The sequence below is a fragment of the Electrona antarctica genome (assembly GCF_951216825.1).
Source record: "Electrona antarctica genome assembly, chromosome: 1".
Lineage (NCBI taxonomy): Eukaryota > Metazoa > Chordata > Actinopteri > Myctophiformes > Myctophidae > Electrona > Electrona antarctica.
Window position 1 is genome coordinate 742455 of NC_136806.1, and position 72089 is coordinate 814543.

A 72089-nucleotide genomic window follows, 5' to 3' on the forward strand; every position below is an offset into this window, starting at 1 on the left:
GTTATGTCTAGGTATAAGTGACACTACAGACAACCTTAATGTCAGTTATGTCCAGGTATAAGTGACACTACAGACAACCTTAATGTCAGTTATGTCCAGGTATCAGTGACACTACAGACAACCTTAATGTCAGTTATGTCCAGGTATAAGTGACACTACAGACAACCTTAATGTCAGTTATGTCCAGGTATCAGTGACACCATAGACAACCTTAATGTCAGTTATGTCCAGGTATCAGTGACACTACAGACAACCTTAATGTCAGTTATGTCCAGGTATCAGTGACACCATAGACAACCTTAATGTCAGTTATGTCCAGGTATCAGTGACACTACAGACAACCTTAATGTCAGTTATGTCCAGGTATAAGTGACACCATAGACAACCTTAATGTCAGTTATGTCCAGGTATCAGTGACATTACAGACAACCTTAATGTCAGTTATGTCCAGGTATCAGTGACACTACAGACAACCTTAATGTCAGTTATGTCCAGGTATAAGTGACACCATAGACAACCTTAATGTCAGTTATGTCCAGGTATCAGTGACACTACAGACAACCTTAATGTCAGTTATGTCCAGGTATAAGTGACACCATAGACAACCTTAATGTCAGTTATGTCCAGGTATCAGTGACATTACAGACAACCTTAATGTCAGTTATGTCCAGGTATCAGTGACACTACAGACAACCTTAATGTCAGTTATGTCCAGGTATCAGTGACACCATAGACAACCTTAATGTCAGTTATGTCCAGGTATCAGTGACACTACAGACAACCTTAATGTCAGTTATGTCCAGGTATCAGTGACACTACAGACAACCTTAATGTCAGTTATGTCCAGGTATAAGTGACACTACAGACAACCTAAAGGTGGCCTTACACTAGCCGATTTATTTCAATCTGAAATCTGATAGCACCACACACTACAGGATAATCGGAGCGGGGCAGAGCAAATATCAAACATTCTTGATGTTGATCGGGCGGATCCCGATCGCGCTTTGAGTGGTCGGGCACCCCCCGAGCGTCAAAAATGCCCGATTATCGGCTAGTGTAAGGCCACCTTTAATGCTAGTTATGTCCAGGTATAAGTGACACCACAGACAACATTAATGTCAGTTATGTCCAGGTATCAGTGACACTACAGACAACATTAATGTCAGTTATGTCCAGGTATCAGTGACAATACAGACAACATTAATGTCAGTTATGTCCAGGTATCAGTGACACTACAGACAACCTTAATGGCAGTTATGTCCAGGTATCAGTGACACTACAGACAACCTTAATGTCAGTTATGTCCAGGTATCAGTGACACCACAGACAACATTAATGTCAGTTATGTCCAGGTATCAGTGACACCACAGACAACCTTAATGTCAGTTATGTCCAGGTATAAGTGACACTACAGACAACCTTAATGTCAGTTATGTCCAGGTATAAGTGACACCATAGACAACCTTATTGTCAGTTATGTCCAGGTATAAGTGACACCATAGACGACCTTAATGTCAGTTATGTCCAGGTATAAGTGACACTACAGACAACCTAATGTCAGTTATGTCCAGGTATCAGTGACACTACAGACAACCTTAATGTCAGTTATGTCCAGGTATAAGTGACACTACAGACAACCTTAATGTCAGTTATGTCCAGGTATCAGTGACACTACAGACAACCTTAATGTCAGTTATGTCCAGGTATCAGTGACACTACAGACAACCTTAATGTCAGTTATGTCCAGGTATCAGTGATACTACAGACAACCTTAATGTCAGTTATGTCCAGGTATCAGTGACACTACAGACAACCTTAATGTCAGTTATGTCCAGGTATCAGTGACACCATAGACAACCTTAATGTCAGTTATGTCCAGGTATCAGTGACACCATAGACAACCTTAATGTCAGTTATGTCCAGGTATCAGTGACACTACAGACAACCTTAATGTCAGTTATGTCCAGGTATCAGTGACACCATAGACAACCTTAATGTCAGTTATGTCCAGGTATCAGTGACACTACAGACAACCTTAATGTCATTTATTTCCAGGTATAAGTGACACTACAGACAACCTTAATGTCAGTTATGTCCAGGTATCAGTGACACTACAGACAACCTTAATGTCAGTTATGTCTAGGTATAAGTGACACTACAGACAACCTTAATGTCAGTTATGTCCAGGTATCAGTGACACTACAGACAACCTTAATGTCAGTTATGTCTAGGTATAAGTGACACTACACACAACCTTAATGTCAGTTATGTCTAGGTATAAGTGACACTACACACAACCTTAAAGGTATATTCAGTGATTTCACTTAATTCAAATATCACTTATTTTTTCTTATTTTTTGGATAATCCTCCCTACTATAAAGTGTGCTGGCCATATAAGGAGTTCCTCCCTGTCCCCAGTTAACCCCTGTGGTCAAAAAACCCTAGTTTCGGTTTGGGCTTTGGGTGGCAAAGCCTTCATCCAATCAGGATGAGAGGGGCCTTCCTCCAATCATGATCGAGTGGGGCGGGCCTTGGTGCAAGTGCTGTTGGTCTGTTGTACTTCCCCCACTGTAGAGCGTGTGCATGTGTACATCTTGTTACCGGGTGGACCGGGTTTTTTTTCCAAATCACCCAAATCACTGAATGCTCCTTTAATGTCAGTTATGTCCAGGTATCAGTGACACTACAGACAACCTTAATGTCAGTTATGTCCAGATATAAGTGACACTACAGACAACCTTAATGTCAGTTATGTCCAGGTATCAGTGACACTACAGACAACCTGTCAGTTATGTCCAGGTATAAGTGACACTACAGACAACCTTAATGTCAGTTATGTCCAGGTATAAGTGACACTACAGACAACAATAATGTCAGTTATGTCCAGGTATAAGTGACACTACAGACAACATTAATGTCAGTTATGTCCAGGTATCAGTGACACTACAGACAACCTGTCAGTTATGTCCAGGTATAAGTGACACTACAGACAACCTTAATGTCAGTTATGTCTAGGTATCAGTGACACTACAGACAACATTAATGTCAGTTATGTCCAGGTATCAGTGACACTACAGACAACAATAATGTCAGTTATGTCCAGGTATCAGTGACACTACAGACAACCTTAATGTCAGTTATGTCCAGGTATCAGTGACACTACAGACAACATTAATGTCAGTTATGTCATGGTATAAGTGACACTACAGACAACCTTAATGTCAGTTATGTCCAGGTATAAGTGACACTACAGACAACAATAATGTAGGTTATGTCCAGGTATCAGTGACACTACAGACAACCTTAATGTCAGTTATGTCTAGGTATAAGTGACACTACAGACAACCTTAATGTCAGTTATGTCCAGGTATAAGTGACACTACAGACAACCTTAATGTCAGTTATGTCTAGGTATAAGTGACACTACAGACAACCTTAATGTCAGTTATGTCCAGGTATAAGTGACACTACAGACAACCTTAATGTCAGTTATGTCTAGGTATAAGTGACACTACAGACAACCTTAATGTCAGTTATGTCCAGGTATAAGTGACACTACAGACAACCTTAATGTCAGTTATGTCTAGGTATAAGTGACACTACAGACAACCTTAATGTCAGTTATGTCCAGGTATAAGTGACACTACAGACAACCTTAATGTCAGTTATGTCTAGGTATAAGTGACACTACAGACAACCTTAATGTCAGTTATGTCCAGGTATAAGTGACACTACAGACAACCTTAATGTCAGTTATGTCCAGGTATCAGTGACACTACAGACAACCTTAATGTCAGTTATGTCCAGGTATCAGTGACACTACAGACAACCTTAATGTCAGTTATGTCCAGGTATCAGTGACACTACAGACAACCTTAATGTCAGTTATGTCCAGGTATAAGTGACACTACAGACAACCTTAATGTCAGTTATGTCCAGGTATAAGTGACACTACAGACAACCTTAAAGTCAGTTATGTCCAGGTATAAGTGACACTACAGACAACAATAATGTCAGTTATGTCCAGGTATAAGTGACACTACAGACAACATTAATGTCAGTTATGTCCAGGTATCAGTGACACTACAGACAACCTGTCAGTTATGTCCAGGTATAAGTGACACTACAGACAACCTTAATGTCAGTTATGTCCAGGTATCAGTGACACTACAGACAACATTAATGTCAGTTATGTCCAGGTATCAGTGACACTACAGACAACAATAAAGTCAGTTATGTCCAGGTATAAGTGACACTACAGACAACAATAATGTCAGTTATGTCCAGGTATAAGTGACACTACAGACAACATTAATGTCAGTTATGTCCAGGTATCAGTGACACTACAGACAACCTGTCAGTTATGTCCAGGTATAAGTGACACTACAGACAACCTTAATGTCAGTTATGTCCAGGTATAAGTGACACTACAGACAACAATAATGTCAGTTATGTCCAGGTATCAGTGACACTACAGACAACCTTAATGTCAGTTATGTCTAGGTATAAGTGACACTACAGACAACCTTAATGTCAGTTATGTCCAGGTATCAGTGACACTACAGACAACCTTAATGTCAGTTATGTCCAGGTATCAGTGACACTACAGACAACCTTAATGTCAGTTATGTCCAGGTATCAGTGACACTACAGACAACATTAATGTCAGTTATGTCCTGGTATAAGTGACACCATAGACAACCTTAATGTCAGTTATGTCCAGGTATCAGTTACACTACAGACAACCTTAATGTCAGTTATGTCCAGGTATCAGTGACACTACAGACAACCTTAATGTCAGTTATGTCCAGGTATCAGTGACACTACAGACAACCTTAATGTCAGTTATGTCCAGGTATAAGTGGCACTACAGACAACCTTAATGTCAGTTATGTCCATGTATCAGTGACACTACAGACAACCTTAATGTCAGAGTATTGGACTCGAGTCTTGATGACTCGACCCGACTCGAGTCATTGATTTGACGACTTGCAACTCGACTTGGATTTAAGGGTAAAAACTTGAGACTCGACTTGACTTGGAAGACAATGACTCCAGACTCGACTCGACTTGAGACAAGCTGACTCGGACAACTTAAGTAACCGGCCTGTCCGGCCATTCACTGTTATAAATGCAGGTTTCATGTAATCATGTTGGGTCAAATTGATAAACTGCGTGAGCCACGCATGTTTTACACAGTTGAACAATAAGCTTGTCCGTCGGGTGCAAACTTCCTTTCCTACTTTCCTCTTACCTGTCTTGTTTTATTGTTCCAAATAAATTATTCCATTTGAAAAGTCCTTAATTCAGCAACAGCTTCCAACAACAACAACAACAACACAAGACGCTAACTTAAGTTGTGATCATCAAAAAAAAAGGAAAAGAAAAACATCCACAGCTGAACATGGGGAGTTGATGACGCGGTCTTGTTGTCTCTCACTCTATCGCCTGTAGTCAATTAAACATCGTTAAGCTTCCCAACGTCTTTAACAAACTACACTACAAGTACAACAGAACATTTTGATATCCTATACAGAGCTTAAAATGAACAGACAAAATGTGTGGCAGTGAGTGACATGAGGTATTTCTTTTTTCCTTAAGACAATTTAATGCAGACACAGGCCTGTACTTCTGTGTCTGAATGGTAAAGTCTTATTTCTTTATTTTTCCTTTTTAATTGTCATAATAATAATAATAACAATATATTATTATTATTATTATTATTATTATATATATTTTATTTTGTATTCTTTTTGTACTTTAGGCCTGTCTGTGCATGGGCAGGGCATCAGTATTATATTCATGTAATTAGACTGGATATTGTGATTTTACATATTGTAATTGGCATAAGTTTGATATTGGCATAAGTGTTCTTTTCCTGTTTTTTGAGTGGTGCAACCACTATAGACAGCTATGTGTGACTTGTGTGTGTCCCTGTATCCGAGCACGGAAATAGCATAATTATTGTCACCACCATCAAGTGTCACTGTTGTGCAGCCTAACACACAGACAGAGGCCAGGGAGGAGAGCTTGTACAGTACAGTACAGCACAGCACAGCACAGTACAGTACAGTACAGTACAGTACAGTACAGTACAGTACAGTACAGTACAGTACAGTACAGTACAGTACAGTACTCGACAATCTTGTGACTCGACCCGACTTGACTTGACATAACCTTGTGACTCGACCCGACTTGACTCGACAACCTTGTGACTCGACCCGACTTGACTTGACATAACCTTGTGACCCGACTTGACTCGACAACCTTGTGACTCGACCCGACTTGACATAACCTTGTGACTCGACTTGACTTGACTTGCCCACAACAGAAAAACTTGAGACTTGCTTGAGACTTGGACCAAATGACTTGCTACTCGACTCGGACTCGGATCGGAGGGACTCGTGCAATTGTCTGTCAGTTATGTCCAGGTATCAGTTCCACTACAGACAACCTTAATGTCAGTTATGTCCAGGTATCAGTGACACTACAGACAACCTTAATGTCAGTTATGTCCAGGTATAAGTGACACTACAGACAACATTAATGTCAGTTATGTCCAGGTATCAGTGACAATACAGACAACCTTAATGTCAGTTATGTCCAGGTATCAGTGACACTACAGACAACCTTAATGTCAGTTATGTCCAGGTATAAGTGACACTACAGACAACCTTAATGTCAGTTATCTCCAGGTATAAGTGACACTACAGACAACCTTAATGTCAGTTATGTCCAGGTATCAGTGACACTACAGACAACCTTAATGTCAGTTATGTCCAGGTATCAGTGACACCACAGACAACATTAATGTCAGTTATGTCCAGGTATAAGTGACACCATAGACAACCTTAATGTCAGTTATGTCCAGGTATAAGTGACACTACAGACAACCTTAATGTCAGTTATGTCCAGGTATCAGTGACACTACAGACAACCTTAATGTCAGTTATGTCCAGGTATCAGTTCCACTACAGACAACCTTAATGTCAGTTATGTCCAGGTATAAGTGACACTACAGACAACCTTAATGTCAGTTATGTCCAGGTATCAGTGACACCATAGACAACATTAATGTCAGTTATGTCCAGGTATCAGTGACAATACAGACAACCTTAATGTCAGTTATGTCCAGGTATCAGTGACACTACAGACAACCTTAATGTCAGTTATGTCCAGGTATAAGTGACACTACAGACAACCTAAAGGTGGCCTTACACTAGCCGATTTATTTCAATCTGAAATCTGATAGCACCACACACTGCAGGATAATCGGAGCGGGGCAGAGCAAATATCAAACATTCTTGATGTTGATCGGGCGGATCCCGATCGTGCTTTGAGCGGTCGGCACCCCCCGAGCGTCAAAAATGCCCGATTATCGGCTAGTGTAAGGCCACCTTTAATGCTAGTTATGTCCAGGTATCAGTGACACTACAGACAACCTATATATACGGCATTAGCCAAATGTCATCATGCTTTAAGTAGCATGTGTCAAACATCTAACCCTGGATGTGTGGGAAAAAATTAAGTTTGCACACGTAAGATGATACCAAATGGGGGGGGGGAGGGGGAGGTTAACCACAGAGGAAGGGTTAGAAGGGTTGCTATGGTGATGAGCTGACAGCACGCACGCACGCACGCACGCACGCGCACGCGCACACACACGCACACACACACACACACACACACACACACACACACACACACACACACACACACACACACACACACACACACACGTCAAATAGTCGATCAGTTACTAAATGTATTTTATGTAACATTTTATACATACAGAAAGTTCTTTACTTACTGAAGGCATGAGAATAAAAGGCAATATAAATAATATGATAGAAAATGGGGTGGGGTGGGGGGGGGGCTCCTACCGTGGTAGTATACTGTAAACTACTCAACATGAGTTTAAATATTAGCGCCCCTCACTTCACACGGGTGTGATTTTGTATCTCCCTACATGATTTCCTGTTTTTGAGGGGAGATAGCCCCTCCTATATACAGGTTTAATGTTTGTTTTTAGTTCAATATTAGTTTTAAAAACTCCATTGACAATGAAGGGAACATGTACGCCATCTTGTCCCCTAACACAAACATTAAACTCCATGGACAATGAAGGGAACATGTACGCCATCTTGTCCCCTAAACACAAACATTAAACTCCATTGACAATGAAGGGAACATGTACGCCATCTTGTCCCCTAAACACAAACATTAAACTCCATTGACAATGAAGGGAACATGTACGTCATCTTGTCCCCTAACACAAACATTAAACTCCATTGACAATGAAGGGAACATGTACGCCATCTTGTCCCCTAAACACAAACATTAAACTCCATTGACAATGAAGGGAACATGTACGCCATCTTGTCCCCTAACACAAACATTAAACTCCATTGACAATGAAGGGAACATGTACGCCATCTTGTCCCCTAAACACAAACATTAAACTCCATTGACAATGAAGGGAACATGTACGCCGTCTTGTCCCCTAACACAAACATTAAACTCCATTGACAATGAAGGGAACATGTACGCCATCTTGTCCCATAACACAAACATTAAACTCCATTGACAATGAAGGGAACATGTACGCCATCTTGTCCCCTAATACAAACATTAAACTCCATTGACAATGAAGGGAACATGTACGCCATCTTGTCCCTAAACACAACCATTAAACTCCATTGACAATGAAGGGAACATCTTGTCCCCTAATACAAACATTAAACTCCATTGACAATGAAGGGAACATGTACGCCATCTTGTCCCCTAAACACAAACATTAAACTCCATTGACAATGAAGGGAACATGTACGCCATCTTGTCCCCTAACACAAACATTAAACTCTATTGACAATGAAGGGAACATGTACTCCATCTTGTCCCCTAACACAAACAATGATCAAAAAAACATTGTACTGTATTCTACATACTGTTAATCAATCAATCAACCAATACATTTATACATGCTGTGTGAGCTCATCTAATAATGATCAATAAAACATTGTGGAAAAAATTAATAGTGTGGAGAAAAATAAAGTTTGTACACGTAAGAAGATACCAAATGGAAGGCGGGGGGAGGGGGGGGGGGGCAGTGTGGTAGAATGCAGGCAGGAGGTTAACCACAGGAAGAGTTAGAAGGGTTGCTATGGTGACACACACACACACACACACACACACACACACACACACACACACACACACACACACACACACACACACACACCATGATGAACGATGACAAGAGCGCCCCTCACTTCACACAGGTGTGATTTTTTTTTCTTCATAAGTTCCGCACTCACTCCAGAGGGCCACTATAGTTCCACACTCACTCCAGAGGGCCACTATAGTTCCACACTCACTCCAGAGGGCCGCTATAGTTCCACACTCACTCCAGAGGGCCACTATAGTTCCACACTCACTCCAGAGGGCCACTATAGTTCCACACTCACTCCAGAGGGCCACTATAGTTCCACACTCACTCCAGAGGGCCACTATAGTTCCACACTCACTCCAGAGGGCCGCTATAGTTCCACACTCACTCCAGAGGGCCGCTATAGTGCCACACTCACTCCAGAGGGCCGCTATAGTTCCACACTCACTCCAGAGGGCCACTATAGTTCCACACTCACTCCAGAGGGCCGCTATAGTTCCACACTCACTCCAGAGTGCCGCTATAGTTCCACACTCACTCCAGAGGGCCGCTATAGTTCCACACTCACTCCAGAGGGCCGCTATAGTTCCACACTCACTCCAGAGGGCCACCATAGTTCCACACTCACTCCAGAGGGCCACTATAGTTCCACACTCACTCCAGAGGGCCACTATAGATCCACACTCACTCCAGAGGGCCACCATAGTTCCACACTCACTCCAGAGGGCCACTATAGTTCCACACTCACTCCAGAGGGCCGCTATAGTTCCACACTCACGCCAGAGGGCCGCTATAGTTCCACACTCACTCCAGAGGGCCACTATAGTTCAAACACTCACTCCAGAGGGCCACTATAGTTCCACACTCACTCCAGAGGGCCACCATAGTTCCACACTCACTCCAGAGGGCCAGTTACACACTCACTCCAGAGGGTCATTATATTTGGGCAACATTGTATAATAGTGTCTTTCTAATGCCAGGTCATTATTGGTCTGTGAGCAGGTTGTCCACAACCTGACAGCTCAGCAGGTTGTGGACAACCTGACAGCTCAGCTCATAATGGAACAAGTCAAAGAAACATTTTGACCCAAAACCAGAGTGATACAAATACATCATCAATCATTTAAAACCAACACTCATTAAACCACAGAGTGATAAAATTACATCATCAATCATTAAAACTCAATCCTACCTGAACGCCACAACAAGAGGAACAGCATCAGGATTCCACCCATTCCTCCCATTGGAGTCTGGACCGGATTCACAGGAGTCTGGACCGGATTTACAGGAGTCTGGACCGGACTGGACTGACTGACTGACTATAAACTGACTGACTGACTATAAACTGACTGACTGACTGACTGACTGACTGGCTGACTGACTGGCTGGCTGACTGGCAAACGGACTGGCTGGCTGGCCGGCCGGCCGACCGACTGGCCGACTGGCTGGCTGACTCGCTGACTGACTGACTGGCTGACTGGCGAACGGACTGGCTGGCTGGCCGGCCGGCCAACTGGCCGACTGGCTGGCTGGTTGGCTGACTCGCTGACTGACTGACTGGCTGACTGACTGACTGGCTGACTGGCGAACGGACTGGCTGGCTGGCTGGCTGGCTGGCGGGCGAACGGACTGGCTGGCTGAGACTGACTGGAGTCTGAACTAACTGTCACAGAAGTAGACGAGTCGTCCCTTATATCTGTAAGAATATGCTGTCGACGCCTCTACATGTTTATCTGTTCATCAGTGTGTGTGTGTGTTTGTGTGTGTGTGTGTGTGTGTGTGTGTGTGTGGTCACATTTAAAGTCTTCACGTACATTGACAGGAAGCTGTTATCACTATCTTCAATCTGACTACGTCACATACAGTCCACCTGTCAACAATCTTAACATAATTTACTAAATGTAATATTTAATCACATTGTACCTCTACATATACAACACATACATATATATATATACATATATATCAACATACATGTTGCACTAATGACCCGTTCTTGCAGCATGTGTGCGTGCGTGCGTGCGTGCGTGCGTGTCACTCTGTGGAGTCAGCTCATCACCATAGCAACCCTTCCTCTTCCTCTGTGGTTAACCTCCTGAATTCAACACACTGAAAACACCCTCTTTAAAAGATATATTTATTATTGATGAATTATCAATGAAACCAATGTTTTGAAAAAAGAGAATGCTGGGAATATTATCTTTCTTTAAATAAAATTGCCTGCCTCTCTCTCTCTCTCCATGTTTTTATTTCCTTGATAAGTTTATGAAATCACATAAAATATATATATCCAACAGATATTGATTGTCCAGAAACAGGACATAACCTTTCTTTCTTTCTCTCTTTCTCTCTTTCGACATACATGTTGCACTAATGATTGCATACCGTGTCCCGATTGGCCACATCCGGTTAACAGATACACTTGTTTTATCTATCTATAAATGCACCAAGTCTCTGTCTGTCTGTACGTCTGTCCGTGTGTAATCCACGTAACTCGAGAACAGTTTGCCCCACCGACTTCATATTCGACAGACGTGTTCCACACCCCCACAAGGAGTACAGTGCCCGGTGTCGTTCCACACCCCCACAGGGAGTACAGTGCCCGGTGTCGTTCCACACCCCCACAGGGAGTACAGTGCCCGGTGTCGTTCCACACCCCCACAGGGAGTACAGTGCCCGGTGTCGTTCCACACCCCCACAGGGAGTACAGTGCCCGGTGTCGTTCCACACCCCCACAAGGAGTACAGTGCCCGGTGTCGTTCCACACCCCCACAGGGAGTACAGTGCCCGGTGTCGTTCCACACCCCCACAGGGAGTACAGTGCCCGGTGTCGTTCCACACCCCCACAGGGAGTGCAGTGCCCGGTGTCATTCCACACCCCCACAGGGAGTACAGTGCCCGGTGTCGTTCCACACCCCCACAAGGAGTACAGTGCCCGGTGTCGTTCCACACCCCCACAGGGAGTGCAGTGCCCGGTGTCGTTCCACACCCCCACAGGGAGTGCAGTGCCCGGTGTCGTTCCACACCCCCACAGGGAGGGCAGTTCCCGGCAGCCACGCTACCGGGAACGATATGACACCGGGCGGCAATGCAGGAGTGGACTGGTGGTCCAGCCTGAGACATACCCGTGGACTGGTTGTTGGTGGCCGGTGTAGGATGCATGCCTACACTACCCATGGAATGCTGGGTGACATTCTTGTTGTATCGCGACATATTCCTTGATTTTGTGGATGTAACTTTGCTGCACCTGAACTATTTATGTCCTTGTATGCAAATTCCTCTGTGTGGACATAAATACATTGTTAAAGTGTGTGTGTGTGTGTGTGTGTCTACTGCAGTTTCTGCTGTATGGCTGCTGGCTGCTATGTCACAGCCCCAGAGCGGAATTTAATCGAGTCCCAGCCGAGTCCCAAAATATGGGAGGAAAATAACAGCTCTTAATCAATGTTTTAATGAAAAAGTACATATACATTACATCATAAAGTAGATCATCTGTACAGTATAGAGTTAATTACAGTCTGGCCCCTTTTCCACCAGGGTTGAACAGGCCCGGTTCTTAGTCAATGAGCCAGAGCCCCAAAATTGGAACGTTAATTACGAATTGAGTGTGCAAAACCATACGTATATTCAATTGGTTATAGGATCAATATAAGTGAATTAATGTATGATAAGCCTTCCACAGGAGTAGCTTTTTCATATTCACACATTGTTATTTTCACCTACATTATATACAGTAAATGATAAGGTGAATAGGTAAAGATTTAATGAATAGTTATCACCATGAAATGTCCCCAGTTAATTTCTTACACAGAAGACAATGATGTATTGTATTACAAGTTTTCTGAAATTGTATATTTAAATATGCAAATGATGCATTATATAGTCAAATATGCAAAACAATATAAAATATGAAAAAGCTACTACTGTGGAAGGGTTACCATGTTAATGTACTTATATTGACCCTATGGTTCTGCTGCCCACTCATAATTCATAATTAACGTTCCGATTTTGGAGCTCTGGCTCATGGACTAAGAACCGGGCCGGTTCCAACCCTGGTGGAAAAGAGGCCTCCGTACCTGAGATTAGTAGATACAGTTAGTAAGTTATTCAAATTGGTACTCGACATGCAATCTGAACCTTTTTGGACCATTATTTAACCCCAGGGTTCCGTACCTCCTTTGTTCTCTTTACACCAAATCCCTCCCCCACTAAATTATAGCCGATTTAAAGAACTTCAACCACGAGAGACACCACCGAGCACGCTGAGGCGTGCAAGTTGCCGTCAAATGTTGCGAAGTTCAGTAGTAAATCCGTCCGAGTTGTAACCCAATAGCACAGAATCGTAAATAATGTCAAACCAGATCTCACCCAAACCCGGTGAAAAAGCATGGATTGGCAATTCCGTACGTACAATACTAGTGAAAGCCACGCCTCCGTCGCGGTCACAACAGTAGTCGTGTAATAGGTAGGGATTTGGGTGGTTTTCTAGGCCAATTGCCAATCTGTGCTATTTCACCGTGTTTGGGTTTGATCTGGTTTGACATTATTTACTGTGCTATTGTGTAACAACTCGGGCAAAATGTTGATTTTAGTTTTAGTCATAGTCTCTTGAATAGTTTTCATTTAGTTTTAGTCACATTTTAGTCACCTGGAATGTTTTAGTGTTAGTCTAGTTTTAGTCGACTAAATATCATAAGATTTTAGTCGACTAAATCTACAGATGATTTTGTCGACTGAAATGTATTTTGGCGGGCCTTGATGCCGTCGTAATGACTGTTCTTACACTTGCTGAAAATAGCCGATCTACAAGCGCACAACGCGTCGCAGAGCTTGTAGATCTGCTATTTTCAGCATGCAACCAAATGCAAAATGACTTATACTGGAAAAAGGTAGTCGACGAACATTTTTCGTCTTTCGTCTAGTCGACGAAATAAACACTGGGTGACCGTCCACTGGAGTCATCGCCTTTTTTGTATCTCAGCAGCACTTGGCTCGTCTCTGTTCCATAGCCGATCTATAATTGCGTTGTGAGCTTACAGGTCGACTAATTTCAGAGAATGTTTGTTCAGCTATTTTCACAGAATGTTCGCCTGCTAGGACAGAGACGCTGCTACAGAGTGAAGGAACGACAGGGCTTGTTAGGGCTCCCGTGAAGTGATCGTCTGCTTGCCAGTCCATAGAGCCCAATGTGAACAAGGGCATTTTGAGTACCCAAATGTTTTAGGTTAGAAATATTGCGTATGGGTCCCCAGCATGTAACAACTGCTGGATGCTAACTTGCATATATGTTGAGTAATTTTCATAATTGGCATATGTGGGGGGGGGGGGGGGGGGGTGGGGGGGGGAATCATCATGCTTTAACTCATTTTAGGCGGGAACCCGTTGGTGTTTCAAGCATTATGTAATACTTTAGCTACTGAAAAATAGCAGATCTACAAGCTCATAGCTTGTAGGTCTGCTATTTTTGAAATATCGTGAAAATGTGGTGCAAATCATTGAATATATATTTCAGAGCGAACATTTTGAACTAAAATATTGGCTTCTGGGGGGTCCCTGGAACTACATGTTTTGAGATGGGGGTTCGTGGCCCAATAGAGAGAATTCTGGGGGTCCTTGACATGAAAAAGGTTGAGCACCGCTGACAGAAACATGGGGTTTTCAGAAAAATGTTAGGATTGAGATTAGAAGCCTTTTTTTTAATCGACCTCAGTCCAAAATGGGTTAAGTATAGCATGTGACATGTCAAACTGGGGGTTTTCTTGATTCTGAATCCATTCCAAGCATTCGTTTTGCACAAAAAAACACTCCTTGGGCTAAAAACGGCCATAGCCGTCATCACAAATGTGATGAGGTCAGCAGTGGCAACACTCGCATGACTCAAGTAAGAGATGGTATAAGTAGCCTATGCTTAAATTCATAGTTTCAGATGTTAAAAAAAATCACACCTGTGTGAACTGAGTGGTGCAACTCCCCCTTCCTCCCCCTCTCTCTCGCTCTCTCTCTCTCTCTCTCTCTCTCTCTCTCTCTCTCTCTCTCTCTCTGTCTCTCATTAGCAGGCAGCAGTGCAGCACTATCTCTCTCTCTCTGTTTCTGGCACAACAGCACCACTTTTGGTAGTCATTATTGGTACTCGTGCTCATAGTCACATAGTCACATAGTTAGTTAGGTGAACACGAACATTGCTGTTCGTTGGAGTGGTTGCACCACTCAAAAAAAAGAAAAATCTGAGATGATTTGAATCGAATATTTAGGGAAAGTCATGGAAGGGGAACCTTCTGAATGCTTCATGGACAAAGATAATCATCTTAACCGTCTGCCTTATATCTGTAAGAATATGCTGTCGACGCCTCTACATGTTTATCTGTTCATCAGTGTTTGTGGTCACATTTAAAGTCTTCACGTACATTCTGACAGGAAGCTGTTATCACTATCTTCAATCTGACATGGAAACTCCAACTCAACTTGCAGTAAACACTACGTCACATACAGTCCACCTGTCAACCATCTTAACATCATTTACTAAATGTAATATTTAATCACATTGTACCTCTACATATACAACACATACATATATATACATATATATCAACATACATGTTGCACTAATGACCCGTTCTTGCAGCATGTGTGCGTGCGTGCGTGCGTGTCACTCTGTGGAGTCAGCTCATCACCATAGCAACCCTTCCTCTTCCTCTGTGGTTAACCTCCTGAATTCAACACACTGAAAACACCCTCTTTAAAAGATATATTTATTATTGATGAATTATCAATGAAACCAATGTTTTGAAAAAAGAGAATGCTGGGAATATTATCTTTCTTTAAATAAAATTGCCTGCCTCTCTCTCTCTCTCTCTCTCTCTTCATGTTTTTATTTCCTTGATAAGTTTATGAAATCACATCAACATAAAACCCCCACAAGGAGTACAGTGCCCGGTGTCGTTCCACACCCCCACAGGGAGTGCAGTGCCCGGTGTCGTTCCACACCCCCACAAGGAGTACAGTGCCCGGTGTCGTTCCACACCCCCACAAGGAGTACAGTGCCCGGTGTCGTTCCACACCCCTACAGGGAGTGCAGTGCCCGGTGTCGTTCCACACCCCCACAGGGAGGGCAGTTCCCGGCAGCCACGCTACCGGGAACGATATGACACCGGGCGGCAATGCAGGAGTGGACTGGTGGTCCAGCCTGAGACATACCCGTGGACTGGTTGTTGGTGGCCGGTGTAGGATGCATGCCTACACTACCCATGGAATGCTGGGTGACATTCTTGTTGTATCGCGACATATTCCTTGATTTTGTGGATGTAACTTTGCTGCACCTGAACTATTTATGTCCTTGTATGCAAATTCCTCTGTGTGGACATAAATACATTGTTAACGTATATTCAATTGGTTATAGGATCAATATAAGTGAATTAATGTATGATAAGCCTTCCACAGGAGTAGCTTTTTCATATTCACACATTGTTATTTTCACCTACATTATATACAGTAAATGATAAGGTGAATAGGTAAAGATTTAATGAATAGTTATCACCATGAAATGTCCCCAGTTAATTTCTTACACAGAAGACAATGATGTATTGTATTACAAGTTTTCTGAAATTGTATATTTAAATATGCAAATGATGCATTATATAGTCAAATATGCAAAAAATATATAAAATATGAAAAAGCTACTACTGTGGAAGGGTTACCATGTTAATGTACTTATATTGACCCTATGGTTCTGCTGCCCACTCATAATTCATAATTAACGTTCCGATTTTGGAGCTCTGGCTCATGGACTAAGAACCGGGCCGGTTCCAACCCTGGTGGAAAAGAGGCCTCCGTACCTGAGATTAGTAGATACAGTTAGTAAGTTATTCAAATTGGTACTCGACATGCAATCTGAACCTTTTTGGACCATTATTTAACCCCAGGGTTCCGTACCTCCTTTGTTCTCTTTACACCAAATCCCTCCCCCACTAAATTATAGCCGATTTAAAGAACTTCAACCACGAGAGACACCACCGAGCACGCTGAGGCGTGCAAGTTGCCGTCAAATGTTGCGAAGTTCAGTAGTAAATCCGTCCGAGTTGTAACCCAATAGCACAGAATCGTAAATAATGTCAAACCAGATCTCACCCAAACCTTATGAAAAAGCATGGATTGGCAATTCCGTACGTACAATACTAGTGAAAGCCACGCCTCCGTCGCGGTCACAACAGTAGTCGTGTAATAGGTAGGGATTTGGGTGGTTTTCTAGGCCAATTGCCAATCTGTGCTATTTCACAGTGTTTGGGTTTGATCTGGTTTGACATTATTTACGATTCTGTGCTATTGTGTAACAACTCGGGCAAAATGTTGATTTTAGTTTTAGTCATAGTCTCTTGAATAGTTTTCATTTAGTTTTAGTCACATTTTAGTCACCTGGAATGTTTTAGTGTTAGTCTAGTTTTAGTCGACTAAATATCATAAGATTTTAGTCGACTAAATCTACAGATGATTTTGTCGACTGAAATGTATTTTGGCGGGCCTTGATGCCGTCGTAATGACTGTTCTTACACTTGCTGAAAATAGCCGATCTACAAGCGCACAACGCGTCGCAGAGCTTGTAGATCTGCTATTTTCAGCATGCAACCAAATGCAAAATGACTTATACTGGAAAAAGGTAGTCGACGAACATTTTTCGTCTTTCGTCTAGTCGACGAAATAAACACTGGGTGACAGTCCACTGGAGTCATCGCCTTTTTTGTATCTCAGCAGCACTTGGCTCGCCTCTGTTCCATAGCCGATCTATAATTGCGTTGTGAGCTTACAGGTCGACTAATTTCAGAGAATGTTTGTTCAGCTATTTTCACAGAATGTTCGCCTGCTAGGACAGAGACGCTGCTACAGAGTGAAGGAACGACAGGGCTTGTTAGGGCTCCCGTGAAGTGATCGTCTGCTTGCCAGTCCATAGAGCCCAATGTCTCTCATTAGCAGGCAGCAGTGCAGCACTATCTCTCTCTCTCTGTTTCTGGCACAACAGCACCACTTTTGGTAGTCATTATTGGTACTCGTGCTCATAGTGACATAGTCACATAGTTAGTTAGGTGAACACGGACATTGCTGTTCGTTGGAGTGGTTGCACCACTCAAAAAAAAGAAAAATCTGAGATGATTTGAATCGAATATTTAGGGAAAGTCATGGAAGGGGAACCTTCTGAAAGCTTCATGGACAAAGATAATCATCTTAACCGTCTGCCCGCCGGAGGGTGTAAATTAGTACCCTCGCCCGCCAAACCTGAGATTCTCGGGTTTGAATTGTTTAATCCAAGTTTTAATTCGGATCGTATCGTAGCTAATGAAGCTATCGCGTAAACATTGAGTGAGCCACTGGCCGCGGCCATTTTGAAGATGCGCGCGCATCCACTTGCATTGTAAGCCCTGTCTTCAAAGCCCTGTATCTCAGAAAGGACATTGAGGGGGCAGTTTCTGGCCCAGACATTTTTCAACGTTTTCAACGGCCTGTAGCAGGCGCTGTGATACTCGTGGTCAGCTTTTTCCACCGCCGAGCGAGACAACAACAACCGGTCATGACAACACACACAGCAGTTTGTCATTGTAATATGTGATTGCGGATATTTGGATCTTCAAAGTAAGTGTTACGCACGATAAAACCTTGGCAATACGTTAGCGAGGGATTAATAATGCTGTCGGTTAAAGTATTAACGCATGAATTATTTTGTTGCCTCACGGCCACGCTACACCAGGCTTTTCGCGCACAAAACGGGCGCGTTTACCCCTGCGCGTGTGTTTAATTTAGGTCCAGTCCTATTTTAAAAAACGCACACGCGGGCCGCGCGTTTAGGGTAAACACGTGAGAAAAGCCTGGTGTAGCTTGGCCGTTATATGGGTTGTTAATGGTATGGTCACATATTATGCCAAATATGAAATTGCTCAACATGTGCAAGTTAGCATCCGGCAGTTTCTAAATGCTGGGGAGCATACAACTTTAGGGTACTCAAAATGCCAGGGTTCACATTTTGGCAAGTGGACTATGATGGACTTGTAGTTTTGTGGTTAGAGCTTGACGTTCCGTGACGCGATGGACTTGTAGATCTGCGGGGACAGGACTACGTAGGTCTTCTGCTCGGGGTCCAGGAAGTACAGAGGGTCTGAGATGTTGTCCGGGTCGAAGCCTTCCTCCACCAACCTCACCTTCTTCATCTTGAACGTCCCCGTCATCTCCAGACAGCTCTGTAAAACACATTCATTCACTCATTAACACTCGTGATGCCCAGAACGTCCACACACGTCCCATCAAATAAAACCGCGGGGTGCCTGTGACTAACATCACAGTAATGACCTGTCATCTCTATAACACATCACAGTAATGACCCGTCATCTCTATAACACATCACAGTAATGACCCGTCATCTCTATAACACATCACAGTAATGACCTGTCATCTCTATAACACATCACAGTAATGACCCGTCATCTCTATAACACATCACAGTAATGACCTGTCATCTCTATAACACATCACAGTAATGACCCGTCATCTCTATAACACATCACAGTAATGCCCTGTAATCTCTATAACACATCACAGTAATGACCCGTCATCTCTATAACACATCACAGTAATGACCCGTCATCTATATAACACATCACAGTAATGACCCATCATCTCTATAACACATCACAGTAATGACCCGTCATCTCTATAACACATCACAGTAATGACCCGTCATCTCTATAACACATCACAGTAATGACCTGTCATCTCTATAACACATCACAGTAATGACCTGTCATCTCTATAACACATCACAGTAATGACCTGTCATCTCTATAACACATCACAGTAATGACCTGTCATCTCTATAACACATCACAGTAATGACCTGTCATCTCTAACACATCACAGTAATGACCCGTCATCTCTATAACACATCACAGTAATGACCCATCATCTCTATAACACATCACAGTAATGACCCGTCATCTCTATAACACATCACAGTAATGACCCGTCATCTCTATAACACATCACAGTAATGACCTGTCATCTCTATAACACATCACAGTAATGACCTGTCATCTCTATAACACATCACAGTAATGACCCGTCATCTCTATAACACATCACAGTAATGACCCGTCATCTCTATAACACATCACAGTAATGACCTGTCATCTCTAACACATCACAGTAATGACCCGTCATCTCTATAACACATCACAGTAATGACCCGTCATCTCTATAACACATCACAGTAATGACCTGTCATCTCTAACACATCACAGTAATGACCCGTCATCTCTATAACACATCACAGTAATGACCCGTCATCTCTATAACACATCACAGTAATGACCTGTCATCTCTAACACATCACAGTAATGACCTGTCATCTCTATAACACATCACAGTAATGACCTGTCATCTCTAACACATCACAGTAATGACCTGTCATCTCTATAACACATCACAGTAATGACCCGTCATCTCTATAACACATCACAGTAATGACCCGTCATCTCTATAACACATCACAGTAATGACCCGTCATCTCTATAACACATCACAGTAATGACCCGTCATCTCTATAACACATCACAGTAATGACCCGTCATCTCTATAACACATCACAGTAATGACCCGTCATCTCTATAACACATCACAGTAATGACCCGTCATCTCTATAACACATCACAGTAATGACCTGTCATCTCTATAACACATCACAGTAATGACCCGTCATCTCTATAACACATCACAGTAATGACCCGTCATCTCTATAACACATCACAGTAATGACCCGTCATCTCTATAACACATCACAGTAATGACCCGTCATCTCTATAACACATCACAGTAATGACCTGTCATCTCTATAACACATCACAGTAATGACCCGTCATCTCTATAACACATCACAGTAATGACCTGTCATCTCTAACACATCACAGTAATGACCCGTCATCTCTATAACACATCACAGTAATGACCCGTCATCTCTATAACACATCACAGTAATGACCCGTCATCTCTATAACACATCACAGTAATGACCTGTTATCTCTAACACATCACAGTAATGACCCATCATCTCTATAACACATCACAGTAATGACCCGTCATCTCTATAACACATCACAGTAATGACCTGTCATCTCTAACACATCACAGTAATGACCTGTCATCTCTATAACACATCACAGTAATGACCTGTCATCTCTAACACATCACAGTAATGACCTGTCATCTCTATAACACATCACAGTAATGACCCGTCATCTCTATAACACATCACAGTAATGACCTGTCATCTCTATAACACATCACAGTAATGACCTGTCATCTCTATAACACATCACAGTAATGACCCGTCATCTCTATAACACATCACAGTAATGACCCGTCATCTCTATAACACATCACAGTAATGACCTGTCATCTCTATAACACATCACAGTAATGACCCGTCATCTCTATAACACATCACAGTAATGACCTGTCATCTCTATAACACATCACAGTAATGACCCGTCATCTCTATAACACATCACAGTAATGCCCTGTAATCTCTATAACACATCACAGTAATGACCCGTCATCTCTATAACACATCACAGTAATGACCCGTCATCTATATAACACATCACAGTAATGACCCATCATCTCTATAACACATCACAGTAATGACCCGTCATCTCTATAACACATCACAGTAATGACCCGTCATCTCTATAACACATCACAGTAATGACCTGTCATCTCTATAACACATCACAGTAATGACCTGTCATCTCTATAACACATCACAGTAATGACCCGTCATCTCTATAACACATCACAGTAATGACCCGTCATCTCTATAACACATCACAGTAATGACCTGTCATCTCTAACACATCACAGTAATGACCCGTCATCTCTATAACACATCACAGTAATGACCCGTCATCTCTATAACACATCACAGTAATGACCTGTCATCTCTAACACATCACAGTAATGACCCGTCATCTCTATAACACATCACAGTAATGACCCGTCATCTCTATAACACATCACAGTAATGACCCGTCATCTCTATAACACATCACAGTAATGACCTGTTATCTCTAACACATCACAGTAATGACCCATCATCTCTATAACACATCACAGTAATGACCCGTCATCTCTATAACACATCACAGTAATGACCTGTCATCTCTAACACATCACAGTAATGACCTGTCATCTCTATAACACATCACAGTAATGACCTGTCATCTCTAACACATCACAGTAATGACCTGTCATCTCTATAACACATCACAGTAATGACCCGTCATCTCTATAACACATCACAGTAATGACCTGTCATCTCTATAACACATCACAGTAATGACCTGTCATCTCTATAACACATCACAGTAATGACCTGTCATCTCTATAACACATCACAGTAATGACCCGTCATCTCTATAACACATCACAGTAATGACCCGTCATCTCTATAACACATCACAGTAATGACCTGTCATCTCTATAACACATCACAGTAATGACCTGTCATCTCTATAACACATCACAGTAATGACCTGTCATCTCTATAACACATCACAGTAATGACCTGTCATCTCTATAACACATCACAGTAATGACCCGTCATCTCTATAACACATCACAGTAATGACCTGTCATCTCTATAACACATCACAGTAATGACCTGTCATCTCTATAACACATCACAGTAATGACCCGTCATCTCTATAACACATCACAGTAATGACCCGTCATCTCTATAACACATCACAGTAATGACCTGTCATCTCTATAACACATCACAGTAATGACCTGTCATCTCTATAACACATCACAGTAATGACCTGTCATCTCTATAACACATCACAGTAATGACCCGTCATCTCTATAACACATCACAGTAATGACCCGTCATCTCTATAACACATCACAGTAATGACCCGTCATCTCTATAACACATCACAGTAATGACCTGTCATCTCTAACACATCACAGTAATGACCCGTCATCTCTATAACACATCACAGTAATGACCCGTCATCTCTATAACACATCACAGTAATGACCTGTCATCTCTAACACATCACAGTAATGACCTGTCATCTCTATAACACATCACAGTAATGACCTGTCATCTCTAACACATCACAGTAATGACCTGTCATCTCTATAACACATCACAGTAATGACCCGTCATCTCTATAACACATCACAGTAATGACCCGTCATCTCTATAACACATCACAGTAATGACCCGTCATCTCTATAACACATCACAGTAATGACCCGTCATCTCTATAACACATCACAGTAATGACCCGTCATCTCTATAACACATCACAGTAATGACCCGTCATCTCTATAACACATCACAGTAATGACCCGTCATCTCTATAACACATCACAGTAATGACCCGTCATCTCTATAACACATCACAGTAATGACCCGTCATCTCTATAACACATCACAGTAATGACCCGTCATCTCTATAACACATCACAGTAATGACCCGTCATCTCTATAACACATCACAGTAATGACCCGTCATCTCTATAACACATCACAGTAATGACCCATCATCTCTATAACACATCACAGTAATGACCCGTCATCTCTATAACACATCACAGTAATGACCCGTCATCTCTATAACACATCACAGTAATGACCTGTCATCTCTATAACACATCACAGTAATGACCTGTCATCTCTATAACACATCACAGTAATGACCCGTCATCTCTATAACACATCACAGTAATGACCCGTCATCTCTATAACACATCACAGTAATGACCTGTCATCTCTAACACATCACAGTAATGACCCGTCATCTCTATAACACATCACAGTAATGACCCGTCATCTCTATAACACATCACAGTAATGACCTGTCATCTCTAACACATCACAGTAATGACCCGTCATCTCTATAACACATCACAGTAATGACCCGTCATCTCTATAACACATCACAGTAATGACCTGTCATCTCTAACACATCACAGTAATGACCTGTCATCTCTATAACACATCACAGTAATGACCTGTCATCTCTAACACATCACAGTAATGACCTGTCATCTCTATAACACATCACAGTAATGACCCGTCATCTCTATAACACATCACAGTAATGACCCGTCATCTCTATAACACATCACAGTAATGACCCGTCATCTCTATAACACATCACAGTAATGACCCGTCATCTCTATAACACATCACAGTAATGACCCGTCATCTCTATAACACATCACAGTAATGACCCGTCATCTCTATAACACATCACAGTAATGACCCGTCATCTCTATAACACATCACAGTAATGACCTGTCATCTCTATAACACATCACAGTAATGACCCGTCATCTCTATAACACATCACAGTAATGACCCGTCATCTCTATAACACATCACAGTAATGACCCGTCATCTCTATAACACATCACAGTAATGACCCGTCATCTCTATAACACATCACAGTAATGACCTGTCATCTCTATAACACATCACAGTAATGACCCGTCATCTCTATAACACATCACAGTAATGACCTGTCATCTCTAACACATCACAGTAATGACCCGTCATCTCTATAACACATCACAGTAATGACCCGTCATCTCTATAACACATCACAGTAATGACCCGTCATCTCTATAACACATCACAGTAATGACCTGTTATCTCTAACACATCACAGTAATGAACCATCATCTCTATAACACATCACAGTAATGACCCGTCATCTCTATAACACATCACAGTAATGACCTGTCATCTCTAACACATCACAGTAATGACCTGTCATCTCTATAACACATCACAGTAATGACCTGTCATCTCTAACACATCACAGTAATGACCTGTCATCTCTATAACACATCACAGTAATGACCCGTCATCTCTATAACACATCACAGTAATGACCTGTCATCTCTATAACACATCACAGTAATGACCTGTCATCTCTATAACACATCACAGTAATGACCCGTCATCTCTATAACACATCACAGTAATGACCCGTCATCTCTATAACACATCACAGTAATGACCTGTCATCTCTATAACACATCACAGTAATGACCCGTCATCTCTATAACACATCACAGTAATGACCTGTCATCTCTATAACACATCACAGTAATGACCCGTCATCTCTATAACACATCACAGTAATGCCCTGTAATCTCTATAACACATCACAGTAATGACCCGTCATCTCTATAACACATCACAGTAATGACCCGTCATCTATATAACACATCACAGTAATGACCCATCATCTCTATAACACATCACAGTAATGACCCGTCATCTCTATAACACATCACAGTAATGACCCGTCATCTCTATAACACATCACAGTAATGACCTGTCATCTCTATAACACATCACAGTAATGACCTGTCATCTCTATAACACATCACAGTAATGACCCGTCATCTCTATAACACATCACAGTAATGACCCGTCATCTCTATAACACATCACAGTAATGACCTGTCATCTCTAACACATCACAGTAATGACCCGTCATCTCTATAACACATCACAGTAATGACCCGTCATCTCTATAACACATCACAGTAATGACCTGTCATCTCTAACACATCACAGTAATGACCCGTCATCTCTATAACACATCACAGTAATGACCCGTCATCTCTATAACACATCACAGTAATGACCCGTCATCTCTATAACACATCACAGTAATGACCTGTTATCTCTAACACATCACAGTAATGACCCATCATCTCTATAACACATCACAGTAATGACCCGTCATCTCTATAACACATCACAGTAATGACCTGTCATCTCTAACACATCACAGTAATGACCTGTCATCTCTATAACACATCACAGTAATGACCTGTCATCTCTAACACATCACAGTAATGACCTGTCATCTCTATAACACATCACAGTAATGACCCGTCATCTCTATAACACATCACAGTAATGACCTGTCATCTCTATAACACATCACAGTAATGACCTGTCATCTCTATAACACATCACAGTAATGACCTGTCATCTCTATAACACATCACAGTAATGACCCGTCATCTCTATAACACATCACAGTAATGACCCGTCATCTCTATAACACATCACAGTAATGACCTGTCATCTCTATAACACATCACAGTAATGACCTGTCATCTCTATAACACATCACAGTAATGACCTGTCATCTCTATAACACATCACAGTAATGACCTGTCATCTCTATAACACATCACAGTAATGACCCGTCATCTCTATAACACATCACAGTAATGACCTGTCATCTCTATAACACATCACAGTAATGACCTGTCATCTCTATAACACATCACAGTAATGACCCGTCATCTCTATAACACATCACAGTAATGACCCGTCATCTCTATAACACATCACAGTAATGACCTGTCATCTCTATAACACATCACAGTAATGACCTGTCATCTCTATAACACATCACAGTAATGACCTGTCATCTCTATAACACATCACAGTAATGACCCGTCATCTCTATAACACATCACAGTAATGACCCGTCATCTCTATAACACATCACAGTAATGACCCGTCATCTCTATAACACATCACAGTAATGACCTGTCATCTCTAACACATCACAGTAATGACCCGTCATCTCTATAACACATCACAGTAATGACCCGTCATCTCTATAACACATCACAGTAATGACCTGTCATCTCTAACACATCACAGTAATGACCTGTCATCTCTATAACACATCACAGTAATGACCTGTCATCTCTAACACATCACAGTAATGACCTGTCATCTCTATAACACATCACAGTAATGACCCGTCATCTCTATAACACATCACAGTAATGACCCGTCATCTCTATAACACATCACAGTAATGACCCGTCATCTCTATAACACATCACAGTAATGACCCGTCATCTCTATAACACATCACAGTAATGACCCGTCATCTCTATAACACATCACAGTAATGACCCGTCATCTCTATAACACATCACAGTAATGACCCGTCATCTCTATAACACATCACAGTAATGACCCGTCATCTCTATAACACATCACAGTAATGACCCGTCATCTCTATAACACATCACAGTAATGACCCGTCATCTCTATAACACATCACAGTAATGACCCGTCATCTCTATAACACATCACAGTAATGACCCGTCATCTCTATAACACATCACAGTAATGACCCGTCATCTCTAACACATCACAGTAATGACTCGTCATCTCTATAACACATCACAGTAATGACCCGTCATCTCTATAACACATCACAGTAATGACCTGTCATCTCTATAACACATCACAGTAATGACCTGTCATCTCTAACACATCACAGTAATGACCTGTCATCTCTATAACACATCACAGTAATGACCCGTCATCTCTATAACACATCACAGTAATGACCCGTCATCTCTATAACACATCACAGTAATGACCTGTCATCTCTATAACACATCACATTAATGACCCGTCATCTCTATAAAATCACAGAAGAGAGGTGGTTGATTGGTTAATACCTGTATATCCTGATGAAGAGAGGTCGTTGCCGATTGGTTAATTAATACGTGTACGTCCTGATGAAGAGAGGTGGTTGCTGATTGGTTAACACCTGTAGCCTGATGAAGCGAGGTCGTTGCTGACTGGTTAACGCCTGTATATCCTGATGAAGCCAGGTCGTTAAGCAGGCAGGCTGCTGATTGGTTCATACCTGTATCCTGATGATGAAACGAGGTTGTTGCCGATTGGTTCATACCTGTATCCTGATGAAACGAGGTCGTGCGTACGCAGGCAGGAAGCTGCTCACGAGCTTAAAGGTTTCAGCTGCGTTCCACTCTGAGTCTTCTGTCAACGTGACGGCAGCCATGCCGATCCTTCCTTCATGCCCTGTGTAGAAATACATAATAATAAATCATTTGAAGGCTATTCAATTTAACCCATTTTGACCTGAGATCAGATTCTAAAAATGTCTTCTACATCCTGACAGTTTTCTGAAAAAGCTATGTTTCTATGTCAGTCGTTCTCAGTCGTTCTTCAAAAATAGCAGACCTATCCAATCCAATCCAATCCACTTTATTTATAAAGCACATTTTTATACAACAAAGTTGAAACAAAGTGCTGTACACAAAGAAATACTAAAAAAATATCAGGGAAAAAAGCAACAACAACAACAACAGTACATAAACAGGGCAACATAAGGACAATGCAGTGGAAGCAGCAACTCTTAATCGGTATGTTCAAATGCCAAGGAGTACAAGTGAGTTTTCAGACGTGATTTAAACACAGACAAGGATTGCGACGCTCTGACATGAGGTGGAAGTTCATTCCACAGTGTGGGTGCTGCAACAGAAAATGACCTACAAGCTCGTAGCGCGCCACTCGGTGGCGCGCTACGAGCTTGTAGATCTGCTATTTTTCAATAGCTAAAGCATAACATAATGCTAACACCAAAATGGGTTAAGGTTACTTCCCATCTCTGTATACATTATATACATTTGTTACATCTATTATACAGTCCTTACCCGTTCTGAATATATGAACAGCAAATGATGTTCAGTGTGGGTTGCGCGGAAAAGTGTGTCCCAGTATTAATCTGTGTCCGTCCCAACATGCATTTCACTGGTGACACGTGATTTGCGTGTCACCAATTTGCGTGACGCAAATTAATTTAATTAAGATGAATGTTACAATGTTTGACGTGTGTAATGCAGGGCAGATTGAGGTTGGAGGACAGGGCTGTGCAGCGCTAGGTTCCGTGAGGCGGTCCGGTGCGTCGTGAGGAGGCGCTAGGTTCCGTGAGGCGGTCCGTGCGTCGTGGCGTTGTGAGGAGGCGCTAGGTTCCGTGAGGCGGTCCGTGCGTCGTGGTGTTGTGAGGAGGCGCTATAGGTTCCGTGAGGCGGTCCATGCGTCGTGGCGTTGTGAGGAGGCGCTAGGTTCCGTGAGGCGGTCCGTGCGTCGTGGTGTTGTGAGGAGGCGCTATAGGTTCCGTGAGGCGGTCCATGCGTCGTGACGTTGTGAGGAGGCGCTAGGTTCCGTGAGGCGGTCCGTGCGTCGTGAGGAGGCGCTAGGTTCCGTGAGGCGGTCCGTGCGTCGTGGCGTTGTGAGGAGGCGCTAGGTTCCGTGAGGCGGTCCGTGCGTCGTGGCGTTGTGAGGAGGCGCTAGGTTCCGTGAGGTGGTCCGTGCGTCATGGCGTTGTGAGGAGGCGCTAGGTTCCGTGAGGCGGTCCGTGCGTCGTGGCGTTGTGAGGAGGCGCTAGGTTCCGTGAGGCGGTCCGTGCGTCGTGGTGTTGTGAGGAGGCGCTAGGTTCCGTGAGGCGGTCCGTGCGTCGTGGCGTTGTGAGGAGGCGCTATAGGTTCCGTGAGGCGGTCCGTGCGTCGTGGCGTTGTGAGGAGGCGCTAGGTTCCGTGAGGCGGTCCATGCGTCGTGGCGTTGTGAGGAGGCGCTAGGTTCCGTGAGGCGGTCCGTGCGTCGTGAGGAGGCGCTAGGTTCCGTGAGGCGGTCCGTGCGTCGTGAGGAGGCGCTAGGTTCCGTGAGGCGGTCGGTGCGTCGTGGCGTTGTGAGGAGGCAATAGGTTCCGTGAGGCGGTCCGTGCGTCGTGGTGTTGTGAGGAGGCGCTAGGTTCCGTGAGGCGGTCCGTGCGTCGTGAGGAGGCGCTAGGTTCCGTGAGGCGGTCCGTGCGTCGTGGCGTTGTGAGGAGGCGCTAGGTTCCGTGAGGCGGTCCGTGCGTCGTGGTGTTGTGAGGAGGCGCTAGGTTCCGTGAGGCGGTCCGTGCGTCGTGGCGTTGTGAGGAGGCGCTATAGGTTCCGTGAGGCGGTCCGTGCGTCGTGGCGTTGTGAGGAGGCGCTATAGGTTCCGTGAGGCGGTCCGTGCGTCGTGGCGTTGTGAGGAGGCGCTAGGTTCCGTGAGGCGGTCCGTGCGTCGTGGTGTTGTGAGGAGGCGCTAGGTTCCGTGAGGCGGTCCGTGCGTCGTGAGGAGGCGCTAGGTTCCGTGAGGCGGTCCGTGCGTCGTGGTGTTGTGAGGAGGCGCTAGGTTCCGTGAGGCGGTCCGGTGCGTCGTGGCGTTGTGAGGAGGCGCTAGGTTCCGTGAGGCGGTCCGTGCGTTGTGAGGAGGCGCTAGGTTCCGTGAGGCGGTCCGTGCGTCGTGAGGAGGCGCTAGGTTCCGTGAGGCGGTCGGTGCGTCGTGGCGTTGTGAGGAGGCGCTAGGTTCCGTGAGGCGGTCCGTGCGTCGTGGCGTTGTGAGGAGGAGCTAGGTTCCGTGAGGCGGTCCGTGCGTCGTGAGGAGGCGCTAGGTTCCGTGAGGCGGTCCGTGCGTCATGGCGTTGTGAGGAGGCGCTAGGTTCCGTGAGGCGGTCCGTGCGTCATGGCGTTGTGAGGAGGCGCTAGGTTCCGTGAGGCGGTCCGTGCGTCGTGGCGTTGTGAGGAGGCGCTAGGTTCCGTGAGGCGGTCCGTGCGTCGTGAGGAGGCGCTAGGTTCCGTGAGGCGGTCCGTGCGTCGTGGCGTCGTGAGGAGGCGCTAGGTTCCGTGAGGCGGTCCGTGCGTCGTGAGGAGGCGCTAGGTTCCGTGAGGCGGTCCGTGCGTCATGGCGTTGTGAGGAGGCGCTAGGTTCTGTGAGGCGGTCCGTGCGTCATGGCGTTGTGAGGAGGCGCTAGGTTCCGTGAGGCGGTCCGTGCGTCGTGGCGTTGTGAGGAGGCGCTAGGTTCCGTGAGGCGGTCCGTGCGTCGTGGCGTCGTGAGGAGGCGCTAGGTTCCGTGAGGCGGTCCGTGCGTCGTGAGGAGGCGCTAGGTTCCGTGAGGCGGTTCGTGCGTCGTGGCGTTGTGAGATGGCGGAGAAAGCGAGCAGCTGTCTTGCTCTATGCTAAGGAAGTACTCTGACTGACTGACAGACAGTCCGCTAAATTATTAGACTGATGCCTCTTTTCAGATCTATGGATGTTAAGTCCAAATTGCATTTATTTACCTTCAACTTTGACCCCGTAGACATTTGCCTCAGCGATGCAGTCCGCCATGGTGAGAATGTCTGCGACCTCTGAGGTGGCCACGTTCTCTCCTTTCCACCTGAACATGAATAAATACATAAGATATTCCACCTGAACATGAATAAATACATAAGATATTCCACCTGAACATGAATAAATACATAAGATATTCCACCTGAACATGAATAAATACATAAGATATTCCACCTGAACATGAATAAATACATAAGATATTCCACCTGAACATGAATAAATACATAAGATATTCCACCTGAACATGAATAAATACATAAGATATTCCACCTGAACATGAATAAATACATAAGATATTCCACCTGAACATGAATAAAGACATGACATATTCCGCCTGAACATGAATAAATACATAAGATATTCCACCTGAACATGAATAAATATATAACATATTCCGCCTGAACATGAATAAATACATAACATATTATGCCTGAACATGAATAAATACATAACATATAACACATGGCCACGTTCTCTCCTTTCCACCTGAAATAGTTTTAACCTGCCACGGGTTAGTTGTAACCTTCCATGCATGTCAGGAGCCATGGATTAGATTTAACCTGCCACGGGTTAGTTTTAACCTGCCACGGGTTAGTTTTAACCTGCCACGGGTTAGTTGTAACCTTCCATGCATGTCAGGAGCCACGGGTTAGTTTTAACCTGCCACGGGTTAGTTTTAACCTGCCACGGGTTAGTTTTAACCTGCCACGGGTTAGTTGTAACCTTCCATGCATGTCAGGAGCCACGGGTTAGATTTAACCTGCCACGGGTTAGTTTTAACCTGCCACGGGTTAGTTTTAACCTGCCACGCATGTCGGGAGCCTCCTTCTATGCATGAGGAGTCCAAGCTGCTCCTTTACACCTGACAGGGGGGAGTTTCCCTGGCCGGACGTAGCGCGTGGAAGGATCACGTTATTCCGACCAGTTCCTTTCCCCTCCATCAGGCGCCCCGGCTGGCCAGGGGGAGGTAGTTTTAGAGACCAGGATAACTGCATGTTTTTGTGAGGGTACCTACCCTAGGGGACACGGGGAGAACATGCAAACTCCAGACAGAAAGGCCCTTTCGCCAACCCCACCTCGGGTATGGGCACTGACGACACGGAGGAGGGAACACGCCCCCAGCGTCCCCAGCGGGAATCGAACCCAGGACCTTCTAGCTGTGAGGCGACAGCACTACCGACTGTGCCACCGTGCCCCTCATGTGAGCGTTTTTGAGGGGCGCTAGCTGCTAACATCTGGCATTCGGAATTAGGTCACGTGGCAGCCAAACCTATGGCCTTTTAAAAAGTTTGTTTAGGGCACTTTAAGCAAGCATTACCAAGAGGCTGAGAGAGAGAGAGACATTCACCTGAACGTACATTACCAAGCTATCATACATGTTGAGAGGCTGAGAGAGAGAGAGAGACATTCACCTGAACGTACATTACCAAGCTATCATACATGTTGAGAGGCTGAGAGAGAGAGAGAGACATTCACCTGAACGTACATTACCAAGCTATCATACATGTTGAGAGGCTGAGAGAGAGAGAGACATTCACCTGAACGTACATTACCAAGCTATCATACATGTTGAGAGGCTGAGAGAGAGAGAGAGACATTCACCTGAACGTACATTACCAAGCTATCATACATGTTGAGAGGCTGAGAGAGAGAGAGACATTCACCTGAACGTACATTACCAAGCTATCATACATGTTGAGAGGCTGAGAGAGAGAGAGAGACATTCACCTGAACGTACATTACCAAGCTATCATACATGTTGAGAGGCTGAGAGAGAGAGAGACATTCACCTGAACGTACATTACCAAGCTATCATACATGTTGAGAGGCTGAGAGAGAGAGAGACATTCACCTGAACGTACATTACCAAGCTATCATACATGTTGAGAGGCTGAGAGAGAGAGAGAGAGACATTCACCTGAACGTACATTACCAAGCTATCATACATGTTGAGAGGCTGAGAGAGAGAGAGAGAGACATTCACCTGAACGTACATTACCAAGCTATCATACATGTTGAGAGGCTGAGAGAGAGAGAGAGACATTCACCTGAACGTACATTACCAAGCTATCATACATGTTGAGAGGCTGAGAGAGAGAGAGAGACATTCACCTGAACGTACATTACCAAGCTATCATACATGTTGAGAGGCTGAGAGAGAGAGAGAGAGACATTCACCTGAACGTACATTACCAAGCTATCATACATGTTGAGAGGCTGAGAGAGAGAGAGAGACATTCACCTGAACGTACATTACCAAGCTATCATACATGTTGAGAGGCTGAGAGAGAGAGAGAGAGACATTCACCTGAACGTACATTACCAAGCTATCATACATGTTGAGAGGCTGAGAGAGAGAGAGAGAGACATTCACCTGAACGTACATTACCAAGCTATCATACATGTTGAGAGGCTGAGAGAGAGAGAGAGACATTCACCTGAACGTACATTACCAAGCTATCATACATGTTGAGAGGCTGAGAGAGAGAGAGAGACCTTCACCTGAACGTACATTACCAAGCTATCATACATGTTGAGAGGCTGAGAGAGAGAGAGACCTTCACCTGAACGTACATTACCAAGCTATCATACATGTTGAGAGGCTGAGAGAGAGATAGACATTCACCTGAACGTACATTACCAAGCTATCATACATGTTGAGAGGCTGAGAGAGAGAGAGACATTCACCTGAACGTACATTACCAAGCTATCATACATGTTGAGAGGCTGAGAGAGAGAGAGAGACATTCACCTGAACGTACATTACCAAGCTATCATACATGTTGAGAGGCTGAGAGAGAGAGAGAGACATTCACCTGAACGTACATTACCAAGCTATCATACATGTTGAGAGGCTGAGAGAGAGAGACATTCACCTGAACGTACATTACCAAGCTATCATACATGTTGAGAGGCTGAGAGAGAGAGAGAGACATTCACCTGAACGTACATTACCAAGCTATCATACATGTTGAGAGGCTGAGAGAGAGAGAGAGACATTCACCTAAACGTACATTACCAAGCTATCATACATGTTGAGAGGCTGAGAGAGAGAGATAGAGAGAGACATTCACCTGAACGTACATTACCAAGCTATCATACATGTTGAGAGGCTGAGAGAGCGAGAGAGACATTCACCTGAACGTACATTACCAAGCTATCATACATGTTGAGAGGCTGAGAGAGAGAGAGACATTCACCTGAACGTACATTACCAAGCTATCATACATGTTGAGAGGCTGAGAGAGAGAGAGACATTCACCTGAACGTACATTACCAAGCTATCATACATGTTGAGAGGCTGAGAGAGAGAGAGAGACATTCACCTGAACGTACATTACCAAGCTATCATACATGTTGAGAGGCTGAGAGAGAGAGAGAGACATTCACCTGAACGTACATTACCAAGCTATCATACATGTTGAGAGGCTGAGAGAGAGAGAGAGACATTCACCTGAACGTACATTACCAAGCTATCATACATGTTGAGAGGCTGAGAGAGAGAGAGACATTCACCTGAACGTACATTACCAAGCTATCATACATGTTGAGAGGCTGAGAGAGAGAGAGAGACATTCACCTGAACGTACATTACCAAGCTATCATACATGTTGAGAGGCTGAGAGAGAGAGAGAGACATTCACCTGAACGTACATTACCAAGCTATCATACATGTTGAGAGGCTGAGAGAGAGAGAGAGAGAGACCTTCACCTGAACGTACATTACCAAGCTATCATACATGTTGAGAGGCTGAGAGAGAGAGAGAGAGACATTCACCTGAACGTACATTACCAAGCTATCATACATGTTGAGGCTGAGAGAGAGAGAGACATTCACCTGAACGTACATTACCAAGCTATCATACATGTTGAGAGGCTGAGAGAGAGAGAGAGAGAGAGACATTCGCCTGAACGTACATTACCAAGCTATCATACATGTTGAGAGGCTGAGAGAGAGAGAGAGACATTCACCTGAACGTACATTACCAAGCTATCATACATGTTGAGAGGCTGAGAGAGAGAGAGACATTCACCTGAACGTACATTACCAAGCTATCATACATGTTGAGAGGCTGAGAGAGAGAGAGAGACATTCGCCTGAACGTACATTACCAAGCTATCATACATGTTGAGAGGCTGAGAGAGAGAGAGACATTCACCTGAACGTACATTACCAAGCTATCATACATGTTGAGAGGCTGAGAGAGAGAGAGAGAGACATTCACCTGAACGTACATTACCAAGCTATCATACATGTTGAGAGGCTGAGAGAGAGAGAGAGAGAGACATTCACCTGAACGTACATTACCAAGCTATCATACATGTTGAGAGGCTGAGAGAGAGAGAGAGACATTCACCTGAACGTGTCGCCGACTCGATCTTTAAAATACACAAAGTTCTCCCGGTCGATCCAGAGCAGATCTCCCGTGTTGAAGTACTGGTCTCCTTTCCTCACCACGTCGAACAGACGCTTCTTCTCCGTCTGCTGGCGGTTCCCCGCGTAGCCCACGAACGGAGAGATCTTAGTGATCTTCCCCACCAGCAGACCAGTCTCACCTGAAAGAGAGAGAGAGAGAGAGAGAGAGAGAGACAGAAAGAGAGAGGGGGGGGGGTGAGAGAGAGGGAGAGAGAGACAGATAGAGAGAGGGGGGGGGGGGTGAGAGAGAGAGAGAGAGAGGGACAGAGGAGGAGAGATGAGAGAGAGAGAGAGAGAGAGAGAGGGAGAGGGGGAGGGGGAGAGAGAGAGATAGGGGGGGGTGAGAGAGAGAGGGGGAGAGAGAGAGAGAGAGAGAGAGAGAGAGAGAGAGAGAGAGAGAGAGAGAGAGAGAGAGAGAGAGAGAGAGAGAGAAGGGGGGGGGGGGGTGAGAGAGAGGGTCACATTTAGATCACCCGCCATTTTGAATTATATGAAAAACATTTAAAATGTATCACCTCCCAGAATCTTTGATCAAAATGTACGAAAACTTCTACACATGCACTTTGGACCTATACGGACAAAAAATGAAACCTTTGAACAGTCATAAATCATGCTTTGTTTGGTCAAAATGCATGGCACTTGTTTCCACATGTTCCTTGACTCACTTGTCACATTGACAAGTAAGCTCCTTCCCTCAGATTTTCAGCCATTTTGAGCAGTTTGAAAAATGCTTATACCTGACTTCCTGCCTGTTTTTTTGAGGAATTTGCGTGAAACGTTTTACACACAATGTATGGACCATTATCTGAAATACCAGTTGAAGAGAAGTTTGTACGTGAAAAGAATTGCAGCAAAACACACTGTAGTAATGGATAATGACATGCCCAAAATGAGGACACACTTTACGTTACCAAAACACTGAATGATGTTACAGTTTACAATGAAACAACTGACTGTCCAGATAGCTCAGTCGGTTGAGCTCTCACCTTCAGACCACAAGGTTGTGTGTTCAAATCCGGGTAATGACAACTCAGCCTGTGATTCTTATTTGTGCATATTGTTCTTATTGCGTATTGTCTTCTTCCTTGGTCCCGCCTTATCGCTGCTTGCAGCTATATTGTTCCAGTTCTAATTGTGTCTGTTACATTACAATCTCAGTTGTTTAATCTGTATCCTGACTGCGTTCCTGATTGGATAACATTGCAGTTTCAGAAAATGCTTTTTCTGTTTAACAAAAAGCTGGAGAGACCGGGAGACCTCTGTTACTGAACAAACACTATGTAGCAACTGTCACACAAGTTATATATGATTTATTTTAATATCAACATTTAAAAGTGTATGTTGTATTATTTAATATTTCTAATTAACCGAGGTGCTCTTCTTCCTCTTCTTTCGGAGTGCATTCTTTTGGATTACGTTCGCTTCTGGGATGGATTAACTTTCGTTTACATCATCTACTTTGGAGGGACTTTAACGTTCAGGAGGGAACTCTTAACAAGGCTTCTTTGACTATGCATGCACCTCCTGGTACCACAGCACCTCAAAGGCCCTTAAAACTAGGCTCCAGACCTCCCAAAACAAACTGGTCAGGCTCCTACTTGGCCTCACCCCCCGAACCCACCTCACCCCTGCCCACTTTGACAGACTGGCATGGCTTAGGGTCGGCGACAGAGTACAGCATCTTGCGATGGGTCTGGTCCACAAGATTCGATACACCACCAAGATACCCATGTACCTGTGTAGATACTTCCTTAATGTTAACGAAGTCCACACCCACAACACCAGAGGGAGTGCAACGAACCATGTTCAACCCAGATTCGGCACAAACAAGGGACTAAATTATTTTCGCTCCTATGCCACCAAAATGTGGAACGCCCTACCAACAGTCATTAAGACATGCAAATCCCTTGACTCCTTCAAAACCGCTCTCAAAGGGCACCTACGGATGGCTGCAATTCAAAACTGGCCCCCGTAAAATCTGAATCCTATGTCTATTTCTTTATCTATATAGAAGTGTCTATTTGTACGTCTCTAAATGTTTTGATGAATTGAACATGGTGGACCCTGTTGTAAACAAGTGTAATGCTTAATTGGGTCGTCCACTCACAGTTAACAGCCTTTGTATTGAGTTTGTGCTTGAAATGTACTGTAATTCTGCAAACTGTTAATACAATTTTCAATCAATCAATCAAAAACCTGACTCCGCCAGATGGGGCAGCAGAGAGTACACTGTGTTCCCCCTCCTGCTCCTGTCAGGTTAGGGAACTCTGGTGCGTTCGAATTCATTCCCTATGCCCCATATAGTGCACTACTTTGGGGTTCCGCCATTTTGTTATAGTGTCCGAATATGTAGTGAGCATTTTTGCACCCTAATGTAGTGGACTGAAGTATCCCACAATGCACCGGGAATTGTAGGGACCATCCGATGGTCACTACAAAAATACAGCGAAGAAAATCTGCCCCATAATGCATTGCGCAAGCTCGCTCTTGAGCGCACATGCACGCGTTTGCGCGCACGTGCGCTGCTTCTGCATGCTCAGCAAGGCAAATGGCTTCTTGGTTAGAGTGGGTGACAATGTTATCACACGTAAAGATGAAATTACCTACCTAGGTTCCATCCTGGAGGCTAATCTTTCCGGTGATAAAATGGCCACCAACGTAATCAAAAAAGTCAACCATAGAACAAGATTCCTCTACAGGATCTCCTCACTGGTCAACAAAAACACCTTGAAGACCTTAACAGGAGCCCTTGTACAAGGTTCCTTTGACTATGCATGCACCTCCTGGTACCACAGCACCTCAAAGGCCCTTAAAACCAGGCTCCAGACTTCCCAAAACAAACTGGTCAGGCTCCTACTTGATCTAGCCCCCCGAACCCACCTCACCCCTGCCCACTTTGACAGACTGGCATGGCTTAGGGTCGACGACAGAGTACAGCATCTTGCAATGGGTCTGGTCCACAAGATTCGATACACCACCAAGATACCCATGTACCTGTCTAGATACTTCCTTAATGTTAACGAAGTCCACACCCACAACACCAGAGGGAGTGCAACGAACCATGTTCAACCCAGATTCGGCACAAACAAGGGACTAAATTCTTTTCGCTCCTATGCCACCAAAATGTGGAACGCCCTACCAACAGTCATTAAGACATGCAAATCCCTTGACTCCTTCAAAACCGCTCTCAAAGGGCACCTACGGATGGCTGCAATTCAAAACTGGCCCCCGTAAAATCTGAATCCTATGTCTATTTCTTTATCTATATAGAAGTGTCTATTTGTACGTCTCTAAATGTTTTGATGAATTGAACATGGTGGACCCTGTTGTAAACAAGTGTAATGCTTAATTGGGTCGTCCACTCACAGTTAACAGCCTTTGTATTGAGTTTGTGCTTGAAATGTACTGTAATTCTGCAAACTGTTAATAAAATGTTCAATCAATCAATCAAAAACCTGACTCCGCCAGATGGGGCAGCAGAGAGTACACTGTGTTCCCCCTCCTGCTCCTGTCAGGTTAGGGAACTCTGGTGCGTTCGAATTCATTCCCTATGCCCCATATAGTGCACTACTTTGGGGTTCCGCCATTTTGTTATAGTGTCCGAATATGTAGTGAGCATTTTTGCACCCTAATGTAGTGGACTGAAGTATCCCACAATGCACCGGGAATTGTAGGGACCATCCGATGGTCACTACAAAAATACAGCGAAGAAAATCTGCCCCATAATGCATTGCGCAAGCTCGCTCTTGAGCGCACATGCACGCGTTTGCGCGCACGTGCGCTGCTTCTGCATGCTCAGCAAGGCAAATGGCTTCTTGGTTAGAGTGGGTGACAATGTTATCACACGTAAAGATGAAATTACCTACCTAGGTTCCATCCTGGAGGCTAATCTTTCCGGTGATAAAATGGCCACCAACGTAATCAAAAAAGTCAACCATAGAACAAGATTCCTCTACAGGATCTCCTCACTGGTCAACAAAAACACCTTGAAGACCTTAACAGGAGCCCTTGTACAAGGTTTCTTTGACTATGCATGCACCTCCTGGTACCACAGCACCTCAAAGGCCCTTAAAACCAGGCTCCAGACTTCCCAAAACAAACTGGTCAGGCTCCTACTTGATCTAGCCCCCCGAACCCACCTCACCCCTGCCCACTTCGACAGGCTGGAATGGCTTAGGGTCGACGACAGAGTACAGCATCTTGCAATGGGTCTGGTCCACAAGATTCGATACACCACCAAGATACCCATGTACCTGTCTAGATACTTCCTTAATGTTAACGAAGTCCACACCCACAACACCAGAGGGAGTGCAACGAACCATGTACAACCCAGATTCGGCACAAACAAGGGACTAAATTCTTTTCGCTCCTATGCCACCAAAATGTGGAACGCCCTACCAACTGTCATTAAGACATGCGAATCCCTTGACTCCTTCAAAACCGCTCTCAAAGGGCACCTACGGATGGCTGCAATTCGAAACTGGCCCCCGTAAAATCTGAATCCCCCCCCCCCCCGCCCCCCCCTTTTTTCCCCTCACTGTATATATTTCTTTTCCCTTTTTACCTCCTTTATGATGAATTCCTGTTCTGTCTATAGAAGTGTCTATTTGTACGTCTCTAAATGTTTTGATGATTTGAACATGGTGGACCCTATTGGAAACAAGTGTAATGCTTAATTGGGTCGTCCACTCACAGTTAACAGCCTTTGTATTGAGTTTGATCTCGAGACAAATGATCTGCATCTGTGCATTTATTTGCAATTGTTTTGTTTTATTTATTTATAATAAAACAATTAATTTGCAATAGTATTAATAATCTGATTCATTGTATCACCCAGGCCCAGCGCATGACGTTAGGAGAGGAATGAGTTGCTTGCTGTAGAAGGCCTTATATTTTATTAGTTTTTGGATTAAGGTGAGGTTGTAAAGCTATGTGCTAAAGTCCAATATATATTTTGTACATGCATGTGAGACACATTAATTGTGTCTCCGAACATATGTTTTATTAATATTAATTAATTCCTGCCATTAAAAAATATATGTTATCGAACATTATTTCATTGAATTGCGCTAAATACATTAAAACTTCATTATGTAGGCAGTAATTTATTGGACTGCCGTTTCTGTTAACGTCCGTATTGTGAGCAGAGCTTGTAGATCGGCTACTTTTGGTAATTCTTTACCAAAAGTACCCGATCACGGACGTCGCGTTGCTTATAGATCGGCTATTTTTGCCGTATAACCCCCCCCCCGGATTAGCGGGGGTTCATAATCATGCTGTTGATATTTTCATATTGTCAAGGTGGTGCACTGTTTTCATATTGCTGGATAATGGATATAATATTAATTTATTGATAATAATCATAGGCCTATGTTATTTTAAAAGAATAACGTTTTCATCATCATTTCAGCAGCAGCGTTTTGACTGTTTTTTATAGTCATCCAAATGAGTGAAACGGCCGGGATGATTTGTTTATTCATTCAGTATCTGAGCCACGGACCACCATTTGAGGCCATCTAGCCTCTCAGACCCATTTGAGCCACTGACCACCATTGTGAGAGTCTATTAATGTAGAGTGGTGGTCCGTGGCTCAAATACTGAATGAATAATAAACCTCGACTAGATGCAAAAACAATTGTGTTTGTTTGGTAAGAAGGAAACGCAATCTCAGTCCTCGACGGGTTCGAGAACCCGGGCCCTGAAGTTAACAAACCGAAGACAGTACCCACTCTGCTACTGGGATATGGTTTTAAAAAGTCGTAGTAACATATATAAACATTATAACAACTTCATAAGCGATAACATGTTTGAACAAAAACAGCGTTAAGCATTAAATAACATTTCCTTATTTACCTGCTGCCTGCAGACGACGACGGACACGGTGTGTGACGTGGCACTCTCAAACAAACACTGACCAAACGTGCCTCAACGCTTCTGCGCCGTATTTGAGGGGGGCGTCACTTCCTTCCGGTGTGAGGCCACGCCCGCGAGTTTTTTCCCGCGAGTTTCTTGTAGTCATATTGTAGTCCTACATTACATCCGGGTACTAGTAGGCACCAGCTCCGGTCCGCTTCTCATTGTAAACAGCAACGCTTGAATCTTTTTACAATTACGTAATTTTTCAGAATGGAAGCCATTGAGGGTTAAAATGGGCCTTAATGCTTTCAACTCGAGTAGAATTATTAACGTAACTGTACAAGTGTCTATGACAAAGAAAAAATATGATGTGGAAGCTTCCTTAATAAAGACCCGGAAGTGGCTCTGGAAAAGCGGGTTACGTCACGGCTTAAATAGTCAATACAGACACTGTTCCCCATCCTGACAGTGTCCTCAGTGGTCTAGTGGGCTAGATATCCGACTTTGAGTCCTAACTTCATAATTTAATTGGTTCGAACCATTCTAATGTTTTTCCAACAACCACTGATTACTTTTTTTGTGAGGTTACGGTTAGGGCGAATTTGACATGAATTAGTCCACGGTCCACGGACCCCCATTTAATGGCATTTCTATCTCTGGGACCCCCAATTTATATTGTGAAATCAAGGTTAATTTAACTCTGAGGGTGTACAAATGGAACATTCTGGCCGATTCTTTAGCTCAACGGCTCAACTGCTGATGAACCACTACTGATCGAGGTAATGATATTTCTCAACGCGCTGTGGCGCTGTTCTGAATTTCACTGCCAACTGACTTTTGTGTTTTTTTCCTCTGCTGTTCTTCTTTGTCACCTTTTAGTTCCTTTATCACAGCCAACAATCAAACCATTAAATGCATTAACTGACTTTAAACAACATTGATTGATTGATTGATTGAAATATTTATTAACAGTTTGCAGAATTACAGTACATTTCAAGCACAAACTCAATACAAAGACTGTTAACTGTGAGTGGACGACCCAATTAGGCATTACACTTGTTTACAAAAGGGTCCACCTTGTTCAATTCATCAAAACATTTAGAGACGTACAAATAGACACTTCTATATAGTCAAAGAACATTAAATTCACTTTGTCACTAACTTTGCCACTCGATCTGCCATTCACTTTATGCATGCGCATACCGTCTATACAGACATAGATGCATATTATGGTAGTGATTTCAGTGGCCTAGTGGACTGAGCATTAGACTTGAAAACTATACTAGATACCAGTCCAGTTCAAGTCCTGCTCATATGAATGTTTTTTTTCCCAAACAACTCCAGATTACATTTTTGTGAGAGTTAGGGTTAGTTTGACATTTATTCTATACGGACTCCCCATTTAATGGCATTTCTGTTTCTGGGGACCCCCAATTAATATTGTAAAATCAATGTTAATTTAACTCTGAGAGGGTACAAAGAGTGTACAAATGGAACAGATCAACAAATGGAACAAATGGTACAAATTGAGAGTGTACAAATGGAACCAAATGGAACCCTAACGGGTCCATTTGGTTCCATTTGTACACTCAGACCCATAAGGGTCCATTTGGTTCCCAACTATCATTTAGCTGGGGACCCCCTGGAACTCCCGGCCTAAAGGGCCCCGGACCCCTTTTTGGGAACCACTGCATTATTATGCCATATGAAACGGAACCATGGTGAAACTTTTAGCAGTCCCCACCCCCCGTCCCCCGTCCCGTCCCCCCCTTCATGCACATTTTGGTTGATTTTATATTGAATCAACGTTAGGAATAAACTTGTATTCAATCGTCAACCTGTAACCATCTAATGGTAATTTACATCATGTACATTTTACATTAAAATATCCAACTTTTCTAAGCACATTTATTACTATGAGAAGTCCACTAGAAAAGGTTAGTTTTTCCACCAATGAGTTTCTGCTGATATACTGTAGGTCAGGGGCGCCCACACTTTGATATACTGTAGGTCAGGGGCGCCCACACTTTGATATACTGTAGGTCAGGGGCCCCCACACTTTGATATACTGTAGGTCAGGGGCGCCCACACTTTGATATACTGTAGGTCAGGGGCGCCCACACTTTGATATACTGTAGGTCAGGGGCGCCCACACTTTGATATACTGTAGGTCAGGGGCGCCCACACTTTGATATACTGTAGGTCAGGGGCGCCCACACTTTGATATACTGTAGGTCAGGGGCGCCCACACTTTGATATACTGTAGGTTAGGGGCGCCCACACTTTGATATACTGTAGGTCAGGGGCCCCCACACTTTGATATACTGTAGGTCAGGGGCGCCCACACTTTGATATACTGTAGGTTAGGGGCGCCCACACTTTGATATACTGTAAGTCAGGGGCCCCCACACTTTGATATACTGTAGGCCAGGGGCGCCCACACTTTGATATACTGTAGGTCAGGGGCGCCCACACTTTGATATACTGTAGGTCAGGGGCGCCCACACTTTGATATACTGTAGGTCAGGGGCCCCCACACTTTGATATACTGTAGGTCAGGGGCGCCCACACTTTGATATACTGTAGGTTAGGGGCGCCCACACTTTGATATACTGTAGGTCAGGGGCCCCCACACTTTGATATACTGTAGGTTAGGGGCGCCCACACTTTGATATACTGAAGGTCAGGGGCGCCCACACTTTTTTGACTTGAGAGCTACCTTCAAAATGCCCAGCTAAATGAGATCTTGCTGAACATAGATTAAAACAAAATGTACCTTTGGAATAGTTGCGTGGCGTAGATGTCACATATAATAGAAGGGTGAAAATGGAATTGGTTGTTTTTTTAGTAGGCCTATATAACTTTGTAATGCTACTGAGGTAGCCTACTGCTACAGGCCCTTTTTGATGTCAAAAGTCAAGTCGCCTTAATTCAAGTGGCAGATGCCTATTTTAAAGTCAAATGATATATTTTTAGGGGCATCATGTGATCTACCTGCACAGCCTTTGTGATCTACTACCACTGCTGTACGTCTACACCTAACATCATCTTAGCATTATTATTATTAGTTTCTTGATTCAGTTCCGATTCTGTTAAAACACACCATCAAATTATTGTTGACAGACGATTGGTATTAGCTGTTTAATTATTCCATCTTCAACCGCTTATCCGTAGTCTGGTCACGGGGGCAACAGCTCCACCAGAGTGTTCCAGAGCAACATTAATTCAGAATTCAAATGTTCAAAATTCTTACATTACCATATTTCCCCAAATGTGTGAAAAACAAACTTAAAAATGACAACGCATATTAATATTAGATTTTATTTTGGAAAACAGGTCAAACTATTACTTTCTTAACTGTCCATTGTCCACATGCCTCCCGAAGTCACATGGTTTGACACAACATTTTTGTTGTATGGCTTTCGGCTGTGTTTCGACTGCCCCCCTCCCCCTCATACAACAAAAATGTTGTGTCAAACCATGTGACTCCCATTGGAAATTAATTGCGAGCTTGCATCAGTAAACAAGTCTCATGCATCAGCTATACAACAATGTTGTGACCGTGTGAGTGAAGCCTTACCGTGAAAATCTTCTCGTTGTTGTTGTTGTTCTTCCTCGTTCACAAATTATCACATTGTGTTGTTGTTGCTGCTGCTGTGTGCACAAAATTGCAGGCAGGAGCAAAATAAATATATATAGGCTATAGAGCGTCGCAGTCCCGCCAAATAAATACTTTAAGAAATGTCTATGAGGAAAATGCATTGGGTTTCATTTCCTGGTCCAGGGTAGGAGGCGGGACTGCGACGCTCTATTGGCTATAGTTGATATACTTAGGGGTTTTCTGATTGATGTGTGTAAACAGTTTTGCAAATAAATAACACGGTGCCAAACACTTTAGGGCCTAAACGGCTTCCCATACTATGGACCTCATTGAGTCCACCTCGGCTGTGCGTCACATCTTTCCCATTATGTGCAGAGGGACACACGTGCATCTCACTCATGGCCATGGGGGGAGACAGAGGGACACACGTGCATCTCACTCATGGGGGGAGACCGAGGGACACACGTGCATCTCACTCATGGGGGGAGACCGAGGGACACACGTGCATCTCACTCATGGGGGGAGACCGAGGGACACACGTGCATCTCACTCATGGGGGGAGACCGAGGGACACACGTGCATCTCACTCATGGGGGAGACAGAGGGACACACGTGCATCTCACTCATGGGGGGAGACCGAGGGACACACGTGCATCTCACTCATGGGGGAGACAGAGGGACACACGTGCATCTCACTCATGGGGGAGACTGAGGGACACACGTGCATCTCACTCATGGGGGAGACTGAGGGACACACGTGCATCTCACTCATGGGGGGAGACTGAGGGACACACGTGCATCTCACTCATGGGGGGGAGACTGAGGGACACACGTGCATCTCACTCATGGGGGGAGACAGAGGGACACACGTGCATCTCACTCATGGGGGAGACAGAGGGACACACGTGCATCTCACTCATGGGGGAGACTGAGGGACACACGTGCATCTCACTCATGGGGGGAGACTGAGGGACACACGTGCATCTCACTCATGGGGGGGAGACTGAGGGACACACGTGCATCTCACTCATGGGGGGAGACAGAGGGACACACGTGCATCTCACTCATGGGGGGAGACAGAGGGACACACGTGCATCTCACTCATGGGGGGAGACAGAGGGACACACGTGCATCTCACTCATGGGGGGAGACTGAGGGACACACGTGCATCTCACTCATGGGGGAGACTGAGGGACACGCGTGCATCTCACTCATGGGGGGAGACAGAGGGACACACGTGCATCTCACTCATGGGGGGAGACAGAGGGACACACGTGCATCTCACTCATGGGGGGAGACAGAGGGACACACGTGCATCTCACTCATGGCCATGGGGGGAGACAGAGGGACACACGTGCATCTCACTCATGGCCATGGGGGGAGACAGAGGGACACACGTGCATCTCACTCATGGGGGGAGACCGAGGGACACACGTGCATCTCACTCATGGGGGGAGACTGAGGGACACACGTGCATCTCACTCATGGGGGGAGACTGAGGGACACACGTGCATCTCACTCATGGGGGGAGACTGAGGGACACACGTGCATCTCACTCATGGGGGGGAGGCAGAGGGACACACGTGCATCTCACTCATGGGGGGAGACAGAGGGACACACGTGCATCTCACTCATGGGGGGAGACTGAGGGACACACGTGCATCTCACTCATGGGGGAGACTGAGGGACACACGTGCATCTCACTCATGGGGGAGACTGAGGGACACGCGTGCATCTCACTCATGGGGGGAGACAGAGGGACACACGTGCATCTCACTCATGGGGGGAGACAGAGGGACACACGTGCATCTCACTCATGGGGGGAGACAGAGGGACACACGTGCATCTCACTCATGGCCATGGGGGGAGACAGAGGGACACACGTGCATCTCACTCATGGGGGGAGACAGAGGGACACACGTGCATCTCACTCATGGGGGGAGACAGAGGGACACACGTGCATCTCACTCATGGGGGGAGACAGAGGGACACACGTGCATCTCACTCATGGGGGGCGACTGAGGGACACGTGCATCTCACTCATGGGGGGAGACAGAGGGACACACGTGCATCTCACTCATGGGGGGCGACTGAGGGACACGTGCATCTCACTCATGGGGGGAGACTGAGGGACACACGTGCATCTCACTCATGGGGGGAGACAGAGGGACACACGTGCATCTCACTCATGGGGGGAGACTGAGGGACACACGTGCATCTCACTCATGGGGGAGACTGAGGGACACACGTGCATCTCACTCATGGGGGAGACTGAGGGACACGCGTGCATCTCACTCATGGGGGGAGACAGAGGGACACACGTGCATCTCACTCATGGGGGGAGACAGAGGGACACACGTGCATCTCACTCATGGGGGGAGACAGAGGGACACACGTGCATCTCACTCATGGCCATGGGGGGAGACAGAGGGACACACGTGCATCTCACTCATGGGGGGAGACAGAGGGACACACGTGCATCTCACTCATGGGGGGAGACAGAGGGACACACGTGCATCTCACTCATGGGGGGAGACAGAGGGACACACGTGCATCTCACTCATGGGGGGCGACTGAGGGACACGTGCATCTCACTCATGGGGGGAGACAGAGGGACACACGTGCATCTCACTCATGGGGGGCGACTGAGGGACACGTGCATCTCACTCATGGGGGGCGACAGAGGGACACACGTGCATCTCACTCATGGGGGGCGACTGAGGGACACACGTGCATCTCACTCATGGGGGGCGACTGAGGGACACACGTGCATCTCACTCATGGGGAGAGACTGAAACCACATTTTAGAAAGGGAGCTTAGATATGAAATCCATCAATGAAACAAGGGTTGGGGTGCAATCATGTAAGGTCACCTTGCTTTTTTCTGCAATGGAACAATGGTGGATGATTTGAAGCCGGAGGGGCTACACATGCAGTCAGAAGGGGAGAGGGCAGAAGTTGGGCAGTATGCAGTGACAAGGGAAACTAAGCATAATAGCTCACTCCTATTACATACTGTATGTTCCTTGGCCTACTGTACAGAAGTCTGCTGAAACCATGTGCCTCTTCCAGTTCTACAAAGCCATTGATCTCTCTGTGCTAAATCTGTTGTTTTCTGGCTTACGTAAATATTGTCACATTGCAATCGTCTACTCACACACCCTTCACCATGCAGGCAGCATCTAAATGTACACATGAAACAAACTGTAAACGGCAGATAACAGAGAACATAATAATGATGTATCTCTTGAACGCATGCAGAGCTGATTGACCAGCGTATAGAAGGCTTGCAGTATCCCTGTTACTTCTTACCAACAACATATGGAGTGATGTGATACCATGTGGTCTTTGCAATCCATTTTACCAGATGAAAGCTAAGTCGACCTCCTTTATAAACAGGAATGGCTTTGCAATTCTCTCTCTCTCTCTCTCTCTCTCTCTCTCTCTCTCTCTCACCACGTACCTCCTAGAAGCTACCTAGCTTCTTCTCCCTTCCAATACACAGCGATGACCCAGCAGTGCCATGCCTGCTACATTGGCTGCTAAGACAACGCAAACAAATTGGAGAAATTAATTCCAGCACGGAAGCTTCAAATCCCTGTGCTGGATAAGCTGTTTTTATCTGAAGTGCAGTGTTTGTCCTTCATGAAAATTCATCATCACCCCCCCCCCACACACACACAAGAGTCAAAGGCAACACTATAGGTGAACTAAGCTGAGATAAACACTCTAATTGGGATGAAAATTGGCGCCATTCATTATGGATGCCGCTCTTCAAAGGCAGTGAAAATCATTGAAATGTACTTTGAACAAGTGGGAACATTGAGCTAAAAGACTAACTGCATAGCGGTAAGACATTTATCCACAACACATTTTGTTGTAAAACTAAAGAAAAAGAAAAACATCCATCCAATGCAGGCGGTAACTCACGATGAAGAGAAAAAGAGGAGATTAAATCAGCAAATTGCTTCTTTGTCTCATTGCCTTAATTATCAACTTGATAATGTGTCTAATGAACACTAATGAAACACTAATGAAACACTAATGAAACACTAATGAAACACTAATGAACATTAATGGACACTAATGAACACTAATGAAACACTAATGAACACTAATGCAACACTAATGAAACACTAATGAACACTAATGGACACTAATGAACACTAATGAACACTAATGGACACTAATGAAACACCAATGAACACCAATGAACACTAATGAAACACTAATGAACACTAATGAACACTAATGAACACTAATGAACACTAATTAAACACTAATGGACACTAATGAAGACTAATGAAACACTAATGAACACTAATGAAACACTAATGAACACTAATGAAGACTAATGAAACACTAATGCACACTAATGAACACTAATGAAACACTAATGAAACACTAATGAAACACTAATGAACACTAATGAAACACTAATGAACACTAATGAACACTAATGAACACTAATGAAGACTAATGAAACACTAATGAACACTAATGAACACTAATGAAACACTAATGAAACACTAATGAAACACTAATGAACACTAATGAACACTAATGAAACACTAATGAACACTAATGAAACACTAATGAACATTAATGGACACTAATGAAACACTAATGAACACTAATGAAACACTAATGAAACACTAATGGACACTAATGAAACACTAATGAACACTAATGAACACTAATGGACACTAATGAAACACCAATGAAACACCAATGAACACCAATGAACACTAATGAAACACTAATGAACACTAATGAACACTAATGAACACTAATGAAACACTAATGAACACTAATGAACACTAATGAAACACTAATGAACACTAATGAAACACTAATGAACACTAATGAAACAGTGTTATCAGTGTTACCGCCCATGGTCTCGGAGTGATTTTCGTCTTTTTTTTTAAATCCTCAAAAATGATGAAAAACGGCATGCTATAGTATGCCGTCCGAGACCATGGGCCTATAGCCCATATTTTCGTCTTTTTTTCAAATCCTCAAAAATGATGAAAAACAACATGCTATAGTATGCCATCCGACACCATATAGGCTATAAATGATGAAAAACGAAGACGAAAATCACTCCGAGACCATGGGCTGTAGTCCATGGTCTCGGAGTTATTTTCGTCTTTTTTTCAAATCCTCAAAAAGGATGAAAAACGGCATGCTATAGTATGCCGTTTTTCTAGCCCATGGTCTCGGAGTGATTTTCGTCTTTTTTTTTAAATCCTCAAAAATGATGAAAAACGGCATGCTATAGTATGCCGTCCGAGACCATGGGCCTATAGCCCATATTTTCGTCTTTTTTTCAAATCCTCAAAAATGATGAAAAACAACATGCTATAGTATGCCATCCGACACCATATAGGCTATAAATGATGAAAAACGAAGACGAAAATCACTCCGAGACCATGGGCTGTAGTCCATGGTCTCGGAGTTATTTTCGTCTTTTTTTCAAATCCTCAAAAAGGATGAAAAACGGCATGCTATAGTATGCCGTTTTTCTAGCCCATGGTCTCGGAGTGATTTTCGTCTTTTTTTTTCTTCAAATCCTCAAAAATGTAGAAAAACGACATGCTATAGTATGCCGTCCGAGGCCATGGGATGAACTTGAACACCCAACCTGTGGCTCAGATTATCACAGAGAGCCACCATGCTCTCTGAGAACCTCCTCAGCTTTCCATCTCTTTCCAGTGTTATCATGGATGTTAATCAGATAATAGCCTACAGAGGAGAAACAATGATAGAACACAGACAGCCTGGTAGGTAAATGTGTTAAGTGGCTGTCCACATGATCCAGACGTCGGTTCAAATCCCACTCTGGTCATTACTCTGAAACTTTACTTGGAAGAAAGAAGATAAAAGGGCAGGGAAATCTCACTTAGGTGACATTCACACCAGAGAGCTTTGCTGCGATTAAAACGAATCCTGCTGCGCATTGTCAGAAAGTGCACTTCGTTTGGCAGGTGTGAAAGCTCATTCGAAATCTAATGTGTATCAAAGAACCGCATTCTACTCCGAGCAAAAACGGGGGTTTCGCTTCGCTTCCAATCGCACTAGATTACGATTCTGTGCAGGTGTGAATGCAATCCGCAGTAATGTGGCGGGTGAGGAGCTTAACACAGTTGGAGACGGAGAAGGCATATTTTACGCAGCGCAAAGATGTCCCGTTACCGTGGATAGACGTGGTCGAATGAGCAGACTGAAGCCCTGATCGAAATGAGGACGAGTAGCCTACATTAATCAATTGCTTAAGGAAACACATAAAAACACTGCAGTGTATTATAACCTAGAGAATATTCTGTCTGTCTGTGCGTGCCGTAAACATGGAGTGCTGTCACTGTGTGGGGACTGGGGAGTAGGGACTAGGGACTTTCATCTCGATAAACTTGTAAACATTTTGCGCTGCTGTCTGTTAACAGTGCGTGGCTGCGTGCGGAGAGAGAGAGAGAGAGAGAGAGCGAGAGAGAGAGAGAGGTCCAGTCCCAGACGGCACGACACATGCACGTTATGAGTATAATTGTATGACCATAGATTTCACTGTGTAGGCTAGTTTATGAATGGAACACATTGATAAAGGTCCCCCCTGCTGCGTTTCCAATTGCTGCGGATGACAGTGTGAAGTCAAACCGCAGTAAATTAAATATGCAAGAAGTCCCAATTCTCCTCCCATTCGCATCGAGTCTACCGAAGTATTAGGTGAGAATGTGACCCTAGTCAGGCAAAGGTAGTGATGGTGCAGTTGGTAAAGAAAAAGACCTTGAAGTTAAGAAATCACTTTCACCTAGAAGCTCCATTCACACTTTTTATAATTCAGCCTACTGTGGAGACACATGCTGGAACTTTTTACTTTGAAATATTTTGTAGTTTGAGTTATTTTCGTCATTTTCAAATCCTCATAAATTATGAAAAACGGCATGCTATAGTATGCCGTTTTTCATCATTTTTGAAAAAAATACGAAAATCACTCCAAGACCATGGGCTTTAGTCCATGGTCTTGGAGTGATTTCCTTTTTTTTTATCCTAAAAAATTATGAAAAACGGCATGCTATAGTATTCCGCCCAAGACCATGGGCGGTCTCGGAGTGATTTTCGTTTTTTTTCCCGAATCCTCAAAAATGAAGAATGGCATGCTATAGTATGCCGTTAGTCCATGGTCTTAGCCCCATACAGCAGTACACTAGTAGTATACTACCAGTCCATGGTCTTAGCCCCATACAGCAGTACACTAGTAGTATACTACCAGTCCATGGTCTTAGCCCCATACAGCAGTACACTAGTAGTATACTACCAGTCCATGGTCTTAGCCCCATACAGCAGTACACTAGTAGTATACTACCAGTCCATGGTCTTAGCCCCATACAGCAGTACACTAGTAGTATACTACCAGTCCATGGTCTTAGCCCCATACAGCAGTACACTAGTAGTATACTACCAGTCCATGGTCTTAGCCCCATACAGCAGTACACTAGTAGTATACTACCAGTCCATGGTCTTAGCCCCATACAGCAGTACACTAGTAGTATACTACCAGTCCATGGTCTTAGCCCCATACAGCAGTACACTAGTAGTATACAGTCCATGGTCTTAGCCCCATACAGCAGTACACTAGTAGTATACAGTCCATGGTCTTAGCCCCATACAGCAGTACACTAGTAGTATACAGTCCATGGTCTTAGCCCCATACAGCAGTGCACTAGTAGTATACTACCAGTCCATGGTCTTAGCCCCATACAGCAGTACACTAGTAGTATACTACCAGTCCATGGTCTTAGCCCCATACAGCAGTACACTAGTAGTATACTACCAGTCCATGGTCTTAGCCCCATACAGTAGTACACTAGTAGTATACTACCAGTCCATGGTCTTAGCCCCATACAGCAGTACACTAGTAGTATACTACCAGTCCATGGTCTTAGCCCCATACAGCAGTACACTAGTAGTATACTACCAGTCCATGGTCTTAGCCCCATACAGCAGTACACTAGTAGTATACTACCAGTCCATGGTCTTAGCCCCATACAGCAGTACACTAGTAGTATACTACCAGTCCATGGTCTTAGCCCCATACAGCAGTACACTAGTAGTATACTACCAGTCCATGGTCTTAGCCCCATACAGCAGTACACTAGTAGTATACTACCAGTCCATGGTCTTAGCCCCATACAGCAGTACACTAGTAGTATACTACCAGTCCATGGTCTTAGCCCCATACAGCAGTACACTAGTAGTATACTACCAGTCCATGGTCTTAGCCCCATACAGCAGTACACTAGTACTACCAGCATACTATTTGGCTGGTTTTCCAGGCTAAGTAAAAAGTAGCAACCACATATCAGACATTTTACTTTACAGTTTACTATAGAAATTATGCTCATCTGATTTTCATTTTCATTTTTATTAAAAATTGCAATAAAATACTGATCAAATATGTATTTGAACATTATAGGCAAAATGCTTTTTTTAATATGCATTATGTACAAACAGGACTTAACAGGGAGAATATAAATACTCTTTCAACAAGACCAAGAAATGTCTACAATGTAAAAAGCAACCACGCTATTAGAAAGTGATGAGAGGGACTGCTTACATTCCTGAGAAATGTATGATTTGTCTTCACTGTATACAGGCTACAGTAGGTACAGTTCTGGACAACCTGCAATGCTCCATTGCTCCCCTATCCTGACTTCTTGAACACAACTGTCCCAAGTACTGTTCCATATATGTCCTGACTTCTTGAACACAACTCTCCCAAATACGGTTCCATATGTTGTGGCTTTAGAAGCCACAACATGGCCTTTTCACATCCATTTGTTAGTGTACAGTTGGTTGTATTGTGAACAAACACGATAATTTAAGCCATCAAGCAGATATCAGCACCATTGTCTTTCTGAGAGGAACTTGAACAATGTCCCTACTACGATCAAATCTCCTATTAGGATGATCAAAATGTACCAATTCTAAGTATGTCCTCTTTAAAGGGAACTGTATTAAAAGCACCATGTTCAGTTTATGCAGTATGTTAAGCCATAAGAGCAAGTGCTAGGCATGCACAATCTAACCTTTCGCAAGCACCATGTCCCGATAAGGTAGTTTTACTTTTGTCCGTCATATTGCATAATAAATAACGGAAATACTGTACACTCTGTTTCTATGGTTACACTGGATAAACGAGACCTTACGCTCCTTAACAGTTTGACGGCCGCCAATTGTTTCATCCAGTGTTCCACCGCGCATAAAACGCTATACCCGACATTTGTTTAATGCGTCGTTTTAAAATAATTTAAAAGAAACAGCTGATTTATCCGGGACCTGATGACGAGGCCGTCGCGTCATGACGACGAAACCGGAAATCAAGTCATCATCTGGGCTGCTAGGGCTTCTGGGAAATTGAGCTCAATGTAAGTGGACGGGGGGTTTGTTTGGACTACAATGCCTCATGGAGGCGGACCCTGTAGCGCATTGTAATGGCCGCTGGTGATGATGATCACAACAGGCCGACGGACCATTTTTCACCGGATTTTCGTCGTTGAAAGCTGCAAATACTTCAGCGTATGCTCTAAAGGTAATAAAACAATCTCGGCAGCGTAGAATATTTGATTAAATAGCGGGGAACGCGTTTTATGGAGTCAAACTGTTAACATGGCACAGACTCCTTATACGTAGCCAATTAAACATATGAGCGGGTCGCAAATGAAACAGTCTTTTATTTTAGAGTTAAACAAACACGGGTTAGAAGACTGTTTGAGACAACTGAGGAAGGCTGATGCCCGCAACATTTGTATCGTTTCATTTCCCCCTTTTGTTGATCTCTTAAATAAGATGAAGTTTCCTGTGCGACCCACTTCGTAGAACACCCTCCCCAAGCATGATGTAAGGGCGAAATGTCCACCTTGTGAATATGTTCAATGACAAGACGGTCACAAAGATGAATTCCAATAGAGCGTCGCAGTCCCGCCCCCTTTCATGACGACGCCAGGTCCAGGAAATGAATCCCAATGCATTTTTCCCATAGACATTTCAAAACGTATTTATTTAAATACCTTTTAAGCGTTGTACGAAGCCAACTCTTGTCGTGACAAATCATGACAACACACACAATATTTTGGACCAAACACATAATTACAAAGAAGAAAAATTGTGTTGTCATGATTTGTCACTACAAGAGTTGGCTTTGTCCGCGGCGTAAACGTCTTTAAATAAATACTTTCTGAAAAGTCTATGAGGAAAATGAATGGGGATTTATTTTCCTGGGCCTGGCGTCGTCATGAAAGGGGGCGGGACTGCGACGCTCTATAGGCGCCATAGCTTCAAAGTATCCCTTGAAATATCAGTGTGCTTGTGAGCCGTCGTCGGCTATGCAGGACCTTTACCCAGGAGCCTGAACTTTATAACTGTGACCCAGTGCCTCCTTACCGTTTTTTTGATTTGTGTTATCCAAACCCACATTCATCAAATTTCTAATAACCTCCCTGTTACATTTTTGGTACTGTAAACCAATAAAGCACCACATCTAGCAACAGATATGCTATCAATGTTCTGTTAAGAATCTGTGCCCAATAGATGCGGTGACACTGCAGGATCAAGATGGTCACTTCCATATCCCCACCCTATCCTCCTTCCCTCCCTCTCTCTCTCCCTCTCTGTGTCCCTGCACCCCATGACCTTGGGGTGAAGTGTCTCCTTTCTCAGTTTCTGGGCTGGGAGTTGAACTCCTGGCAGATGTTGTTGATGATCTTGGGTACAAATTTGTAGAGGCTGTCGAACTCGTCTACAAAGAAGGAGTGCTCTTTGTCGGGGTCAGTGGCGATGTACTCCAGCTCGTCCTGGGCTGCCCACGCAATACCAATGGAATAGGCAATAACACCTAGACGGTCACAGGAGATGAGAAACACGAGTCATGATGAGCAGTTTGCAAAGCTGAGGTAGCAAGTAGGGGTGTGCTGAAATATCGATATGGCGATATATATCGATAGTCCTCCCGCGATAAATAATCGATATTGATTATTAAAACACTATTAATGTGTTTGAGTGGTGCAACCACTATAGACAGCTGTGTGTGTCCCTCGTGTCCGAGCACAGTTCCAAGTTCCAAGTATTTTGTAGTTGCAGATATCGTGATATATCGTTGATGACATTTCATACAATATATTGATATATCGCAAATATCGCAATATATTGAATATCGTGATATTATCGTTATCGAGGGCCTAATATCGCGATATATATATCATATCGTGAGGTACCCATATCGTCCCACCCCTAGTAGCAAGGCGGCTGTTCAAACCAATACCCAGTACAGTTCGTACAGTATGGAACACTTCTGGGTGTTCCATACTGGGTTCTGTTTATCATGTATTGTACAAGTATACTAGCTTGAATAGCTTGAGCAACTTCCATAAAAGAAACAATTTCTCCAGTTCTGATTCTTACCTTGGCGATGGACAGCCAGTGCGGGTGCTCTGACGTCGTCGTAAGAGCGTCCGTCCGTGATGACGATCATGATCTTGCGCTTGTTGGGTTTGGACTTGCTGAACAGCTGATCCGCAGCGTAGGTGATGGCGGCGCCGGTGCTCGTGCCGCCGCTCCAGTAGTTGATGCGCTTGATGGCGTTCAGCAGGTCGGCCTTGTTGTTGTGCTGCCCGAAGGCGAACTCCAGCCGCTGCTCGTACGTGTACTGCACGGCGCCCACGCGCGTGTCCGTGTCGGAGATCTCAAACTCCCGCGTGACGTTGGCCACGAACTGCAGCACCGTGCGGAAGTTGCCCGTGCCCACGCTGCTGGAGCCGTCGATGACGAAGGCGATGTCGTTGGCGTTGAGGCAGGTCTTGCTGCACATCAGACGGTCGGTGTCGCAGACGCGCTTCACGAGGGGCTGCACCGCCTTCCTCAGGCCAAACCAGCTGGACACGGGCAGGGAGTAGAAGCCGTTCGTCCGACACACAGCCTGTGAGGTGGAGGGGGGGTTACATGAAAGAAAATAATATATAAGAGTTTATTTTATTTTATCTATCCAAGTTCAGGGGGGGTCCAGATTACAAACCCTTCTTTCAAGAAATCTTCACTGTCTACCACGGGGTGCGCACGCTTATCCGACACATCAAAGGTCTGACATGTGGAAAGCACCCGTCGTTTCCGACATGCGTTGCGTCGTGCTTGCGGTCAGGGTTAGGTTAGAGTTTGGTGTAGGTTGTCGGCCTAATGACTGTCGGACTGTTCGGAACTAAAGCCTGTACCCGTCTACCACACCTTAGCTCAACACAACTCAACTCCAACCACATGACAAACACCAGCAGCGTCAAGCCTACAACAACTTACACATAAAGCACTTAAACCACCATGTTATTATCAGCAAGACACAGACATACACGTAGGACAATGTGTAAAATACACACATCATCAGTAAATAATACCTTGTCAACGAAGTTTGGCTCGACCACATTGTGTTTCTCATTTTCATCGGGACCCTCAATAGTGACAAAAAATATGTTGACGCCAGACTCCCTAGCCAGCCGGGAAGCCTCCTCCACCTTATCCGTGGCCAGCCATCCACCAGCACCACCAGCACATTGGGAGCTGCTCCTCGGTTGCCATTGACATCGCTGAAGTAGTGCTTGTTGATGTAGGAGATGGCCTTCCCTATCAAGACACAAGGGGGCAGTAGACATTCAGTGCACATTGGTGGATATTATAAATCAACCACTGAGCATCTTGGTGTCACAGACAGTACAATCATATTTATTCAGATCATGGGGAAATGGGGCTTGTTTGAGATAGTAAAATGGTCAGCAGACTGACATGTATTCTGTTATCATGTACTTTATTGTATTCAGTGGGCTCAGGTGTCATTTTATTTTTTCAATAGTCTGAAATGGCACCATTCACTCACGATATGCATGCACAGGCTTTCTAGACATTTTGTCAGAGACAATGCTCATTAATCAACACGTCAGTCAAGTTCACATCCATGTAAATGGGCCAAAGGTTAGCCAGAAGCTAATTTCCATCTGTAGTCCCTGAGCATACTTCTACAGTCTACAGGATTGTAGTATGGGCCCGGAGTTCTGGCCTAGCGGTCCAGGTCGTAGGCTCAATGCATGTCGGAGGTTTGAATTTCGATCCTGACCCTCTCTCTCTCTCAATAAATAAATAAATAAATAAATAGATGAATGAATGAATGAATGAATGAATGAATGAATGAATGAATACATAAATATAAATAAGGATTGTAGTATGTTGGGTTGAATAATGTGAAGTCTTGTGATCACTTCGTATAGTATCGTGATTTGCAAATCCGGGCCAGCGCATAGAATATCAATTCAAATTCAAGATAATTATTTTCACATTTCGGAGGTCTGAGGAACGTGTGAACAGAAGACCAGTTGATATGTTATGTAGGCCTGAAGGCTCAGATAATCAGGGCTCTGTGGGGCGGAAACGTAGCCACGTTACTAGTAGTCCGTGAGCCAGGGGGGTTGGTCTGTACCATCTGGCTGAATAAGGCTCATAGTGATTTTTGTGAAGGTATACATGTCTAGAGTTAGAAAATATGTGATAGCATTGCACCCGTGGTAGCTTTATGAGTGCTATCATGCATTTTATTTTATAACACTTTAGGCGAAAATTGCATGGATCAATATGAAAAAAATAGTAATACACCCCCCAAAAATGATAGAAAAGGTTTTTCCAATTGGTTCTGGTACCTCTAGGCATGCTTAAGAAAATACTGAAAATATAGGAAAATATATGTTCTGGAAAGGCGTCATTTTCAAGATGGAGTCCAATGTGGCTGCCAGGAGCTTAAAATGGCTATAACTAATACTAATTCATCATTATTTGGGGGTTTAGGACTAAAGGAATGTGGCTGAATCAGTGAAAGTGATCAGTTAATTATAGGGATGTGCCGATGAGACATTTTGGCCGATATCGATATCCGATATAATTAATTGCTGTTATGGCCGAAAGTCGGGCAGATACTGGCACTGAGGAGGATATTGGAAGGGGTATGGGAGCGCAACCTGTCAGCGGTGATCACATTCATTGACTTCCAAAAGGCTTTCGACACCATCCACCGGGGGAAACTCATGAGTATTCTACGTGCCTACGGAGTTCCAGAAAAGTTGGTCCAGATGATAGAGTCAAGCTACAGCCAGACTCGAGCCAAGGTCCAAGTTCGGCCTCAAGCTCAATACCAAGAAAACAAGGTAATGACAGTCAACACAGAGGACAAAACCATTGCCACTGCAGACGGGACGGTGCTCGAGCGAGTCGAGGACTTCAAGTACCTCGGGGCCTGGACTGCCTCAACTGAAAAGGATCTGAAGGTTCGGAGAGCACTTGCCTGGAAAGCCTTGCACGGGATGAGGAGAGTGTGGAAATCAGACATGGGAGAAGACCTTAAGAGGCGGCTGTTCATAGATACTGTCGAGACATGGACCCTCACAGTACAACAGGAAAAATCCCTGGATGGAGTCTACACAAGAATGCTACGAATGGCACTAGGTGTCACATCAGAAATGTGGACCTCTTCTATGGGGACCTACCACGGGTCACGGACAAAGTCAGAGAGAGAAGGATGAGGCTGGCAGGGCACTGCGTCAGGTACCCAGAACTTGAGGCAAGTAAATTGACTATGGGAGCCAAACCCAGGGCAAAGCCAAGGGGGGGAAAGCGTACCACCTATGTAGACGTGCTGCGGCGCGACAGCTTGGCTAACAACACTGCAGAGCTCAATAACCTGATGTTGGATAGGACATTGTGGAGGGCAGCGATCCAGGAATCCCGAGTTGGTGTTGGCTAGACCTCACTCTCGCAGTTACTATGGGAAAAGTTTATTGAAAAACGTAATCGGTCTGATTAATCAAACCGATGCCGATTAATCTAAAAACAACTCAAATCGTCCGATACCGATGTGTTTGCCGATTAATCTCCCATCACTAGTTAATTATGTATTGCCAAATCCAAAATGGTGTCCATACCACACCCAAAGTGATGTTCTATTGTACTGCATTATGTAAAAATAATACAATTACAAAATGAACAGAATAACTGTCACATAAAATCAATTTCTTATAAGTAGGTCAATCTTATGTGCTAAAGGTCAGGTCAATGTCTGTCTCATAAGCAGGTGTGTCCAAGCATGCAGCAGATACAGTATGGTCACTGGTTGACATGCACAGTATTCACCTTACCATTGATATGCAGCTGTTTGTTGTTGTAACCTACAGCAGGGGTATTCAACTAGATTGAACTGTAGAATGATGGTGTGTGGGGGGCCGCACAGCGTGCACGCTTTACTGAAAATGTGGGGGTTCTCAAAATGCATTTGTGCTCAAACACAAAGATGTATACATTTGTGCACAGTAATGAGCAGGATAATATGACTATACAGCTATATGTTACCATAGAATAGATGTAGACCTATTTGACAGTGCATAAACATAATTGCCTTGACATTAACGACCTTCAATGGGACAGTCCTGTGCAACCTCATATCCATGTGCAAAGGCAAGATCAGAGCACAAAATACTTGCTGGCAGGGAACTTCCCAGACTACCCTGATGTGCTGGGTGAGTTGGGTGTCACAATGTAACAATCTGTTGCTGCTGTTGTACCACGACAGTTGTACTCATATACAAGTGGAATGTGGCAGACCACCAAGCTCAATTTGAAAGTTCAGGTGATTTGGATTTGGATGGGAGATCTGGATGGGAGATTTGGATGGGAGATCCACATTTTGCTAAGGGTGACCTGACACCTGATGAGATGTTGAAGCTACAAATGAGAAGTGATGTTGATAATAAAGAGGATATATATAGGGTAGATCAGGATTTGGGTAAGATATGCCAATCATGCTGCCAATCAGGAGGGCTAGGGGGATGTGGTGGGTTGATTTTATGTTCCTGATTATGAGTTGAAGCTTACAGATATTGAATGTAGTTGCAAAAGATAAATATTATCATATTTTCTTATGCTATTATTACAAATGTATAAGTATAAGTTGTTATAGAAATAGAAATAGTTGTTTCTGTTTCATTGACCAGACCTTTAACATGTGAGATTGACCTGATATAAAGGCCTTTTTTGATTATGCCAATTACCAAAGTTTGGGCAACCAAGCTAAAATTGTCCCCAAATACAAATCAACAACAAAAACGTAATATGAAACCGCATTATTAGGTTTGGTATTGAACAGATAGAAGTGTCAAATGGACTAAAAGGTGATGTAATGGTGAACGGAAAGTTATCTTATGCATTACTTACACTGTACACTTACACTATATTTAGTTTATTGAATTTCATAAAACATTTCATTATAATTTATGTTCTAAGATGGTTTTAAATATTTACAGTTATTTACAGAGGGAACCTTTGTGCTGCATCTTTCATGAAAACAGAAGTACGTCTCATGTAATATATAGTCCCTATATGTTGTCTCTCCTGTAATAGATAACATTTCTAGATGTGCTAATTTTAACAACTTTTCAGAGAAATATATAGTCTGAGCTGTATCCCAACCATTCTTCAAAGATATATGATCAATAATAGGAGAGAACCATCAGTTTGAAGTAGAATGCTCCATTCGGATTTTGAAAATTGAGTTTTGGCATGTGGTTATAAATGGAGTGATAACACACAGAAAGCTACCACAGATGCAATGCTATCACATTTTTCCTAGGACTAGGGATGTATACCTTCCCAAAAATCACTATGAGACTTATTCACCCCATCGGTACAGATGACCCCAGATTTGGGCGTATACAAAAACATTTGCGTCTCTTGCAAAGCATATGGTTTGTACGGTTTAGTCTTTCAGAAAACAGTCACAATATATCATTAAGCCAGTCAAAGCGTAGCGGGTGGTCGATGCTATATCTGTGGGAACAGGAGGAGATCAGTATTTAATGACTGTGAGGTTGACATTGTTGCTTAAGGGGGGGCTCCTTAACTTACACAAACAGCTCTTCTTGTATGAGGCTGCACATTTGAGCCAATCCCACGAACACATGTGTGGCAATGAACGTGCGCTGAGTGACGCACCAGCCAAAGCTGAAAAATAGAGCTTTTGCTTCTTGTAAGCTGACCCCCTTGAGCTGGTAAAACCAGAATGCTTTTGGTTAGACCAGGAAGAAAACATTGCTTGCAAAAAGCAGAGCTGTATAATTTAGCAAACAGTGTCTAGGGGCAAATTTAGATTTAATTCTATCCTTGCATGTGAGAATTTGAATCGCCAAGCGATAACTGTGCCACTTTTTCACTTCCACAGTTATGTTTGTGATGGCCATACCAGTCCAGTGGTGCACAGTAATGAAGTACATTTACTTTGAGTATTGTACTAAAGGAGCATTCAGTGATTTGGGTGATTTGGAAAAAAACCCGGTCCACCCGGTAACAAGATGTGCACATGCACACGCTCTACAGTGGGGGAAGTACAACTGACCAACAGCACGTGCACCAATGCCCGCCCCACTCGATCATGATTGGAGGAAGGCCCCTCTCATTCTGATTGGATGAAGGCTTTGCCACCCAAAGCCCAAACCGAAACTAGGGTTTTTTGACCCCAGGGGCTCACTGGGGACAGGGAGGAACTCCTTATATGGTCAGCACACTTTATAGTAGGGAGGATTATCCAAAAAATAAGAGAAAATAAGTGATATTTGAATTAAGTGAAATCACTGAATATACCTTTAAGTAAATGTGAGCTGTTTCTTAGGATTCTTACTCCACTACATTTCAAAGACAAATATTGTGCTTTTGACTCCTGGTTGTCATTACTCTTTATTTTAAGCATAGCCTTGAAGTCAGCATTTGAATTTATTGAAGTTTGACCATGCTGAGAATTTTCCCTGTCACCACCTGTTTCAACTCATTTGAGATGGACAGAACAGTAGGTGTCATTCCCAACAGGTTATTTACATTGACTGCAGAAGGCAGAAGCACACTTCTTTTTGCCTTGAAAAACTGAGTAGACAACCCCTCAAAATGAAAAGAGAAGACATGGTTATGATGACATGGAGTTGTATATCTAGAGGGTGGACAGCCCCGCCCCCACTATTCATTTCAATGGAAGTTGCTCAGTGGCGTTTGAAGGACCCAGAAGAAAGCTCTACTTCCGCATTGTCTCGATTCCTGAACGAGCGCTCCGTGTTAAACCCCAGCTACACGCTCTTTTTCTGGGGCAAAACCACCCGCTGGCAGTTCCAATGTTGGCCAGCTGCTCTGGGGGCTTGGGTTATGAATTAATACGATCTTTATTGAGTTTCTCTCGGTGCAGTATTGTCGGGGCAGTTATAAAGATAGAAGGGAAACTGAAAATGAATGAGCTTGCAGATCTGCTATTTTTTTTCCCCCGCATCAAACAACAATGTTTGGTCAAACCATGTGACTTCCATTGGAAATGCATTGGGGCGGCCATTAAACACGGACAAGACACAAGACAAATGGTATGCATGTTGAAACAGTGTGAGTGAGGCCTTTGACTCAAGTAGTCATTTATTTGGTATCCAGGAGACTCACCCACATTGGAGAGACCCCCCTTCTGGGTAATCTTATCTATGGCTGTTTTCACGTCCCTGGAGTTGGAGTACGTCTTCAAACTGAACTCTGTCACAGGATCATCCCTTTACAAAAAAAACAAAAAAAGGACCAACAATCTCATTTTGGGGGTATTTGTATATTGTTGCTGCTGGGTGGAAGCCTTGTACAGTAGGTTTTAAAACAAATTAAAATATAGACGATCTACAAGCTCACACGCGTCGCATCGCAACTCATTGTAAGCTTGTAGATCGGCTATTTTCACTGTTACTACTTGTGTGTGACACTCTTATGATGAAAATTAATACAAATTAGAAAAGGAGATAAAAGGTTTTTGCATGACAGCAACAATATAATGTATGTGCACACTGAGTGTTAAGTTAACTGAGAGTGTACGCACGGACCACATGAACCCGGTTAATTTTAGTTGGGTCATTTCTGATACTTCCGGTGACTGATACTTCCGTGATCTATTAAAGGAGCATTCAGTGATTTGAGTGATTTGGAAAACCACCCAGTCCGCCCCGGTAACAAAATGTGCACATGCACGCTCTACAGTGGGGGGAAGTGCAACAGGCCAACAGCATGTGCACCAAGGCCCGCCCCCACTCGATCATGATTGGAGGAAGGCCCCTCTCATCCTGATTGGATGAAGGCTTTGCCACCCGCCACCAAAACTAGGGTTTTTTGACCCCAGGGGATCACTGGGGACAGGGAGGAACTCCTTATATGGTCAGCACACTATAGCAGGGAGGATTATCCAGAAAAAAAGAAAAAATAAGTGATATTTAGATTAAGTCAAATCACTGAATGCTCCTTTAAGGTCAACTAACAAATTGAGCCCCCATGCCCCTCGCAAAAATGCGAGCAACCTATATAAGGCGATATTTTCTAAATGTCATTATGCTTTAAGTAGCATGTGACATATCAAACTAGGGGGTTTTCATGATTCTGCATCCATTCCAAGCATTAGTTTTGCACGAAAAACACTCCTTGGGCTAAATTTGGCCATAGCCACTTGCCCAAATGTGATGTGTTTTTCGTGCAAAACTAATGCGTGGAATGGATTCAGAATCATGAAATCCCCATAGTTTGATATGTCACATGCTACTTAAAAGCAGAATGAAATCTAGAAAATGTTGCCTTATATAGGTTGTCAATGGTGGCCATATGGCTCTCACGAATTTTGCTCGCATTTTTGCGAGGGGCATGGGCATGGGCAATTTGTTATTTAACCTTCATAGATGATAAATCCACTGAGAAACGGACCTTCACTCTCTATGATCACGGAAGCATCAATAAAAGACAAAACGTTACAAATGGATAACAAAAGTTACAAAACGTTACAAATGGATAATGATCAGTGAGGATGTTAACCCATTTTGGTGTTAGCATTATGTTATGCTTTAGCTATTGAAAAATAGCAGATCTACAAGCTCATAGCGCGCCACCGAGTGGCGCGCTACGAGCTTGTAGGTCTGCTATTTCTGAAAAATCGAAGAACGACTGACATAGAAACATAGCTTTTTCAGAAAACTGTCAGGATGTAGAAGACATTTTTAGAATCTGATCTCAGGTCAGAATGGGTTAAGAAGCGTATAGAAGAGCGAGGGTATACCCGTATTGGATAATCCCCATCATGGGGCCGGCCACGCCCACATTGATGACCTGTGCCACCTCAGCCAGGAAGTCCTTCTGGATCTTGAAACGACGCTTCCCGATGCTCCAGCTCCCGTCCATCAGGAAGGCCAGGTCCACTTTACAGTCTGCACAAGCCCAGGTTACAAACACAGGTTACACACATGGACATTGTCTCTAGTGCACATCTGCGAATAATGAAAGAAGTGAAATATCCAGTGTAGTGGTGTAAAGTACATTTACCTAAGTACTGTATTAAAGTACAATTTTGAGTATTTCCAATACTTTTACTCCACCACATCTCGGATCCAAATATTGTACTTTTACTCCACTACATTTATTTGAAAACTTTAGTTACTAGTTACTTTGTATTGTATTTTGATTATCATTACAAAACACACATTAACCACTTCAGCCTATATTACTAATAAAGCCTATATTACTATAAATATATTTCGGCCATTTGAAAATAGCACACCTACAAGCTCACAAGACACTGCGAGTACTTTTGGTACTTTTTTATACTGCTACTTTTGTACTTTTACTCAAGTACATTTTGAATTCAGAGTATTTCTACATTGTGGTATTTATACTTTTACTTAAATAAAGAAGGTGAGTACTTCTTCCACCACTGACAACATGAGGGACATACTTGGGTCTCCCTGGGACACTGCAGGCTCTGGTATCCTAGGTATAGAGTCTTGGTCTCTCACACCCCTAAAAGATTATATTATATGAATATTTCAGTGCAAATTCTCAACATCAAGTTAAGTAATGAATACCATCACATTACGTCACAGAATGCTTTGTTTGATATAGACAGACAGATGTGTAAATACTCTATGAACTTCCGAGATAAATACAATATCTTCTGAACAGTCATATTCCTCTATTTCATCTGGCATCAAGATTTCAAGAATAAAAATTTAAAAAAAAAACAGTATGACTAAGTCACACGAGAGAGAGAGACACACGGAGTAGAACGGCTGCTCCTTCGCCTGGAAAGGAGCCAGCTGAGGTGGTTCGGGCATCTGGTTATGATGCCTCTCGGGCGTCTCCCTAGGGAGGTCCTCTACACACGTCCCACTGGGAGGAGACCCCGGGGCAGACCAAGGCGCAGTTGGAGGAAACACATCGACTCACTGGCCTTGGAACGTCTCGGAATCCCCCAGGAGGAAGTCACTAATGTTGCTCTGGAGAGGGAAGTCTGGAGCACTCTGATGTAGCTGTTGCCCCCGCGACCAGACTACGGATAAGCGGTTGAAGGATGGATGGATGGAGTATGACTAAGTAACATGACAGTGTCACATATTAATTCAAAATAACTTTATCTGTCTGTCTTTGTGCCTGAGAAGTGAGAACACATACAAATTAGAATAACGTTAGGGGTGCTTGCCAGTGCCCACCACCATGGAGTCAGTGTACGCATCGAATCCACCGCTGTGCATCTGGTTTGGCCGAGTGTCTACTCTACTGTACATATGATATACACAAATGGCCATGTTCGGGGGAGGGAAACCAGGCAAGGAGGATGATCTTTGTCCCTGTGCTAGTGACTCCTACGGGCTGGGGTGGCACCTGTCAATGGGGGGGTGAGGAGTAGGAGCCAGGTGAGGCCTCCTCACTGGTAGGTGAGCCAGGTGCCCTCCTGGTGAGGCCTCCTCACTGGTAGGTGAGCCAGGTGCCCTCCTGGTGAGGCCTCCTCACTGGTAGGTGAGCCAGGTGCCCTCCTGGTGAGGCCTCCTCACTGGTAGGTGAGCCAGGTGCCCTCCTGGTGAGGCCTCCTCACTGGTAGGTGAGCCAGGTGCCCTCCTGGTGAGGCCTCCTCACTGGTAGGTGAGCCAGGTGCCCTCCTGGTGAGGCCTCCTCACTGGTAGGTGAGCCAGGTGCCCTCCTGGTGAGGCCTCCTCACTGGTAGGTGAGCCAGGTGCCCTCCTGGTGAGGCCTCCTCACTGGTAGGTGAGCCAGGTGCCCTCCTGGTGAGGCCTCCTCACTGGTAGGTGAGCCAGGTGCCCTCCTGGTGAGGCCTCCTCACTGGTAGGTGAGCCAGGTGCCCTCCTGGTGAGGCCTCCTCACTGGTAGGTGAGCCAGGTGCCCTCCTGGTGAGGCCTCCTCACTGGTAGGTGAGCCAGGTGCCCTCCTGGTGAGGCCTCCTCACTGGTAGGTGAGCCAGGTGCCCTCCTGGTGAGGCCTCCTCACTGGTAGGTGAGCCAGGTGCCCTCCTGGTGAGGCCTCCTCACTGGTAGGTGAGCCAGGTGCCCTCCTGGTGAGGCCTCCTCACTGGTAGGTGAGCCAGGTGCCCTCCTGGTGAGGCCTCCTCACTGGTAGGTGAGCCAGGTGCCCTCCTGGTGAGGCCTCCTCACTGGTAGGTGAGCCAGGTGCCCTCCTGGTGAGGCCTCCTCACTGGTAGGTGAGCCAGGTGCCCTCCTGGTGAGGCCTCCTCACTGGTAGGTGAGCCAGGTGCCCTCCTGGTGAGGCCTCCTCACTGGTAGGTGAGACAGGTGCCCTCCTGGTGAGGCCTCCTCACTGGTAGGTGAGCCAGGTGCCCTCCTGGTGAGGCCTCCTCACTGGTAGGTGAGCCAGGTGCCCTCCTGGTGAGGCCTCCTCACTGGTAGGTGAGACAGGTGCCCTCCTGGTGAGGCCTCCTCACTGGTAGGTGAGCCAGGTGCCCTCCTGGCTACTTTAAAACAGATATCCTGCCGCTAATTGTTTGATCCAGTGTTCCGCCGCTGCATAATACGACATTCCCGCTATTGGTTTTATGTGTCTAAATCGCCCTATTTTAATAATTAAAATGAAAGCCCGTCTCTGCCGCGGAGCAGGGGGAGAGAGCTTCTTGTTATGATCTCGAAACCGGAAATCGACACATTCGCTGGGCTGCTAGGGCTTCTGGGAAATTGAGTCCAATGCAAGTGAACGGGGGTTTTGTCTGACTACAACAGCCTCACACCCCCTCCATGTACCGTAGCAAGATGGCGATTGGTGCGATGGAATGTAAACACACGGCGCTGGCTATCTTCGGTGGAATTTCGACGATCAAAAGCCCAGATACTTCAGCGTATGATCTAAAGGTAATAAAACAATCCTGGCAGCGTTGGATATTTGATTAAAATGCGCAGAACGCGTGGTATGGCGTCAAAGTGTTAATCCAACCTTGAAAAAACAATAGAAAGGGAAAAAAGCCCAAAAACTGAAACTGGGTCAAATTCCCCTTTAATTACATATCCCATGTGTATACTGTTGTGGCAGTTGTGGCAAGATTTTATACCAAACGGGAACCGATTCATTCACCAAGTAAGTCGTCACGTTTGACATTCTATTCATTCTAAATCAGTTAAATTACAGACCGAGCAGCGTTGTGGAAACCCAGAGGCTTTTTCGGTTGACGGTTTGGTTTGAGCAGCCTTCTCCTCGGACGACCCAACTCACTGACCATCATAACTGAGAAGATGTACTGGATAAGAGGCGGGTTTGAAAAACAGAACCAAAGTTGTGCGACAGAGCAAAGCCATCTCACCTAAATCATAAGGGTTTGCTTCTGGATTCCAGGCATCCACTGGCTCCACTGTGTAGATAACATCATACAAGCTCACCATTAGCAAAGTGCCCCCACAAAGCAGCAGGTAGATAGACCATTATAATAATATCATATTATCATTATTATAATATCATTATTATAACCACATAAATGAAGAAATATATTGAAGGAAGCCCCTGGAATACAAGAAAATATGTATTAATGCTATTAAATAGCGCAAAGAGTCCAATTAGCACTTAAAGGGTTAGTTCAGAAAGCTGTAGGAAAAACTTGCCATTATTATAGTCATTGCAAAGGTATTAATTTATTGCTTGGTGGGAGCAATCTGTTGGTGGGAGTTCTGGTCTGGTTTTGGTGAATATCAAGTAATTTACTTAATATTCACCACCAAAACCAGACCAGAACTCCCACCACGGGACTCAAGCAATCAATAAATACCTTTGCAAAGACTATATTAATGGCAAGTATTACCTACAAGTCCATAAATCTGAACTAACCCTTTAAGTAGCCAAGAGGAAGACACCTGGCTTCTTAATAATAAGCACTAATAGATATTATGTTGCATTCAAGGAGGTTCTTAGTACTAATATATATTTCTTTCAATAGCTTAATATAATTATCACCAGATTTTGTACAAAGGAAAACCCCATTTTAAAGAATCAATCATGATCATTTCTAGAGACGTAATCATGATCTCCATAATTGGAAAGGTAAAATCCCAAGGAAGGGCTCCCGGGTCTTGTATGCTGGGGGCCAATGTTATGACTTGCTGCATACAGATCGGTATTAAAGGAGAATTCCATGCTAGAAGGCTTTCTTACCTTTCTTTGTAGTTGTTACGTTAAAGAGGTCCAGGTGTTTTTTTGTGCATAAACTCCTTATTGGCTATTTCCCCTACCATAAGCCCTCAATGAATTGCATTGAATGGGAATTGAATGGGGCTATGGGGTGTTAAATGGTAAATGGTAAATGGTGCATTTATATAGCGCCTTTATCCAAGGCACTTTACATAGATTGTGCATTACATTCACACACACATTCATACACCGATTGCGGCAGAAGCCATGCAAGGTACCAACCAGCACATCGGGAGCAATTTGGGGTTCAGTGTCTTGCCCAAGGACACTTCGACATGTAGACAGGAGGAGCCGGGATTCGAACCGCTGACCCATGGATCATTGGACGACCTGCTCTACCTCCTGAGCCACAGCCGCCCCTATGTGTGTGTGTGTGTGTGTGTGTGTGTGTGTGTGTGTGTGTGTGTTCAAATAAATACAGTTATGAGACAAGGATGGAGGTGGGTCAGGATAAACGTGTGTGTGTGTGTGTGTGTGTGTGTGTGTGTGTGTGTGTGTGTGTGTGTGTGTGTGTGTGTGTGTGTGTGTGTGTGTGTGTGTGTGTGTGTGTGTGTGTGTGGAGGTGGGTCAGGATAAACGTGTGTGGTGCTACTGTGACAAAACACCAGGTGTTATAATATAATAACATATATTATATACACTTATGCGACATCATAGAACCTGTTAGTTCCCAGTAAATGGAATAGAAAGTCACTTACGGTACGCTCCAAAGTTATAATACCATCGCTCATACTCTGAGATATCAGGCCTGAGATCACGAGCTAGAGGAGGACGTCGTAAGACCCATTAGTATTCCCACAGTGGACATCAGGGGGAGACACACACAAACATTTCCATGGCTGCGATTGGTCAAATAAGCACAGCCTTTCTTAACCAATCCCAGACCATTGAGGGAGAATGGCCTTGTGCCCCTTAACAGAAACACTCTCATCATGCACCAACAATAAACCCCGCCCTTACGATGCGATACATGACAGGAATGGTCCCCATATGCCAGGCATATGGCATGTATAAAAACATCCCCGACGAGAGCACTCTGGCATGGTACATGGAGTAGTACCAAACTCAACACACACACACATGGCCAGCAGATACCAGACTATATCAGTCACACGGGCATGCTATAACGCTGTGTCTTGAACATGCACTGCAAACGGATATAAATGGATACCAGGCCGGGGTGTAGTCGCCAGCTCCTGTGGGAGGGGGCGCTACACTACACACAAAGCCATGTCATGTTGTGCGCTGTTTGTTGTCTGCCAGTGCCAGTGGGGGAGGGTGTCGGCTTACCTGCCATCTCAGGTGCGTCCACCTCGCTCCACGTGTATCCTGAGTCTGGGGCTGTAAAACTAACATCTGAATATACAGTAGGAGAAGGTGGAGGTATCAGCAACTACAAGGATCACATTTCATAAAAGGCCAGTTAGTGTTCTTCGGCAAGTGTTACATCATGCTGAACCCCCCGATGTGGGGTTTTATGTCCCACAAAATGACTGCATATATATCTCACTCCAAAATGTTCATTTTTCCAGGAAATGAAAAATGTACATATTTCAGGAAATTAAGAAAACCATATATTTTTTTAAAACAAAGCAATACAGCATCATCAAAGTCGGTGTTGTAACTTTATATATTGTCAATTACTTCCATGAGAGGGGGAAGAGGTGATGGAGTTAGGGTTAGGGTCCAATGGAGTTAAGAGGTTTTGTCCAAAGCACTTTTTACTACTTTCCATTTTCGAAACAACACACAGACGTAAAGGGTGGTCAATAGAGGGTATGCGCGTGGCATCATCATCAAACCCGGAAGTTATGCAGAAATGCCTACTGAGTGGCAAAAAACTACTTTCTGGCCTTGACAACCCATGCATCCAAACAGAAAAGTCCTTTCTGATTGCATTAAACAACGTTAAACAATGTTAAACTCACTTTGCATGTTGCTTTGCCACTCGATGTGCCATTCACTTTAAGCATGCGCATACCCTCTATAGCACTGATTTATGCCCAAAAACCTCAAAAATGGAGTTATGAGGTTTCCTCCCGACACCAACGATATACAGGTTGATTCTTGAAGCTTGGCACATATACTGTAACTGTAGATTCATTACTCACATTCAATGCATGTGATCAATCATTCACAGATCCTAAATTCAGGTAATTGATGGTGGAATATTTATTATTTTATGATTTTGTTCATAATGGAGATGTAAAGGGGATGATGATTTATGCTCATAATACCTGCTGGTCGTCTAGCAGCGGGGAACCAGTCGGGACGAGCAAAGGCGGGGGGCGGCCAATCCCTTCTAGGAAAAGCTGTGCGGGGGCAAGATTAGAAAGCCGCGTTCATAGACAAGCTTCAGCCACTGTCATTACTAGTACTTCCATACTTGTGTAATTAGTGGAGTAT

General features: G+C 44.1%; 2 protein-coding genes and 1 long non-coding RNA gene across 3 annotated transcripts in view; all 3 read right to left on the reverse strand.

Moving 5' to 3' along the window:
* Positions 1-18128: 18128 nt before the first annotated feature.
* Positions 18129-48940, reverse strand: LOC306927271 (long-chain fatty acid transport protein 2-like; the record flags this gene model as incomplete). Its single annotated transcript, XM_079506980.1, has 6 exons — positions 18129-19390; positions 27971-28101; positions 31170-31267; positions 35580-35778; positions 48573-48637; positions 48936-48940. 6 exons carry the CDS (start codon positions 48938-48940, stop codon positions 19214-19216), a joined length of 675 nt encoding a protein of 224 aa, XP_079363106.1. The 3' UTR covers positions 18129-19213.
* A 4555-nt stretch (positions 48941-53495) lies between these two features.
* On the reverse strand, positions 53496-55075 carry LOC306930304. The gene is made up of 2 exons (XR_013790875.1): positions 54633-55075; positions 53496-54568 (listed from the first exon to the last, which is right to left on the reverse strand). It is a non-coding gene; the product is annotated as an uncharacterized lncRNA (long non-coding RNA).
* Positions 55076-55290: 215 nt separating this feature from the next.
* The window catches only part of LOC306927282 (vitrin-like), a gene marked incomplete at its 5' end in the record, with an annotated part of 19799 nt that continues 3000 nt past the window's right edge, over positions 55291-72089 (reverse strand). The window contains 7 exon segments of the mRNA XM_079506991.1: positions 55291-55983; positions 56550-57063; positions 57530-57654; positions 57657-57755; positions 63633-63736; positions 65269-65416; positions 65941-66005. Coding sequence (XP_079363117.1) covers positions 55805-55983; positions 56550-57063; positions 57530-57654; positions 57657-57755; positions 63633-63736; positions 65269-65416; positions 65941-66005 — 1234 coding nt within the window. The 3' untranslated portion in view covers positions 55291-55804.